The 72,089-nt window shown below is 35.6% G+C and overlaps 3 protein-coding genes across 4 annotated transcripts; 1 reads left to right on the forward strand and 2 right to left on the reverse strand.

The window, feature by feature from the left end:
• The first annotated feature begins 28,066 nt into the window (after positions 1–28,066).
• Positions 28,067–30,849, forward strand: LOC25479988 (F-box/FBD/LRR-repeat protein At1g13570). 2 transcript variants are annotated; one of them, XM_039829740.1, is made up of 4 exons: positions 28,067–28,287; positions 28,489–29,313; positions 29,822–29,980; positions 30,091–30,849. In XM_039829740.1, exons 2-4 carry the CDS (start codon positions 28,510–28,512, stop codon positions 30,391–30,393), a joined length of 1,266 nt encoding a protein of 421 aa, XP_039685674.1. In that variant the 5' UTR covers positions 28,067–28,287; positions 28,489–28,509; the 3' UTR covers positions 30,394–30,849. The 2 variants fall into 2 exon arrangements, with proteins under 2 accessions (XP_039685674.1, XP_013443027.1); XM_013587573.3 differs by having other exon boundaries at positions 28,068–28,287; positions 28,497–29,313.
• Positions 30,850–37,561: 6,712 nt separating this feature from the next.
• LOC25479986 (cellulose synthase A catalytic subunit 3 [UDP-forming]) lies at positions 37,562–38,350 on the reverse strand (the record flags this gene model as incomplete). The annotated part of the gene is given in 3 exon segments (XM_039829738.1): positions 37,562–38,041; positions 38,110–38,164; positions 38,166–38,350. Coding segments are annotated over 3 exon segments (720 nt in total), but the record flags the coding sequence as incomplete, so codon positions are not given.
• A 3,918-nt stretch (positions 38,351–42,268) lies between these two features.
• On the reverse strand, positions 42,269–47,053 carry LOC25479984 (protein NSP-INTERACTING KINASE 2). The gene is made up of 11 exons (XM_013587568.3): positions 46,624–47,053; positions 46,390–46,522; positions 46,227–46,298; positions 45,997–46,140; positions 45,653–45,724; positions 45,474–45,533; positions 44,983–45,080; positions 44,410–44,559; positions 43,977–44,318; positions 43,283–43,662; positions 42,269–42,817 (listed from the first exon to the last, which is right to left on the reverse strand). The coding sequence occupies exons 1-11, from the start codon at positions 46,715–46,717 to the stop codon at positions 42,497–42,499; spliced, it is 1,866 nt and encodes a 621-aa protein (XP_013443022.1). The 5' UTR covers positions 46,718–47,053; the 3' UTR covers positions 42,269–42,496.
• Positions 47,054–72,089: the final 25,036 nt, after the last annotated feature.

Below are 72,089 nucleotides of genomic sequence, written 5' to 3' on the forward strand. Positions count from 1 at the left end.
TTGTGACAATTTTATCTCTTATATTCACATTACTTTTTACTTTATCTCTCTATTGTTTTGGTTTTCGTGCACATACCAACTTTTTCTTTGTAAATTATGGTTGTCGCAAAAGTTGTCAACCAAATAGTTGTTCAAATAACACTCCTCTTAAGAGAATACCTACATTTCAAATCTACCATGGAAAATTTACTTATAACTTCTATAATGCCTTTAATAAAAAGAAGGGTTGATTAAATCTTTGATCTCTATAAATATTTGATTTTCGTTATAGTTTTCGTTGTTAAAGGACTTTTAATGGAGCAGACGTGACAGTGATATGTCATTATTATTATTTTTGTTTAAACAGGTCAGAATTGTTTTATTAAAATAAGATAAAGTTAAATTATAAAAACTAAAATAAAATTAAAACTTTAAACGGAAACTCTACAAATCCAGATTTGGGGATTTTGCTTCACAAGGAAAAACATGAAAACATAAAGCCACGTCAAAATCGAACAAAGTCTGAATCTGAAATCAAAATTCTAAATCGAATTAGAAGATGAAATCGAAATCTGAAACAGTGATGGTGTGAAATAACCAAGAGTAACTAATGGAATCAAGAGTAATTAATTCTAGAGAAGAAGAAGAAAATAATAAATGGAATTTGGGGTTTGTTTCCATGGTAAGAAGGAGGTGGGGGAGAAGTTGAAGAAGAAATATGTAACGCCCTCTCTAATTATTTAAATATTTTTAATGAGTTTAGAATACATTTATATGATTTGTATGATTTATATGATTTATTTTGATGAGTGATATTTTGTTATGATATATGTTGGTATTTATTAGAAATATATATATGTTATTTGGTTAGGAAATATAAATGTTATTTGATTTAGAAATATATATGTTATTTGATTTAGAAATATATATATGTTATTTGATTTAGAAATATATATATATATATATATATATATATATATATATATATATGTTATTTGGTTTAGAAATATAAATGTTATTTGTTATAAAAATACATATGATTTGTTGCAGAAATAAATGTGATTTGTTATAGAAATAAATGTTATTTGTTGTAGAAATATATGTTAATTTGTGTAGAGATATATGTTATTTTGTGTAGAAATATATGTTATCTGGTGTAGAAATATATTTCTTATTTGGTGTAGAAATATATATATATGTTATAGAAATATATTTGTTATAGAGATATAATTGTTATAGAGATATAATTGTTATTTGTTGTATAAATATTATATATATATATATATATATATATATATATATATATATATATTAGAATAGAATATTGAGATTTTGGTAGGCAATCTAATATATTTTTGTACTGAATAATATATTTTTGTACTTAATATAATATATTTTAGTACTCAATTGATATATTTAATTACTAGATCTAATAGGTGCATTACTTGTTTCCAAAGTTTCTCACTTATTAGTTGTAAATTATCTCTATAAATAGAGAACTCACACAGTGCATTCTACACACCGAAATTCACAGTTGATACTTCCTGTGCTTTTCTTCTCTTCTCCCTCTTTTGACTTGTGTTGACGAGTCTTTCTTCTTTTTCTACTCCTTTCTGTCCCTTCGGAATTAAAAGTGTTCTTAAGACTATAATCTCTCTTCGGTTTAATATCCTTTTAGATAAGAGAAAGCAGTAGAGTCCTTCGTCGATCAATCCAAAGGTAAGGGTGAGACTAACTTTGCAATTCTATTAAGTATGTGAATCAATGGTTAGGTTTAACATGATGTAGGATGAGTTTTTGAGGAATTGAAAAGTAGGTTAAAATTATAGAATTAATGAATAAACGGTGGAAATTTGTTAAAAAAATGTAGAAACTATCCTTAGACATTAGATAATGATTAAGATGATTTGATGATATTTATAATGTTATATAATTAGATATATATTGCATGAATTATGTTTAATGATTGAGATGTTGATGAAGTGCATTTGTAATTGTTATATATGATGATTATCATTATTGATTGATGCTATTTTGTTGTTGTGATGAATATGATTTACTTTGATGATATGATTAATGAGAGAATATTATATACTGTGAATTAATGATTAAATGCATTACTTGAAATATTATTGAATGATCAAGATGTTGAAATGAATTGTTATTAAGCTTGATATGAATTGATTATGCTGCAATTGTTGTTAAACTAAGTTGCATGAGTTGTTGTTGATTATCATTTGATATTGTTATATCTTGATATGTTTACGTGTCGCCTATGTTCCTGTTGTTGGTTATGTGAAATATTTATATGACTTATGTGGAAGATATATGATGTTTAAGTTGTTGATACTTTATATTAATATTGTTATGTTGTGAATTGCTTGTGCTGTTTCTGTTGCTGTTATGAACTGCTAAGTTGTTTATAATGTGATTTAATGATTAAATGCATTACTCGAAATATTATTGAATTATATTAGGAGCTTTGTCCTCCGCACGATTATTAGTATGAATAAGTTGATGATGAACTCCAAATTATTGGATGTATAAGTGATAAGTTGATTAAGGTTTCTTGTCGATAGAGTCCATACATTAGCATTCATTGAGCTTTGTCCTCACCACGATTAGGAGCTTTGTCCTCCGCACGATTAGGAGCTTTGTCCTCCGCACGATTAAAGTATATTAATACTTATGATGACGATTGGTACCACATGCATATAAGTGTCTAAGTTGCATTGTCGCATTTGTCGAGTCAAAGTCGTTGTTGATGAATTATCATCCATGAGTTGTTAAGTTGTCGATGAATTATCATCTATGAGTTGTCGAGTTGTCTTCTACCCATGTGTTGTTAAAGAAGTACCTATGAAGATTATACGATGTGAATTATATGATGTTGACTAAATTATTGCTATGTTGTTTAACATGTTGATTATGATACTGTTATGTTGCTACGTTGTTTAAGATATTGATTATGATATTGTTACGTTGCTATGTTGTTTAAGATATTGATTATGATATTGTTATATTGTTATGTTGTTATGATGTTGTATATGATACTGATTACAATGTTATGATGTTGTTTACGATGTTGATTATATGATGTTATTATGATGCTATATGTTGTGATGTATATAAGTGTTATTATTAAGTGATGAATATGTTGTTCTATATATGATTAATATTATTAAGTGAATATTATGTTATGTTATTGATGATGATCGAATGTTGTGATTACTTGGTAATTGTTTATCAAAGATGCTATGATGTTTAAGATGATATTGTTTAAGATGATTATGTTTAAGATGTTTATGTTGAAGATATATGATGTTGATTATGGTGTTAGTATGTGTTGATTATATTTTGATAAGATGATGAATATGTTGTTGTTGTTATATTATTATATGAAGATGAATATGTTGTTGTTATATTATTATATTATGACGAGATGATGTATATGTTGTTATTATATAATTAAGATGATTAATATGTGTTGTTCATGTCGTTATAAGATGATGATTTATGTTGTATTGTATATGATTATTATTATTAAGCGATGATTATGTTGTGTCATATATGATTATTATTATAGTGAGATGTTGATTACATTGTGTTGTTTTAAAGTTATTAGTGATGATGATATCTATGAGTTGTTAAGTGTACTTGATGATGTTTATGTTAAATTGATAAGTTGTCTTTTATTCATGAATTGATAATGAGATGTTTGATGAATAAGTATTATTACGAATTAAAGATGTTGTTATGTTGTATATGAACTATGATGTGATGATCTATGTTGGTTATGATTTGGTTATTATGTGTTATATGATGATGTTTATAATGTGATGAATATGAAGTAAATGATAATTAGAAGTTGGTTGAACTATTAAGAATTATTACATGAAGAATTATTATTACTAATAGATGAAGTTATTTATGTTGTTAAATATAATTATTGAATTATATGCTTGATATTATTGTTTTGTGAAATCTCACCCCTTCTGCTTGAAAATGTTGCTCTTCGTATGAGTAACTTGCAGGTATTAATGATTAGTAGGAGTGGTGGCTCAAGTGTCTCTAGGTGCTCTGATACGTAACGGGATGAGAACTTTGTTATTGCTTTCTATTCCTTACGTATTGTGTTTGAAGAATTATGACTATGTTTTTAGAATGGATTTTTATGACATAATTGTAAAGAGGCCTTAGTGCCAAAGACTGGTTTTAGTTATTGAATAAATTCCGCTGCGAAGTATTAAAGATTTTGTTATTGAATTTTAAAGGATAAATAGTTATTTATTCAGTTTATGATTTTATGAAAAGAAGTGTAGCATTCCGTTTACGTGAATAACTTTGATTATTAAATGAAATTTTTATGTTGGGAAAACGGGGTGTTACAAAATATGGAATGGAAGAAGGCCTCGCATGTTTTTTTGATAAGGCACAAAAATACTAAAAAGTCAGGATTTTGGGACTTGAACCCATGTACACAAGAGTATTACACCAAAGCCAAACTAAGGCAAAACAAACAGAAGCATATTAGAATTCTAGCCTATAACAAAAACTTTTATAAGCTTTGGATGTACTTCTACAAATATTTTGGATTGCTTTTGATCACACCCTTCTTGGAACGAGTTTATATGTGCTCACTCCTTGTATTTTGAACCATTGTATCATTTAGCTTATTGGCATGTTTCTTCTTATTAGACTTCTTCTGCCTTTTCGATATAAAAGGAGTAAATAAACTCCCATCCTCAATATCCCCTTCGATCTCAGCATTTATGTCAGGCTCAAGAGTGCTTTCAGAAGCCTGTTCCGTGTCCAAATCATCAGCCCGAAACTTGCTTAAATTTTTTTCACTTTTCCTGCAACCTTCAGAATTATTAGTATTGTTAACAGGTTTGAAAGTCTTCCCTTTGTCAGGCCCCAACACTTCATCATAAGTGGTAACAGCCATGATGATGGGTGTACCATAATTGACATTCTCAATCAAGATAGCTGCAGGCTCATATGAATCATTTTCCACACTGATAGAAGCCTTAGATTGTGCAACTTGTTCCAAACTAACTATCTCCTTAGATACCCTATCAACAATTTCCGCACTCTCCAACAAAGTAACATTAGAAATGTGATTAGGATCCTTGTTAGCTGACCTTACCTCCCCTGAAGGAAGTTCACCATCTTCAAGTAGCAGGTCAAAAGAGTTGTGAAGAGGCGGTGTTGAAGAGTTACCACTCTTCTAGGTTGCTGCAATGTCAGCCACATCCACAACACATCCTTCCTTAGATGGCCCCTCATGGTTAGAGTAATTCAAATCAACCCATTTTGTGTTTTTAACCAAAACCTCAACAGGGTCAGTAACGTGTGGGAGCACCAGACATCGTACTTGTGAATGTTGGATTGAAGGGACTCTAATTTGGAGTAAATTGGTTGTTGAGTGGGTCGGTTTTTTTGGACGGTTCAGTCTGTTGAAAAGGTTTTTTCTGGTGGTTTCTTGGAGCAGCATAGGATTGTGCATTATTGATACGGTTACAATGTTGAATAGAGTGTCCTAACATCTTACAATGAGAGAAAAATGATGGCCTGCGTTCATACTCAACGGTTACCGGGAAGACATAACCTTCCCTCTCAACCATAACAGAATCAAAAAATTTACCAGACATATCCACATCAACGAGAATACGAGCGTAGTGACTCTGAATACGGGTGCGAAGGCACTCCGAGAGTTCGGCTTCATACTCGCGTTGAGTGATTCTGATGCGAACGGTGTCTCCGACGATAACCTTAGGAGGAAGGAAAGGCAAAATGTCCTCCCCAGCAGCGGACACCGCTTGGGCGAATGACTTTGGTCCCGGCGGCGCCGTCTCAGGTGACAAGAGAAACGACCAAGAACAAATAGGAGGAGCCATTGAAATACAACTAGAAATTAGAGTTATGAAACCAACAAATTCCTCACATGTATTTCATCAAACACTTTATGAAGTTGAAGTAAATGTCACTAGAAGGGGGGGTTGAATAGTGACCCTTTAAAAATTTCTCTGTACTCTTCGAGAGTTTGAACTCTCAAGAGTTTGCTTAGAGTGAGATGATTAGTAAAACAATAAGTAAATATGTAATACTAAAATATGTTGAGGCAAAATCCCTAATTAATTTTAAAGATAATAAACTTTAATGATTAAGGATTAAATGGACTTTGATTAATTCATTGGTATTTAACTTGTGCTCTTTAGTGTTTTTACTAAGACAGAAACAATGTTTGAATCATACCAAGATGCATAAAATCAAAGGACATTAAATCCATGAACTAATTCTGGAGTTCAGAAAGTTAGTTCAGAATGTTGATCAGAAAGTTGATCAGAACGTTCTGATGTAAGTTCAGAAGGTTGTTCATAAGCAACCCAGATTCATCAAGAACGTGAAGAACATGCAAGCATACTTGACATGAATAAAAGGTCTAGAAAAGTTCATCTGCATGGATCTATCAACAAATAAAGGCATGGACAAGGAACTATGTCAAAAGGATCTTTGATGTTCATCCAAGACTATGAACATTAAAGTACTAGGAATATTCCAATAAGAATATTATCCTAGATGATGCATTCACTGCACTTCAGTGTTGGCTTACTATTAGGTTTGATTACATTAAAAGTTAAGTCTTACAAATCAACCTAAAGTAAGAACAGATGGAACATTCTGAAGATCAGAATGTTCACTTCTGCACATGCTTCTAGCCATGAACAGTGTAGTTGGTGGAAAGATGAAAAAGCTAGCAAAAGGAGATCTTGCATCAGAGATAATGTGTCCTCTGATTTAAATCAAGCAAATCTCCTTGAAGCATGGGCCTGAAGATGCAGATTCACTATCCTCTCTCTCCTGCACAAAATCCAAGACAGATTTGGTAACTTTATCCTACTTTTTCAAGCAACTTTTGATGCATATGGAGAAGTAACTTTTCAAGGATATAACCTGAACAAATCTCATGTCACGTATTGGATGAACCCAGAAACTCATCAGACATTCATCATTGATGAACCTAGATGAAGAACATCATGAATATCAAACATTCTGATGAAGAACACAACAACATTCTGATGTTTATCCTGGAAACACAACAACATTCTGATGTTCAGAATGTTCACCCAGATTTTCAAGTAAAAGCTTGTGGGGCCCAGGTCACGTGGCATAACACCATTGGTCACCTTACAACGGCTATATGAGCCCAAAACTCTAAATAGAGATCAAAGGCTCAACATTACTTGCACCATTGCAAAGCATACAAGAAAACAACAAAGATTGTTTGAAGCTCTTGCAATTTGAATTTATCATCACTGAAGGGTTTTTCATACCTTCTTTGTAGTGTAAATCAATTCTCTTCTTGTTATCTCTCTTAAGGATATTTTCTTCTTCCTCCTCTTCTGTTTGATTCACAAACATTCAAACTTCTCACAAATTGTAATCAAGTCTCATCTAGCTTTAGCGGGTACTAAAGTGTTAGCTTGAGCAAAGATTGTAAAAGTCTAAGTGGTTAACTTAGCAACAAGGTGCAAGCCTACTGAGGCTTAGAGAATACATAATTGTAATTGTTCAGGTGAACAAAGATTGTAAGGTGCAGGATTTGAGAGGTTATCTCAGGCATCATAGTGGAAACTCTCACAAGATTGTGAGGAGTGGACTAACCCACATTGGGGGAACCACTATAAATCTCTGTGTGTTTATTCTCTCTTCCCTATACTCTTTACTTACTGCAAACACAAACACACACAAACACATTCACTTTGTTAAAACTGTTTTTGCACTCAGACATCAGAACGTTCTGAAGTCTGTTATTAACTTAACCATTCCAAATTTCAACTTGAGAATTACTTTTTAAGTTACAGGATAATTTTTTAAAGGGTCACAATTCAAACCCCCCTCCCTTGTGACTATTTTATTTACTTCAATTGGCATCAGAGCCAGGCTCTAAGGGTTTGAACACTTAAACAAGTGTTAGAGAAAAGATTCAGGAAGTATGTCTAAAGTCAAATACATAGCTGAAGGAGGATCATCAAACAGACCACCACTTTTAGATGGCTCAAACTACTAGTTCTGGAAAGGTAAGATGGAACTCTTTCTCATATCTCAAGACAATGATATGTGGACAGTCATCACAGATGGAGACTTTGTTCCAACAACCAAAGAAGGAGCTGTAAAAGAAAAAAGTGCATGGTCAACAGATGAAAAATCTCAGGTATTACTAAACTCCAAAGCTAGACTCTTTCTATCATGTGCACTGACTAGGGAAGAAAGTGAAAGAGTTGATGTGTGTAAAAATGCCAAAGATGTATGGGACACTCTGAGAGTACATCATAAAGGTACATCTCATGTCAAAGGAACTAGAATTGACATTGGAGTCAGAAAGTTTGAACTCTTTGAAATGAGTGAAAATGAAACCATTGATGAGATGTATGCTAGATTTACTACAATAGTAAATGAAATGAGATCTCTTGGAAAGGCATATTCCACTCATGAGAGAATCAGAAAGATTCTAAGATGTCTTCCAAGAATGTGGAGACCTATGGTCACTGTAACGCTCCTATTTCTATTAAAGCAATTAAACATGCGAATAATACATTTATTCAAGAAATAGAGATTACGTCTTATTCAAAATTCAAAAACCGATAGACATGTATGTAAACCTCAACAGTTATAGCGGAATATAAATCAGAGTGATCAAATATATACATGTCATGAGCAAATAAATCATATCCCAAAGATAAATCTCAAAACCCAAACATACGGGTAGTCATCAACAAAATAATAATCCAAACGAAAATATAAACAACCTAATCTAGACCGACACGACAAGCCTAGATCAGAGCCGCAACGACACCAATATCGAAGGAAGCTCCCGATATCCCAAGCAAAGACTCATCGAGACTACTCTTGCACAACGTCTACTCACCCATACAGGCAAGTAGGCGGTTAAAACCACTGGGGGTAAGCATTACATTATCATAATCCAGATAATAATCAAATTCAATAATATCATGTACTTGAATAATAATAGTCATGCATAAATACTTATATCACAACTTGCTAGTTCATATCCGCATATATCAATCACATGAATAATTATCCAATCATAAATATTCATTCACAACATCAGTCATAGACAATCATTAGCAACATTCATTCATCTCAATTCATCACCAATCACATAATTCACATATGACTCATGCTATGATATGCACTTATGGACACATAAATGCATGCGGTACCATATCTCAACAAGGTCGTCACCTCCGATGGACAAGTCAACATCGCATGTAAGGCTCACCTCTGCCTTACAATAATCTCGAAGTAAAAGAGTCATCCCTTTTACAGCAACAACGACTATGATGCATGGACATGTGTAAGGACTCGATAATGCGATAACAATCACCATGTCAAACTCAATATATAGGACAACACCCAATTATATTGATTATCTCCACAACATTGCATTATCAAGAAAACATGCCCATACACAATTAAATCATAGTATTCACCATCACACTTCAACATAATTATCAATAGTCAACAATGTCATGCAACATCAACTATATCATATAGTTTCACCATTTCAAGCATTCTCATATTCCAAGTAATAGGGAAAAACAACATGTCATGATAAACATCATATCCAAAATATAATCACTTCCTCATACAACTTCACTTAGTCATACAAGAATAATCACAATAACTCACAAAACAATTTGCTAAAGAAACATTTCCGACAAAAATCCAAATCATGTGGTAAACGGCCAACATTGATAATTTTCAAAGCTAGGCAACTTATTCAAGTTTGAAATCCTACAATTCAATCTTAATCAATCATATAAGTATGAGCTTAGGCCACTTACGAACTATCGATCATTAGTTCAAAGGTTAGCCTAAGTTCGTATGAGAAAATCCCAAGTTTAAACATTCCACATTCCCACCCGAAAATCAATTTTGACATGATTAAGACATTGTACGAACCTTACAAGCATTGCCTAATCCCATAAGAACTGTAGACTAAGCTTGCAACTCCTTTTGTTCACCAAGACCAAGTTCCAACAATTTCCGAAAAAACGAAACGACACAAACTCAAGTTTCAAACCATTTAGAAAATTAAAGTTTCGACAAAGCCAAATGTGTTCCAGTAGAAAAGTAGGTGAAAACAGCAAAAGAACACTTCAAAACGATCGCCTAGGACCCCTGCACGACCACCCCCAAGCACCCGAACATGGAACAACGTTCCCGTTGTCCTGTCATGGGCGCCTGGCGCTAGAGGTGCAGCGCCCAAGCGCTGACTCCCTGTAAGTGGGCGTCCAGCGCTCCACTACAGGCGCAGCGCTCCGTAAACGCGCGTTTTCGCGTGTCTCGGCCGCGGGTTTTCGCCAATTTCGATCAAAAATCGAACGTTTAAAATCCTCAATCATCAAAAGTGATCTGAGGCATAACCCGAGGCTCTAACACATCGAACTCGCTCGTTTCGGGGCATTTGTACAAGTTATGAAATTGTTTAAAATAATTTTTCTCAAAACAATAAGTTCTCAAACAACCACAATTCATCTCTTCAAGTTCAACACAATTCTCAACAACATCTCAACATAAATCGTACCCAAGTCATGAAATGAGATCAACATCATCAATCAACTACAATCATAACATATAATCATACCCTCCATCATAATTCAACAACAACATGTCAAATTCATCCATTTTGCACAATTTTCATAACTTTTCATTTTCACATATTCAAACATGTAATTTAACCAACAATCATACAATTATTATCAATTCATGCATACAAACATATCATCAAAGTTGGAGCACGAATTTAGCAACAATTATTCATTCATTCATTTCAACCCATTTCATCCAAATCATGAAAAATTGCAAAGAATGAACATGATTATGATAAAGACTAACCCCCTTACCTTAGATGAAGATTAGACCAAACCTAGGCTTCAATTTAGCTCCTAAGCTTTCCCAATTGGATTCTTCAAGTTCTTCTCTCCAAACCCTTATCTTCTCTTCCCACTTTCTCTCTCTAGAAATGTTTTGTGAAATGAAAATGATTTGGTTCTTCTAACACTACCCTAGTGTTATCTCTACTAATGAGCTTAACTTAGTTTCTAGTGGGCTTAACCCGTTTCTATTCAAACCAAAAATATTACTACACTCCAAACGATATTTTAATTAATAACGGTAAAATGTCACTAACGGTAAAATCTCGACTTTCTCTAGTAACTTAATGAAATAACCATTCTCACTAATTACTAAAGCAATTCCCACTAAAAATTATAATTTTACCCATCCTCACAAAATTACCAAAATACCCTTCAAATACGAAAACCCATGAAAATGCACCCGATGACAATTAAATACACACAAGCACAAATAATCACACACAAACACATAATTAAAATAATTAAAATATACCTAGCTAAAAATCGGGCTGTTACACACCCCACGGTGAAACACTTGGTCTAATAAACTGCTTCTCAAGCAACTCCTCCAACTGATTCTTCAATTCACCCAACTCTGATGCAGACATCCGATACGGCGCAATCGAAATAGGACTCGTGCCTGGTACCAAATCAATTGCAAACTCAACTTCCCTCTCCGGCGGTAACTCGGTAATATCCTCTGGAAAAACCTCAGGAAACTCTTGCACTACCGGCAAATCACTAACTCCTTTCTCACCACTAACCTTCAAGGATGCAAACATCATAAACACACAAGCCTCACCATCTAAAGACTTCTTCACTTGCTTCGCGGTCAAAAACTTCCTATCTAACTCTTCTACCGGCTTAGAAAAAGTCACACTCCTAGTCAAACAATTAATGCTAACCCCAAAAGCTAACAACCAATCCATACCAAAAATCACATCCATATGCTTCAACGGAAGACAAACAAGATCCAACTCAAAATCAACATCACCAAAATTAACAGGACACTTAGCACACATAAAAGAAGTAGTCACCGAACCGCTAGCCGGGGTGTCAATAACCATTCCACGCAACAAAGGAGTTACAACCAAATCCAAACGTTCAACACAACTAGCCGAGATAAAAGAATGAGTAGCACCAGTATCAATAATTGCAATCAAAGGAGTACTATTGATAAAACACATACCTCGGATAAGATTATCCGGCTGCTCCACCTCCTCTGCGTTCAAAGCAAACACCTTTCCCGCCGCCTTCTTTGGCTTGGTACACTTGGTACTAATATGACCCTTCTCTCCACAATTGTAACAAGTAATCTCTCTTGCAACACCTCTGCAATCGGCCGCCTTGTGACCCGCTTTCCCACACTTGTGACAAGTAAAATCATTCTTGCAATCACTAGCATAGTGACCCATAGATCCACACTTAAAGCACTTGACATCCGCCAAACTTGGCTTAGAGCCACCACCAGCTTCTCTCTTCTTTCCTTTGTCCTTGCTGTAAGGTTTTCCAGCCCCATGTCCTCTTCCTCTCTTTTCACCCTGAGCCTTGTAGTAATTAGACTTAGCCTTCCCAGCATCATCAAACATACGACACTTATGCACCAAAGTATCAAAGTCTCGGATCTCCTGAACACACATGTACTGATAGATGTCCGGCCTAAGCCCACTTTCAAACTTCACACACTTCGAAACCATAGCATCCTCCGCATTGATGTAGGGGCAAAACCTTGCAAGCTCCTCAAACTTCGCCGCATCATCACGACCTCCTGCCATGTTCGCACTACACAACCCTCTAACCGATAAGAAACAACACAACAAAGATTAATCTAAACACGACTAACCATGGCTCTGATACCAACTTGTAACGCTCTTATTTCTATTAAAGCAATTAAACATGCGAATAATACATTTATTCAAGAAATAGAGATTACGTCTTATTCAAAATTCAAAAACCGATAGACATGTATGTAAACCTCAACAGTTACAGCGGAATATAAATCAGAGTGATCAAATATATACATGTCATGAGCAAATAAATCATATCCCAAAGATAAATCTCAAAACCCAAACATACGGGTAGTCATCAACAAAATAATAATCCAAACGAAAATATAAACAACCTAATCTAGACCGACACGACAAGCCTAGATCAGAGCCGACACGACACCGATATCGGAGGAAGCTCCCGATATCCCAAGCAAAGACTCACCGAGACTACTCCTGCACAACGTCTACTCACCCATACAGGCAAGTAGGCGGTTAAAACCACTGGGGGTAAGCATTACATTATCATAATCCAGATAATAATCAAATTCAATAATATCATGTACTTGAATAATAATAGTCATGCATAAATACTTATATCACAACTTGCTAGTTCATATCCACATATATCAATCACATGAATAATTATCCAATCATAAATATTCATTCACAACATCAGTCATAGACAATCATTAGCAACATTCATTCATCTCAATTCATCACCAATCACATAATTCACATATGACTCATGCTATGATATGCACTTATGGACACATAAATGCATGCGGTACCAAATCTCAACAAGGTCGTCACCTCCGATGGACAAGTCAACATCGCATGTAAGGCTCACCTCTGCCTTACAATAATCTCGAAGTAAAAGAGTCATCCCTTTTACAGCAACAACGACTATGATGCATGGACATGTGTAAGGACTCGATAATGCGACAACAATCACCATGTCAAACTCAATATATAGGACAACACCCAATTATATTGATTATCTCCACAACATTGCATTATCAAGAAAACATGCCCATACACAATTAAATCATAGTATTCACCATCACACTTCAACATAATTATCAATAGTCAACAATGTCATGCAACATCAACTATATCATATAGTTTCACCATTTCAAGCATTCTCATATTCCAAGTAATAGGGAAAAACAACATCTCATGATAAACATCATATCCAAAATATAATCACTTCCTCATACAACTTCACTTAGTCATACAAGAATAATCACAATAACTCACAAAACAATTTGCTAAAGAAACATTTCCGACAAAAATCCAAATCATGTGGTAAACGGTCAACATTGATAATTTTCAAAGCTAGGCAACTTATTCAAGTTTGAAATCCTACAATTCAATCTTAATCAATCATATAAGTATGAGCTTAGGCCACTTACGAACTATCGATGATTAGTTCAAAGGTTAGCCTAAGTTCGTATGAGAAAATCCCAAGTTTAAACATTCCACATTCCCACTCGAAAATCAATTTTGACATGATTAAGACATTGTACGAACCTTACAAGCATTGCCTAAGCCCATAAGAACTGTAGACTAAGCTTGCAACTCCTTTTGTTCACCAAGACCAAGTTCCAACAATTTCCGAAAAAACGAAACGACACAAACTCAAGTTTCAAACCATTTAGAAAATTAAAGTTTCGACAAAGCCAAATGTGTTCCAGTAGAAAAGTAGGTGAAAACAGCAAAAGAACACTTCAAAACGATCGCCTAGGACCCCTGCACGACCACCCCCAAGCACCCGGACACGGAACAACGTTCCCGTTGTCCTGTCATGGGCGCCTGGCGCTAGAGGTGCAGCGCACAAGCGCTGACTCCCTGTAAGTGGGCGCCCAGCGCTCCACTACAGGCGCAGGGCTCCGTAAACGCGCGTTTTCGCGTGTCTCGGCCGCGGGTTTTCGCCAATTTCGATCAAAAATCGAACGTTTAAAATCCTCAATCATCAAAAGTGATCCGAGGCATAACCCGAGGCTCTAACACATCGAACTCGCTCGTTTCGGGGCATTTGTACAAGTTATGAAATTGTTTAAAATAATTTTTCTCAAAACAATAAGTTCTCAAACAACCACAATTCATCTCTTCAAGTTCAACACAATTCTCAACAACATCTCAACATAAATCATACCCAAGTCATGAAATGAGATCAACATCATCAATCAACTACAATCATAACATATAATCATACCCTCCATCATAATTCAACAACAACATGTCAAATTCATCCATTTTGCACAATTTTCATAACTTTTCATTTTCACATATTCAAACATGTAATTTAACCAACAATCATACAATTATTATCAATTCATGCATACAAACATATCATCAAAGTTGGAGCACGAATTTAGCAACAATTATCCATTCATTCATTTCAACCCATTTCATCCAAATCATGAAAAATTGCAAAGAAGGAACATGATTATGATAAAGACTAACCCCCTTACCTTAGATGAAGATTAGACCAAACCTAGGCTTCAATTTAGCTCCTAAGCTTTCCCAATTGGATTCTTCAAGTTCTTCTCTCCAAACCCTTATCTTCTCTTCCCACTTTCTCTCTCTAGAAATGTTTTGTGAAATGAAAATGATTTGGTTCTTCTAACACTACCCTAGTGTTATCTCTACTAATGGGCTTAACTTAGTTTCTAGTGGGCTTAACCCGTTTCTATTCAAACCAAAAATATTACTACACTCCAAACGATATTTTAATTAATAACGGTAAAATGTCACTAACGGTAAAATCTCGACTTTCTCTAGTAACTTAATGAAATAACCATTCTCACTAATTACTAAAGCAATTCCCACTAAAAATTATAATTTTACCCATCCTCACAAAATTACCAAAATACCCTTCTAATACGAAAACCCATGAAAATGCACCCGATGACAATTAAATACACACAAGCACAAATAATCACACACAAACACATAATTAAAATAATTAAAATAAACCTAGCTAAAAATCGGGCTGTTACAGTCACTACAATTACTCAGATCAAAGATTTAAAATCTATGAACCTGGAAGATCTCATTGGTTCATTGAGAGCTCATGAAGTTATACTTCAAGGAGACAAACCAGTGAAGAAGGTAAAATCACTTGCCTTGAAAGCTTCTCAGCAAACCTCATCAGTAGCTGATGATGATGTGCAAGAACCACAAGAGTTAGAAGAAGTTCATGAAGAAGAAGCTGAAGATGGACTTGCACTAATCTCCAAAAGAATACAAAGAATGATGATGAGAAGAAATCAAATCAGGAATTAGTTTCCAAACACCAATAACAACACCAGAACTGAGGCTGACAAAACCAAAGTCACCTGTTTTGGATGCAACAAAACTGGACACTACAAAAGTGAATGCCCAGACATCAAAAAGGTGCAAAGAAAACCTCCTTTCAAGAAGGCAATGATCACCTGGGATGACATTGAAGAATCTGAATCTCAAGAGGATGCAGATGCTGACATGGGATTGATGGCTCAATCAGATGATGAGGAAGAGGTAATTATCTATAAAAACTAATTCTTTATATAAATATCTTGAAAGTAAAATAGATAGTCTCTTATATGACTCAAACTTCTTAACTAATAGATGACATTCTTTAATTAAGGAACTTTCTGAAATAAAAGAAGAAAAAGAAACACTTTAGAACAAGTATGATGAATCTAGAAAGACCATACAAATTTTGCAAAATTCTCATTTTGAAATGTCTGAAAAACAGAAAGAACTAAACAAGGAACAAAAAGGCATTCTTTCTAAACCTTCTGAAATGCAAAATGAAAACATGCTTTTGAAAAAGGAAGTCGAAACATTGAAGAATGATCTTACATGTTTTATAAAATCTACAGAAACATTTCAAAACATTTTGGGATCTCAAAGAGAAAGTACTAAAACATCTGGTTTAGGCTTTAAAGATCCAAACAAAATTATTGAAAGTTTTGTACCTCAAAAGACTGACATGAAAATTAAATGTTATCACTATAATGAGTATGGACATAATGAGTCCGTATGTTATGTTAAGAAAAAACTTTTTAAGAAAAATAAGATTAATCTTAGTTCAGAACGTTCTCATCTCAATAGATAAAGTTCACAAAAGGTTGAGAAGGTTAAGAAGAAATGTTTCTACTGTGACAAATCTGATCATAAAAGACAGAATGTTACTTTTAGAACAAGATCTCTTAGAAGAACTAACCCTCAAGGACCCGACATTACATGGGTACCTAAAATTTTTATCTTGTCAAATGTAGGTCCTGCCTCAAGGTGCAAGAACAAAACCATGGTACTTGAATAGTGGTTGTTCTAGGCACATGACAGGTGACATGAACTGTTTTCTAACCTTTGAAAAGAAGGATGGAGGACTAGTGACATTTGGAAACAATGACAAAGGTAAAATCAGAGGTAAAGGTACTATAGGTAATCCTAACTCTGCTAAGATAGAAAATGTTCAGTATGTAGAAGGTTTAAAAAATAATCTACTTAGCATAAGTCAATTGTGTGATAGTGGATTTGAAGTTGTCTTTAAACCTAACATATGTGAAGTAAGACAAACCTCCTCTAACAAACTTTTTTTCTTTGGATCAAGAAAAAGAAACTTATATGTTTTAGAACTAAATGATATGCCAGCTGAATCTTGCTTTATGTCTCTTGAAAAAGACAAATGGATTTGGCACAAAAGGGCTGGTCATATAAGTATGAAAACCATTGCTAAACTTTCTCAACTTGATTTAGTTAGAGGTTTGCCTAAGATTAGCTTTGAAAAGGACAAGATCTGTGAAGCTTGTGTTAAAGGAAAACAAGTAAAAAAATAGTTTTAAAACAATTGATGACTTTTCTGCAAGTCTAAATGGCAAAAGATATGGTTTTGTTATTGTTGATGATTTTTCCAGATTTACATGGGTTCTATTTTTAAAACACAAAGATGAATCTTTTGAAACATTTCAAAACTTTTGTAAAAGAGTTCAAAATGAAAAAGGTTCTAATATCATCACAGTAAGAAGTCATCATGGAGGAGAGTTTGAAAATGTATCCTTCAATTGATGAAAATGGCATTAAACACAATTTCTCCTGTGCAAGAACTCCACAACAAAATGGAGTTGTTGAAAGAAAAAATAGGACTTTGCAAGAAATGGCTAGAACAATGTTAAATGAATCAAATGTAGAAGATTATTTTTGGGCAGAAGCCATTAACACATCTTGTTACATTTTGAATAGAGTTTCAATAAGAACGGTTCTTAACAAAATCCCATATGAACTCTGGAAAAACATTAAACCTAGCATATCTTATTTTCACATATTTGGCTGTTATTGTTACATACTGAACAATAAAGAAAAATTGGGTAAGTTTGATCCTAAATCAGATAAAGCTATCGTTTTAGGATACTCTACAACTTCTAAAGGTTATAGAGTGTACAATCTAAAAACCTAGACAGTTGAAATTAGTATGCATGTCATATTTGATGAGTATGATGAACATTCTCAACCAAAAGAAAGTGAAGACATAGATGTGTCAGTACTTTAGAATGTTCCCATTCAAAACATTGAAAATGCAGTGGAAAAAGAAGATGATTAGAATGTTCAGGATCAGAATCATCAAAGTCCACCTAGAAGTTGGAGAATGGTAGGAGATCATCCAGCAGATCAAATTATTGGAAGCACAACTGACGGTATAAGAACCAGATTGTCCTTTCAAGATAACAACAAGGCAATGATCTCTCAAATGGAACCCAAGTCAATCAATGAAGCCATTGTTGATGACTCTTGGATTGAGGCCATGAAGGAGGAAATTTCTCAGTTTGAAAGAAACAAAGTTTGGAACTTAGTTCCAAATAATCAAAGCAAAACCATCATTGGAACAAGATGGGTTTTCAGAAACAAGCTTGATGAAGAAGGAAAGGTTGTCAGAAACAAAGCAAGGTTAGTTGCTCAAGGCTACAACCAACAAGAATGTATTGACTATGATGAGACCTTTGCACCAGTTGCAAGGTTAGAAGCCATTAGAATTCTTCTTGCATATGCTGCACATAAAAGCATTAAACTTTTTCAAATGGATGTGAAAAGTGTTTTTTTAAATGGTTTTCTAAATGAAGAAGTTTATGTAAGCCAACCTCATGGTTTCATAAATAGAGAAAAACCAGATCATGTTTTTAAACTAACAAAAGCACTTTATGGTCTTAAGCAAGCTCCTAGAGCTTGGTATGACAGACTTAGCACATTTTTAATTGAAAATGGATTTTCAAAAGGAAAAATTGATACCACACTTTTTAGAAAAACACATAACTCTGACTTACTTATAGTTCAAGTTTATGTTGATGACATCATTTTTTGTGCAACTAAAGAAAAAATGTGGGCTTAATTGATCTGCCGGTCCCTTAACTTATTTCTTTTATTCAATTTGGTCTCATAAGTCTTAACTTTCTCAAACACGTCCCTCAACTTATTTCTTTTACTCAATTTGGTCCAGTTTTTATAATTTTAATCCCCTAAAAAAACAGACCGTTGGATTACGGAGGTCTATCAGATTTTATAGTGTATCACCAACACCTAATTTTTTTGTTTTATTCATCTTCTTCCTCCATCTTCATCTTCTTTCAACCTTCATCATGCCATAAAAAATCTATTTTTTTCCTTCTTTCTTCATCTTCTTCCTCCCACTTCTTCATCATCTTCAAATAACCTTCATAAATAAAGTTCCAGAAACCCCAAAAAAATATAAATTTAACATCAAAACTTCTCATCTCATCACTATTATCATCATCTTCTCATCACTATACCACACTAACAACAACACCTAATATCATCATACCCATAAATCTTTGAAACTCCTCAAAACCATTTCCTTCAAAACCGAATTATTCTTCATGTTCTTTTCCATCTTCATCTTCTTACCCATCTACATCTTCATTCATCCTTCATCATCTTTATAAAAATAAAATAAAAAAACCCAACTTTTTTTCTCTTTCAAACTAATCATTTTACACTCCTTCTTCCCCTTCTTTTTCTTCCAATAAAACCATCCTCTGAATTCATCTGTCACCACAAATAAAATAAAAAACTTGAGCTCCAATAAAATCAAATTCCAGAAACCTAAAATCATAAATCCTAGCAACTTTAAATCCAAAAACTTCCACCGCTGTCACCACAATGCCTCTGAATTCATCTCCTTCTTCCGCACCATGTTCCTAATGCGTTGAATCGAAATCGCTGTCGAAACCAACACATCGTCTTCACTTCAAATCTGGGTTCAAAGTTTCATCAGCATCACCAAAAACCAGACCCACATATCATCAAAACCTTAAAGCTTCAACATTTATCTCTTTCTTCCTCATTCTAAACAATTAGTTTTTGACCAGTGCCTGTAACACCCCGTTTCCCAAAAATCAATTAATTAATAATTCATGCATCAGAGTAATTCCCAAACGGGCATGTCACACTACATTTTCAAAATTTCTTAAATAGAATATAAAATCTATTTAATAAACGTCCTTCAAGTCATTATTAAATTTGCAGCGGAAAATTTGCATCAAAACAACGATAGCAATAGTTTAAATCTCCATAATTAAATCTTTGGCATAGAGCCTTATCAACATAAATTCAACAACCATAGGGCTACGTCAGCAATATTCAAATTTGATACATAGGAATGAAAAACAATAAGAAAATCCCATCCCGTACGTATCAGAGCCCTAGACACTTTGAGCCACCACTTCTAATAAACTTCAATACCTGCAAGTTACCCATACGAAGGGCAACAATTCCAAGCAGAAGGGGTGAGATTCACAAACAATAATAATAGATATATAAATCATCAACTTAATTAAATAACGTAATAAGCAACATATAAGTCAACAATAATATTCATACTTCTTCGACTTTAATAACTCTTACTAAATCAACCAACAACGACAACAACAACTCGACCACAACAACAATATCTCCCTCAACAACAACGACCACAACACAACCTACAACAACGACAATATCACCATCAACGACAACGACAACATCATCCACTACATCAACGACAACGAACGACGGGGTACTATTTTCAACTCAATGAATGACTAAGCATTCCGGGGCATAAGCCCCCAACAATTTGAATGATGAACATTCCAGGGCATGAGCCCTCAACAGATTGAATGATTAACATTCTAGGGCATGAGCCCTCAACAGATTGAATGACAAGGCATTCCAGGGCATAAGCCCTCAACGGTTGAATGACGAGCATTCCAGGGCATGAGCCCTCAACGGTTGAATGACAAAGCATTCCAGGGCATGAGCCCTCAACAGTTTCCTAATCATGAAAGGACTCCACCTGTGTATATCAGCATACAACTCAACTACGACAACAACAACATAGGTGACGACAACGATCGTGCATAATAACTCACTCACTCCCCAACTTGGTCAACATCAACAACCTATGACTCTGTTACTTAGAAACGACAACTCGAACCAACACATTGTACATTCTAATTGAATGCAATTAAATATAAACCAGCGATCATTAACAATCATAATCAATCAACAACAACAGTATACGTCAGCATGATATAACAATATCTTATACAATCCAACGATGTCTAGCATTATAACATAAACCAAGTATTACTTGTACAATTTTATCACATTAATAACCTCAATTGGCCATAACCAGCTTCACAGTTCATCATTTATATCCTATACATCTCTCATTGCTATCCCAAAGTTCAGCTCACAACCTCTCGTGCGACAAGGTCACATGAAATCCTAAACCAAGCAGTCTGTCAAGCACTAGCTCGCGAGGCGAGAGCCTCTACTCGCCACGGCGAGTTAGGGTAAAACACTCTAGAATCCAATCTGACTCTATTCTGAGTTCAAACTCAATCTAAAACTTCGCCTAATCATTAAGGTACATGTTCAGGCCCTCATAAACACCCAAAGTTAAACTCACAGCTCAAAAACACAAAATCTTACAAGCTCTCTGGTCACACTCGCCACGGCGAGTAAACTTGCTCGCTATGGCGAGCTGCGAAATGCAACTCGCGAGGCGAACAACTCCTGCTCGCGAGGCGAGCGATGATCTTCATCACTCGCTATGGCGAGGATCATCACCCGGGAGGCGAGCGATGAATAACAGTACGGCCAGGTTACAGTTTTTCTCAAAAATTCACCCAATTCCATGGTTCTAGCCTTAAAACTGATTCTAAACATCAATATATGAATTATCTAAAGTCTGTTCATCATTTCTACATCAATTCACCCTAATTTCATCATTTAATCATCAATTCTCTCCTTAACCCTAATTCCCAATTCTCCAAATTTATTCATAATCTTTATTAAACAGAATCAGAATTATATAAACTAAAATCATTGCAAGTTAGCCTCACCCTTACCTTAGATTGATGAATAATGCTTAACAAAAATCTGAATTCTCCCCACTTGGCTCTTCTCTTGGCTTTCTCTTGGTTTTTCTCCCAAAAACTGCTTCCACGTGAAAATGTTTTCTGACTGACAGTTACCAACTTTCCCCTATTCTTAACTTCCCTCAATTATAACACTTAACTCCTTCTTAATTCCTTTAATTAAAATATAACCCCCAAAACTTCAATAATTACTAATTCCCACTTATTCTATTAAATAGTAAAATAACTCATTTAATAAAATATAACACACCACATAATCAACATAATTATATAAAATCATATATATATATATATATATATATATATATATAAAAGACCTTAAATCGACTAATAATAATTAAATAAAATTGGGGCGTTACAGTGCCGGTTAATTGAATTGAAGAGGGTTCATCGTACATCACCATTTAATTGAATTGGGAGCGTACAAGGGGAATTGAAATGATTATGATGATAATGTTGGATATGGTGTGAGATTGAGGAATTGAGATTGAAGTGAAAGAAGCTTTTGTGTGGTTCAGTTAGAAGTTGAAGCGAAGCTTTTCTAGTAGAATTATTTTACAAAAATGTCCAGCAAGATATTATTACTACAAATTGAATTTGTAGTTGAAGACTTGAAAGTGATGAATTTAATAAATTGATGTTAGATTTGATTTTTATTTGCAAGATGGTGGTGATGTTAATTATTGAGTTTGTACTTTTTGAAAGAGAAAAAAGTTGGATTTTTATTTTATTTTTATAAAGATGATGAAGGATGAATGAAGATGTAGATGGGGAAGAAGATGAAGATGGAAAAGAACATCAAGAATAATTCGGTTTTGAAGGAAATGGTTTTGAGGAGTTTCAAAGATTTATGGGTATGATGATATTAGGTGTTGTTGTTAGTGTGGTATAGTGATGAGAAGATGATGATAATAGTGATGAGATGAGAAGTTTTGATGTTAAATTTATATTTTTTTTGGGGTTTCTGGAACTTTATTTATGAAGGTTATTTGAAGATGATGAAGAAGTGGGAGGAAGAAGATGAAGAAAGAAGGAAAAAAAATTAGATTTTTTATGGCATGATGAAGGTTGAAAGAAGATGAAGATGGAGGAAGAAGATGAATAAAACAAAAAAAATTAGGTGTTGGTGATACACTGTAAAATCTGATAGACCTCCGTAATCCAACGGTCTGTTTTTTTAGGGGATTAAAATTATAAAAATTGGACCAAATTGAGTAAAAGAAATAAGTTGAGGGACGTGTTTGAGAAAGTTAAGACTTATGGGACCAAATTGAATAAAAGAAATAAGTTAAGGGACCGCCAGATCAATTAAGCCAAAAATGTGTGAAGAGTTTTCCAACCTTATGCAAAATGAATTTGAGATGAGCATGATGGGTGAACTTGGTTTTTTCCTTGGTTTACAAATCAAACAACATCCAAATGGAATTTTCATAAGTCAAGAAAAGTATGTCAAAGACATTCTTAAGAAATATAAAATGAATGAGGAAAAAATCATGGTCACCCCTATGCATCCATCTTCATGTTTAGATAAGGATGAGAGTGGAAAATCTACTTCTAAAAAAGAATATAGAGGCATGATAGGTTCATTATTATATTTGACTGTTAGCAGACCTGACATAGTGTTTGCAGTAGGTTTATGTGCTAGATTTCAAACTTGTGCAAAAGAATCCCACTTAACTGCAGTTAAAAGGATTCTTAGATATCTAGTAGGTAGTACTGATCTTGGCCTTTGGTAGAAAAGGTTCTAGTTTTGATCTTGTAGCTTATTGTGATGCTGATTATTTTGGAGACAAAATTGAGAGGAAGAGTACAAGTGGCTCCTGTCAATTCTTGGGACAAGCATTGATTGGATGGTCTTGCATGAAGCAAAATTCCATTGCACTCTCCACAACTGAAGCTGAGTATGTATATGCAGCAAGTTGTTGCTCTCAGATTTTGTGGATCAGAAATCAGTTGGAAGATTATTCACTAAGGTAAACAAATATTCCTATTATGTTTGATAATACTAGTGCTATAAATCTTTCTAAAAATCCAATACAACATTCTAGGTCTAAACATATTGAAATTAAGCAACATTTTATAAGAGACCATGTTCAGAAAAAGGATATTGTATTAAGCTTTGTTGATACTGAAAATCAACTAGCTGACATTTTTACAAAACCCCTTGTTGAAGATAGATTCAATTTTCTTAAAGATAAATTGCAAATCATAAAAAATTCCAATAAAGATTGATCACTGATCACTAAGGGCCTTAAAGATCAGAATGTTTAACCTTTGGATTCTGGGTCAGAAAATCACACACGTAGGATTTAGTGTGTTGATTATCCAGAAATCTCCTCAAAATCTCAAGCATTAAATGTTTGATTAAGGTTTGTTATGTTTAAGCTATATCTATTAGACAAAAGCTTAAAAATCATTTCAACCACTCTCCTTCTGTAACACCCCGTTTTTCCAACTTATAAAAATTTCAAACATATTATCAGAGTAAAACATCACATAAACGGGATATCACACTTCTTAAAAATCATAAATAGATAAATAACAATTTATCCTTCAACATAAATCATCAACGTAATAGCAGCGGATTAAGTTCTTCAACATAAATAGTCTTGGCACGCAGCCCTCATCAAACACCTCATAAATTTAGGTCAAACAACTTAATCATAAATCAATTAATCAATACGTAAAGGAATAGAAGCATGCAATCAAAGACCCCATCCCGTTACGTATCAGAGCAACCTAAGACTCAGTGAGGAAAGGCCACTCACGACAGAAAACACAACAACCTACTCTCGATCACCTGCAAGTTACTCATACGAAGAGCAACATTTCCAAGCAGAAGGGGTGAGATTTCACAAAACAATAATATTAAACATATAATTCAACAATTATATTTAACAACATAAAATCATCATAATATTCATCATAGATAATAATGTATCATTTATCACTTCATTCACAATTCATATAAATAATCACAACTTCACAACTTATTATCTTCGACTCAACATATGCAACTATGAAACTTAGACCTCTTATATGCATGTGGTACCAATCCAGGGCATCAAGCCCCCATCGCTATTGAGTATTAATATACTTCCAGGGCATCAAGCCCCTGTAACACCCCGTTTTCCCAATATACAAATTTCATAAACAATTATCAGAGTAAAAACCATAAACGGGATATCACATAGAAACGTAATCCATAAACAGTTAAATAATAATTTAACCTTCACAATATCTTTAACATAGCAGCGGAATATTTAATTCAAAAAATCATAAATCAGTTTGGCACGTAGGCCCCATCAAAAATAGTTCATAATCCATAACATAATAAAAATGACATAATATCCACGTAAGAGAATGAAGCATGTTATAGCATATAACCCCATCCCGTTACGTATCAGAGCGACCTAGACGACACAGTGAAGGCAAGGCCACTCACGACGGCAACTGCACACTAAGCACGATCACCTGCAAGTTACCCATACGAAGGGCAACATTTTCAAGCAGAAGGGGTGAGATTTCATAATACAATAACATTAATCAATGTAATTGAGAATCATAAATTAACAACATAATCATTCCATTATTAACTTTGCATAATTGCTAAACAGTTATCACGTAATCGTTTGTTCAATAATTAGGAATATCATAACATATCAAATCACACTTATCACGTAATCACATATTCAATCATTATCAACAAGGCATCTTAATCATGACAATGTGACAATGCTCTTAGACTCCTTATATGCATGTGGTACCAATCGTCATCATAAGTATTAATATACTTTAATCGTGCGGAGGACAAAGCTCCTATAAAACGTGCGGAGGACAAAGCTCCTAATATTCGTGGTGAGGACTAAGCTCAATGATATGCTATGCATGGACACTTATGAACAGAACACGTAATCATCGTAATCAACATGCATCCAATAATTTGGAGCTAAACATTATCATATACATATGCACTTAGTTAAATAACAGAAGCAGCATAACAAGTCACACAGCAAGATGATATCATTATATCAATAGCACATAAATTGCATTATTATCAAACCTTCATATCTTGCATGAATATACAATACATTAGTTCATACTCAATTAATATCAATATAGTCTTAAACAACTCTACTGGCTGCAGTAAACATCATCACTAGGTCTCAATGCCAATTAGGGGTTCACTCTTGATCAACACATGCGACACAGATCGCACAAACACTCAAGCAACTACCTTCTGGTTGTACTCGCGAGGCGAGAGTACTTACTCGCCATGGCGAGTAACACTAATCTCCCAAACTGATGTTGTTCTGGGTTCAATCCTGTCCTAAAATCATCCCTAATCAATACTAGGTATGTTCAGGTACTCAAAGGCACTCAAGGTCCAACTAAAAAGGTCGAAACACGAAATATGACATGCACTCTGCCTAAGCTCGCGAGGCGAGGAAAGGTTGCTCGCCATGGCGAGTTGCACCAGACAACTCGCGAGGCGAAGGGGAAAGGCTCGCGTGGCGAGCGATGAATCTTCATCCCTCGCGAGGCGAGGATCATAGCTCGCCGTGGCGAGCGATGAATGTTGCTACGGCCAGGCTTCCTAAAAACACAAAAATCCGACGTTTCACATGGTTCTAAGCTTGGTTTTGATTCCAGAATTCATCCTAAACATATTCTAAGGTTACAGGACAATTCTTACATCAATCTAAACAAGTTTTACCGTTTATTCTCAATTCTTAGGGTTTTGACCTAATTCCAAAACTTCTCTAAATCAATCCTAACTATGTCAACTAATCATCAGAATTACAGAGGTTAATGCTACTGAGTTATTAGTCCCACCCTTACCTGGTTATGAAGAAAAATCGCAGCCCTCTTGGTCTCTTGCTCCTCTCAAAGCTTTTTCTCCCTTTTCCAAAAGTTTTCACGTACAATCCGTTTTTCTAACAATTAGGTCTTCTCTATTTATATCTCTTCCTAATTACTTATCTTATCTCAATTTCTCCCCCAAAACTATCTAAAATATCAAAACAACCCTCAACTAAATATTTTATATTATTTTCAAATCTTTATTCTATTTATCAATAAAATAAATCTCATATCATAATCAAATCCTCCAAAACTCATAACTTATCACGTCATCAATCATATCATCAAAACATATCAAAATCATGCATATATTATATAATTATAATATAATTGCCTAAACTCGATTAATTAACTATTAAACGAAAGTGGGCGTTACAGCCCCCATCGCTATTTAGGCCAAAGCTCAATCGTGTTGAGTACAAAGCTCCAGGGCATCAAGCCCCAACAATTAAATGCTAATGCATGGACTCGACCTCTTAAACATCTTAATTGGACAACCTCTTATATAATCCAATAATTTGGAAAGATCATCGTCTTCATCAACTTAGACCGACTCATGCAGCTTAGTTAAATAACAACAACAACATAGGCAGTATACAAAACAGCATGACATAATAATATCAAATGCAAGTCAACAACATCTCAAATATACATTCATAATTCAAGTAATGCACATAACATTATATCACATCATAATCAACATCAACACATCTTAAACAGCTTCATAGATTATAATTAACATCATTATTAAGTCTCAATACTACCCCAAGGTTCAACCCTTAACAACTTGTGCGACACAGATCGCAAAATCCTGACAAGGCACTCTGTTTCTGGGTCACTCGCGAGGCGAGAGCCTCTGCTCGCCGTGGCGAGTTCAGGTCAGATTTCCAAAAGTTCATTCTACAATCTTTCTCCGGACACCTCACTCCTCTACATTTAAAATGTGTGAGTTCTAACCATTAGACTACTTGACAAAAAAAAAAAAAAGTTTTCATCAAAGTTGTGTCAAATTCCTAAAAAAAAAAAAAAAAAAAAAGAATAAATCAAAGTTGTGTCAAATATTACTGTTTTAAATGAAAGTGAGTCATGCAACAGGGTTGTGTTCATTTCATCGGGGCAGTGTTTTACTTTTACGAGATTTTGTCTATGCGCTCATCATCTTCATCTAAATCCCACCAAACCCAAACACAAGAGAGAGAGAGAGAGAGAGACACCAATTCAATTAAAAGATCATAATTTTGTTCAAATGAATCAGTTCACTTCCTTCTTTTGAATACCAGATCTCGCCTCTGCCATGTCTCAATTCTGGTTAGTTTATTCTTTTTTCTCAATTTTTGTTCATTTCACTCAAAATGTTCACTTTATTATATAATTCACAAAAATGTTTTCTTTATAATTTTGTATTAACTTGTGATATTATTATGTGATTTATAGATCTAAGTGTTCGCTGCATTTTTTCACTCCAATTGTTTGCAAATTGAGTTAATTTAGCTTCTCTTTTGTTTGTTGTGTTTTAGCTGAAGCATAAAAATGGATGATTTTTCGGGTCCTGATTTGATCAGTGACCTTCCTCAAAGTATTATAGAAACCATTTTGATACAACTTCCTATAAGAGATGCTGTTAGAACTAGCATTTTGTCGCGTAAATGGCGGTACAAATGGTCCACAATTACTCAGCTTGTTTTCGACGAAAAATGTTACCCTAACTCAACCGACCGAGAAGTTGTTCAAAAAAGTGTTGTTGAGTTTATTACCCGATTGCTGTTTCTTCACCAAGGGCCAATTCATAAGTTTCAAATTGTGAATACAAGCTTGCAGACCTGCCCTGCTATAAATCAGTGGATTCTTTTCCTTTCGAGAAATGATCTTAAAGATTTGGATCTTGAATTGGGAGAAGGTGAATTCTTTAGAATGCCGTCATGTTTTTTTAGTTGCGAGAAATTGACTCGATTGGAGCTCTCGCGCTGCGAGTTGTATCCGCCTGCTAGTTTTAAGGGATTTTCGTATTTGAAGTGTCTCAATCTTCATCAAGTTTTGATATCCCCTGAAGCAATTGAGAGCCTCATTTCAAGTTGCCCTCTATTGGAGAACTTATCGCTGTCATACTTTGACTGTTTAGCTCTTACTGTACGTGCTCCAAATCTCAAGTACTTGTGCCTTGAAGGCGAATTCAAGGAAATTTGTCTTGTAGATACTCCACTCTTGGTTGAATTATCTGTTGCTATGTATATGACTGACGAGCACATGGAGCAAAGCTCAACTTGCAATTTTGTCAAGTTTCTTGGCGGTGTGCCTAACCTCGAGAGACTTGTTGGTCTTATTGACTTCACAAAGGTAACATTTTGTTCTTACTACCTCTGAATTCATTATTTTTCAAACATATATTTTCTTACTTGTTAAGGATGATAGTGAAGTGCATTTCATTTTCTTGATTTCATGTAAAATTGAAAATATATTTACTGACGTACTCCTAGTTATAATGGTCATCTCCTCACAACATTAAAAAAAGTTAATGTAAGGGTATTTTTGGAATAATACTATTAAATGTGTATAGATTAGTTGGCAATTGCTTATATTTGAATCCAACAAATTTAGATATTTTTTTGCTTACAATTGAGTCCAAGTTCGGAGTAGTATCTATTTATTTAGTTAAGTTGGTTAACACTATTTTTTTGCTTACAATCGAGTCCAAGTTCGGAGTAGTATCTATTTATTTAGTTAAGTTGGGAAACACTACTTTTGCATATAGTTTTTACATCATTGTGATCAACAAAGGGGGTGTTCTGTTTGTTCTGTTGTTATGTTTGTCTAACCTCTAGTTTATTTTTGCACGTTCTTGAAGTATTTGAGCATAGGTAATGACCTAGGGCATCTTGCTATAATGTACAACAATTTAGAGACTATTGAAATGTATCAAGTAAGTTTTGAGGATATGAAAGAAATACTTGTCGTCTTTCGTTTGATTACAAGCTCTCCTAATTTAAAAGAACTTCACATTTCGGTAAGTCCTTACTCATTGCAGCATAATTCAGTTGTTATTTTTAAATACCATTAATATAATCAAATATTTAAGGTTTATTACTGCATGTTTTATGCAATTGACTTTGGCAGGGTTCATCAAACATATCAAATGCCCCGTATGCTGGATATGCAGGTTTGGATTTTTGGGAAAAAGAATGCCCTTCGGATTCTATACTTGGTCAGCTTAAACTTGTGAAGTTGACAGAAATGAGCGGTATGCCACATGAGATCGAATTTATCAGATTTTTGCTTGGATGTTCACCTATGCTGGAGACAATGAGTATCATTCCTGCTATGTATGATTTGGATTGTCAATTGAAAATGGTGGTCGAACTGATGAAATTTCGAAGAGCTTCTACCAGAGCAGAAATTTATTTCATCCGCGGAGATTAAACATTTTGAGTTTTGACTATGTTGTCATGCATTCTTTTATGCCTTTTTCTCATTTTCCTTGTTACTTATCTATTTTTTGATTACAATTAGCATCCAATGGTGTACTTTGAGTCAATTTCTGTCAAGATATATATGAAAACTTGTACAAGCCATGTGTATGTAAGGTGCACGTGCAATGTCACCGCTCACTTTCTACTATTGTGTCGAGAAATGATATTTGTACAACCATTTTGTAACAACTTTTAGACAACTTTCTCTCATACTCACATTGTGTTTTTATCATTTCTCTTCTTTTTTCTCTTTCCATTATTTTTAACCAATAAGAATTGAGAAAACCAAGGTTGTCACCAAAGTTGTCACCATATAGATGTACAAATATCATTACCCTTTTGTGTCAGTAGTTGATTCCTAAGGTGTTCGAATATAATCTAATCTCTTAATCTCTGGTTCATAGGATTTCCTATCTCTTCTGCAGGTCTGCTATTTCGCTTAAAAATAAAATATTTTAACTCACTGCTAGTGTTTTTGCTTGTCCTTTCAAAATTTTGTGGAATATGCTGAGTTACTTGGACACCACAGTCCGCAGCATTTGTAGCGTAAGTTATTTGATGTTTTTCTTAGAATAATGATAATGCTGAGTTATCTGATACTAAAACACCCAACCCATATTGTGAATAAACGATCAGCTTCATAAGATAAGAAACAATATCACAAGACTCTTCGCTTATAACGACACAAATCCACACTAAGAACTATCATAACCAAGCGAATATCCAAAATGCTATATTTGTGTGAATTAGTTTAATATCGATTTTTTGCGAATAAAATTAGATGCGTCTAATTGTCATCGATAAGTAGGCTAGACAAAATTCGTTCACTTCAACTTCTCTCTAAACTTCTCCTTCATTCACAGAGAAGGGGTGGTTTTAGGTCATTTTTGACCTAAAATCACCCCTCTACATATTTTCCTCTTTTCTTTCAATCTAAACAAGTGGTTTTCACATATATCAAATTTTTGTAATTTCGTCGTCTAAGGGCGGCGTTGTGTTGTTAGTCGACTTGTGCAGCAGTTGATTTCGCGTCTTGTCGTGGTGTTCGTTTAGTTCCTATTTAAAGATCGGCATCAGTCAATTATAAATTCAATCAATGATTGGGGTGTCAACGTTGCAGATCCGGAAGCATGGGTATTTTGATGACTTAGATTTTATTATATTATTTGTAGGCATTTTGTTGTTGTATGCTATTAACTTGGGTGTTGTAAGTTTGTTTGTAGATTAATCCTTTACGTTTTTAGCGATGTTTGTATTTAATTGACTCTATCAAATTGAATGAATGAATATCATTTTATTTTTGTAAAAAAAAAAAAACAGATTCGACAAAGAATGGACCGACCCTTTCTCAACTATAATAGTCTTCACCTAACCTTCCATCAATTAAGGAAAACTCACATTTCTTTAAATCTCCTATCCATCGATTTTGACTTGACTCATATGATAATTATTTTTATATGCAAAGAGATGATACCAACACCCTTTTCATACAAAAAAAAACATAGCAACATCAAAGAAAAGTGGTCAACAAAAACACATATCAAAACCAACAAAAAGAGAAGGGTTAACAGTGTTTACCCCCTGTAATATATGAAGATTACACTACTTAGTTTAATATGTTTTTGATTATGTTCCTTTGCTTAGCTTAGCTTAGTTTAATTTTCTGATGATTGTCTTATAGCTAGCATGTTAAAGCATCCTGGAATCTTTGTATTTTGGTCTTGTTGTTTGGTGTCTTTTGAAAAAGTGTCAGAAATCATTTTAGATCAGTTGAATCGACTCAAAATCTATCTGAATCGATTCACCAAAGTCTCTAACTTCAGGTGAATCGATTCACACCCCTATCTTTCGTAGCATGCATTCCCATCGGTGTCGCAACTGATTCGGTAAGCTACGTGTCCGGTGCACGGAGAATTGATTCATACTTAAATCGTCTCTTTTCTGAATGAATCGTCTCACAGAACTCTCCGACCTATGTTTGAATCGATTCATAAGCACTTTGAATCGTACCATCTTCATCCTGGGTTCACTTGAATCGATTCATATATGCATTGAATCGTTTCATGCTGCTTGCTTCTCTGCTTTATTTTTTGCTGTCTGTATCGATTCAGACATTAAATGAATCGATTTAGTCTGTTATTTTGGCACGAAAATTGAGTCTTTGTTTCTTTACTATATATACTCGTTTTCCCACAACTCCAAAGTTATTGAATCATTTGCATCTATTCTCTCTAAGTCTCAAAAACTCATTGCTCATACATTCTTCAAGATTAAACATTTTTCTTAGAATCACTTTGTCTTTGAGCGTATAGATTATCTAGGGTGCTAATAGGGATTGTAGTTTGGTTCTTTCAAGAAGATTGATTGGGTTTAATCAAGGATTCAAAGGAATTGAATAATCTCATTCACCTCCAAAGGGCTTGAGGGTCTTTCTAACTGTTCTTGAGATTGAAGGGGGTTCGTTTACCAGACGTAGCATTGAAAACTCAAGTGAAGAGATCGAAGGAGTGCACGAGTAATTCAAGGATCCGAAGATTCAAGGAGCACCAAATTCAAGGGGTACTTGAAGTTTGGGGGAGTTTGTTTTACATAGGAGTTGAAGAATTATGGCTTTAATTTGAAGGAACTCTTGTAAACATTGTAATCAACTTTTCAAACATAGTGGATGACCTTGGTGAAGGCGTACTTCATCAAGTAGAGTAGAGTTAGCCCTTAGCGAGGACGAACAAGGGTGAACTACTATAAACATCGATGTTCTCTCTCTCTCTCTCTCTCTACTTTTGTTATAGCACTTGATTATTTGAATAATTGATTTGTGAATTGCTAGTTTTGATCTAAGTAGTGTTTTCTCAATAGATTAATCTAAATCCTTTTGATTTAGGTTAAAACAATTTCACTTGGATCAATTAATTGCAATACCAATATATTATTCAAATTCATGTGTTTTGTGTTTTCAATTGATAATTAGGTTTATTGTCATATTGTCATATAGGTTTGGTTTGAAATTGTGTATTGTTTTATATCTTGTTCAAGGATTACTAACTATTGATTGAGTTAAAAAGATTTGTATCGTGAATCTCTCAATTCTAAGATAAAATCTTATTCCACATAGTTTTGATTCTTATTGATTCATTGTTTGTGATTGTTCAAGCAAATTTCCAATAAGTCGATTTCATTAAAATCTATTTTTTATCAAATCTCCAAAAAGTTTTTCAAAAAGCTATTTAACCCCCTCTAGCTTGGTAACCATCTAGCCATATAGACCAACAATATAGGCCATTTCAAGATTTGTCCATTTAATTTTTTTTCTTCAGATTCAGTCCTTGTAATAAAAAATTATTTTAAAATACCCCTATAGGTCATACTGTGCATATTCGCTGGTGTGGCACACTGAGTCACCTTTTTCTGATGACGTGACACGCTGATTGTATGAAAGTTTAGATAAGAGTGGTGATACATATACACCCTTAACTAGCAATCACTCTTGCACACACTCCATTATAAGGGGCAATTTTGTAAAATACTATATGTAAGTTTCTTTTTCCCTGTCTTCTCTCTCTTCGTTCTCTCACTTCCTAAAAACCATTCACGTTATCTTCTTCACCAAAATATTCACACTGTATCATCGCACGCACCACCGGTCCACCACTCACTCCAACTCAAACATGTTGCTGATAATAACGCCGTCGATTACGGAAATCTCATTTGACAACTACATCGGAAGAATGAGAAGCCACATCTTTATTCTTCACATAGAGAGAGACATATGCAATTTGGTATTCTTTCTTCACAATCACAACCCCATCTTACCTCTATGTTCTCAATCTTATGTTCCATGTCCAAAAATTCTTAATTTCTGCCATTTGAAAAGGATGAGTTGCCGTTAGAGGAAAGTTTGTAAAAGAATCATTTTATGAATTATTGATGATGTAAAATTCACAATTTCTGCCATAATTATGTCATTATATTTTCAGCAACTGAACGAATATGGTTATGTGACTGGCATTTAAGTTCCTTTTTCATCACCGCACAATTTATTTTGGTTGGCATTTAACTTATTTTGATTATAGCTCAAAAACATAAAAATTTTTGCGATGGGTTATCTTCGACGAAGACCATGTCACCGGCCGGCCTGTGCGAATATTTTATTCCTGAATAGCTTAAAAAAATATAGAATCTTTTTCCTGAATTTAATTGAAAAAATTCAGTTTTTTTCCGAATATTTTATTCCTGAATTTTTATAAAATCTTTTTCAAAATTAATAAAATTAGAAAAAAATCATATTTTTTTTTACGAAATTATGAAGATTTTTTTAACATAAAATAAAATAAAATAATGGAAATTAATTTTCAAAATAAAAAAAATTTAGTTAATATTATATTTTTTATTTTTTATAATTTTAATTCAATTCAGATTTTTTTTTTATAGTTTTTTCAAAAATTTCAAAATATAATATGTTCGAGGATTGTTTTTTTTTAAAAAATCTTCTTAATTTTGAATTTTTTTTAATATTTGAAAATTAATTTTCAGATATTTAATTTCTTTTATTTCTAAATTAATATAAATGAATTTTTTTTTCTAACGTCGGTCACTTTTTAAATTGGTTCAACCGACTTTGAAAGTTTCCTACGACGGTTAAATGTCGATGAACTAGAGGTAGCAGGGAAAATAGCAATTTCAAATGGGAAATAAACAATTACTAAATAAGAGGTTAATGTTTGGACCACTTTTTACATGGCCCAAATAAAAAATATCCAGTTTGATGTCTTATTTTACGCTATTTATTCGGCTCTCGTTCTCTTAACTTGCAAGTAAGGGTTTTATTGTCTCTCGTTCTCTGCTAGGGTTTGCCGCTATATCTATGCATTGGGGTTAGGTGATTTTCTTCTCTCCTTTTTCTACGTAACTCTGTTTATCAAATTCCTTATATCTTAGTAATTGTAATTTGTTATAGGGAACAAACTACGTTATAACATAACTAGCGTGATAGGATCGGTGAAAGCTTCCCACCTCTTAGGTAAGAATAATATTTATTTTAATGTTTCTATTTCGTTTTACTTGCTTTGAATTATTGTTATTTTATCAAACACAAAATAAGCTAACTATATAAATAAGCTAATCTAAACGATAACTATTACTTTCTAACAGAAACCGAATGAAAACGATAATTAGTATAATCTAAACTTATTTTGATCAAGTATTTCATCAAAATAAGCTAATCTAAACGTGCAACAAAATCAATACATACGTGTGAAGCACATATCACATATGTAAGTAATATGATCTAACACAAAAAAAATGCAGATCCATATATTTTGAATAGCATGTGTATCACATGTTATATTTACACATGTTATATAAATTTTGAATAACATGTGACATGTGTATCATCTAGCTCAAAATAAATGCAGATTCATAAATAACATGTTTTTTTTTTTTTTTTTAAAACTCGGTATCCGATCCAAGGACCGACTAATCCGAGGGGACCAATCCCACCGCCCACTTGCGGGGGCCCCGTTTAAAGCCAGAGCAAGCGACTTAGCCCACCAAAATTGGCACCAGAAGGAATCGAACGTGAGACCTTTGGAGGAGCAAACTCCAAGATCCCAAGCCAACCACTAGACCAATCCCAAATGGGTTTCATAAATAGCATGTTATATATAGTTTTTGTTTTAACAAGGCAAAATGAAATTATATACCAAACCAAAGATTTTCGTCATAATAAGGTGTACATGAGAGAACCTCAGAATACAAACTATATGTACAATAACTTACTATCTAATAAATTGAGTTGAATTTTTTCTCCTAAAAGAAATATCAAAGTTATACATATTCACGAGTATTAAATATCAATTACAGATACATCTGCATAACTTGGTAACAAACTTAACCTAATCTAAAATATTTATTTATGATAGAATATAGAAATATAGTATATAAAAGGTGGGTATATACAATAGGATAGTATATAGAACCACTACTAGTACAAAATCATAATATAAAAACAGCAGAGTAGATGGTTCCTTCAACCAAAATCTATCCATTAAGTGCCATTCCCCTTCTCACTAACAAGTTCATATCATTCCACAAGTTTGTTATTTATTTCTTCATACACATAATTCAGTAACCAAACAAGTGATTAAGTATAACCAGTCATATCATACATGGTTAATATTAATATTAATGAAGTTAATCTTTCTTTTGTTTAATTTATCTAAATTGGAAATGCGTTAAGTACGATATCCATAGTGAATTATAATTCTCCTACATTTTTTGGTTCCAAGAAAATATTTTCATAACCAACATATGACTTTATGTACTGAAACTTGAATTTTATTGACTTCGATATATGTACCGACACAACACTGACACATGTGATCTCATACAATTATTATGGGTGCCTGTGTTGTGTCAGTGATGGTCCAATGTTTGTGTTTGTTTGTGTCATTTATTTGTAGACTCGCCATGTCTGCCTCCGGTGAAACCATGCATTCACAAAATCAAGTTTGGACTAGTTGTATTTTGACTAATCGAAATATGAGCGAATCTAAATCCGTCTAGAAACTTAACAATTTTATTTTTCTTCTAGATTAGAAACATAACAAGTATATGGTTTATCAGAATCAACAAATTTGTTTTTGAGATGTGATGGAGCAGTGTTGGAGTTGACAAGTGGTGGAGAAACAAACAGTTGTGGATGATCGATGGTGTGTAAGAGCATCTTCTTTCCGTTTTCCAAGGTCTACTAAACGTAGTTTTTAGAATCGACAAAAACTCGACCGTCACCTTGAAAGCGTCAGACGAAAAAGGAGGCTCTACATAACGCTACATGTTCAAATGGACAACACTTCTTTCATTCCTCCAACGACACTTCTCATAATAAACTTGGTAGGAGTTGTTGCTAGTATTTCTTATGCTATTAATGGTGGTCACCAATCATTGGGTCCACTTTTTGGTAAACTTTGCTTTGCATTTTGGGTTATCATTCATCGCTACCTTTCCTTAAAGGTCTTATGGATTATCATTCATCTCCAAATAAGATGAATGAAAAAATTCATGTCTTGTGTAGCTTTCATTAGATAACTTGGAAATCCTTACATATAATGTGGTGAATTTAGTTAGGGACATTTCCCATAAGATGATTGATTTTTTTTTGGAGATGAATGATACTCGGTAGGACCTTTAAGGAAAGGGTAGAGACGAATGATGACCCAAAATACAAAGAAGAGTTTACCAAAGAGTAGACCCAATGATTGGTAACCATTATTGATGGCATAAGATATACAAGCAATAACTTCTACCAAATTTATTATGAGTAGTGTCTTTGGAGGATTGAGAAGTGTTGTCCATTTGAACAAGTAGAGTTCTGCAGAGCCTCCGTTTTCATCTGATGCTTTCAAGGTGAAGGTAAAGTTTGTGTCGATTCTGAAAACTACTTTTAGCTGGTCTTGGAACACGGCAAAAAGGTGCGCTAACACACCATCGATCACCCAAAACTGTTCGTTTCTCCACCACTCGTCGATTCCAACACCGCTCCATCGCATCTCCAAGAAAAATTTGGCAATGTTGATAAACCATACACTTGCTATGTTGCTAATCTGCAAGCAAAATAAATTTGTTAAGTTAAGAAGACGAATTTAGATTCGCTCATATTAAATAACAAAACCTATGGAATGATGAACTTGTTAGTGAGAAGACAAACTAGCAATTTACGGTACATGAAGGGGAATGACAATGAGTGGATAAAATGTGGTGTAAATATTTGCAAGCCTTTCAAACCACTTTAGTCTTCCACCATAACCATACCAGATAGGACAATGTCGGCTAAAAAGAACCTCAACAGAACCTAAAGCCCATCGAAGCACTTGGTTTAGACGATCTGAAAGATTGATAGGTGCAGAATCTTTAAATCAGTAGATAGACCAATCATAGGTCATAAAGTTTGATCTAGTAAATAACTGAATTGTTAAGATAGCCATAGTTTAAAGATTGACGTAAAATAAGAAAACCAGCAAAAGTAGTAACCTGTAAATCTTGTTCTAGACCATCATCAGATCTTCTCGACAATTTGTCAATGTAACTTGAAACCCAACTGGGTTTGATCCTACAACTAGATTATGAATATAAGAATCTCTCTTTGATGGAAATTTGGATTTAAATCTTAATTAATGTTTCTTGCAGACAAGTTGAATGTAATATAAAACTATGCAATTGCAATTGCAGGAGCTATGGGTTGAAACATTCATTCTTAAGATATCTTCACAACAAAAGCAAAAACAAATGGTATGTGTTTGATATTGTTTTCTTTTGTTTCAGATCTGATAAGAATTGAAAATGATATAAATTAAGTGTTTGGTTTAGGTCATGATACTTGCTTAATTCACAACTTGCATTGACTTGGAATGACACTGCTCGCTATCTGAGCTTCTGACTGTGTTTCAATTTCTCATTCGACTATGAGTTTTTGACTCTGATTTTCATTACTGGGATGCAATGTTCATAGCAATATGTCATCATCATCCTTTATGTAGTAATCTATGAAGATTAGGTGTGTTCCGGTGTCTGACACCGACACTTGTAATTGCACTGAATTATGTAATTTTCTCAAATTATTAGCGGTGTTAGACGTGTCATTGTCCGTGTCGTATCCGGTATCCGGTGTCCGTGTCCGTATCCGTGCTTCATAGGTAGTAATCTTCAAAGCTATGACAAATTTTGATAAGAATTTCCTATGATAAAAGTAAAGCATATGCAATTTTCGGACCGGCCATTTACTGCCTATGTTCCTGCTTTCCCGCAGTTGCTTCCCATTTAAGGCCATTTACATCTTTTGTAAGTTTATTTATGATTATTTGTATTAAAGTTTATTTGATTTAAATGATTCTTACTTCTTTTTTTGTCACATCTTAGCCCTTTGTATCGTTAATAAGCATATAGCTTTAGGTGATGTTCATGGTGATCCTTTTTTATTCATTGTGTTGTATAGCTTTACATTATTATCATGTTCTCATTCCAGAATCCAATCATGAGAACTCGATGATCTGGATGAAGTTGAAAAGATCTGCATTTGGTAAGAATTGAGATATCTCTTTGTGGAATACTATCGTGATTTTAAACTATATTGATCTTTAATTATTAGTGAATAAGTTTTTTGGTTCTTAAATTTGCTTGCATGATCAATTTTATTCTCAGTTTTTCGAAATAGGTAACACGCCCTGAATTTTATAAATATCATACCCCTCGATTAAATCTGGGCATTAGTAGTGCTGACGTGGACTTTCAAATCAACTTCCACGTGTACATGGACATATTTGATTGGAAATTTCTTTGATTTTTTTTAAATGAAAGTCATTACAAATTGTTACACTGTCAAATTGATCCCTATATTATATAAATTTGGTCCCTGGATTATGTCACTCAATATTAAATTTTTCCTTTAATTATTGTCTTATCTATCAATTTGATCCTTGATAGTTGATACCGTCAAATAAATGTTAAAAACTAAAAGAATGTAAAGAATCCCCGAGAAACAAGTTAAGAATAACAGTTAAACATTATTGTTTCAATACCTCATGATAAATAACAGTTGAACTTATTCTTTAATTCTATGAGGAGTCAAAATTGATTCTAAAGTCGTAAAATTTGGTTTTGATATGTCTGAGTAGATTTTATTTTACTTAAGGTTCACTTTTGTTTATAACTTCTTTTTCTCATTGTTCATGTTTTTTGCGTATTCTATAATTAACAGCAGAGTGTTGATACATCTTTACTAGGTAAGCCTAGCCCTCTCAGTTTAAGTCTCACGAAGAGCCCTTCGTTTTTAGATTTGATACAATCAAAGTTTTTTCAAAGGAATGCGGTTAATGCAGATACCAGTAATTTAAACTCTGAAGTGAAAAAGAAGAGTCACACTTGTGTCAAAAAACTACAGGCTTTAAATTTTCCAGCTACACTTTTAAAAATCAGTTCATGAAAGGTTTATTCAAAATTCTGCATGTGTTTTTGTGTTTATGGAAAATTTATATTTCTGGGTTAATAGTGCTTTTCACCAAATATATGCCATTTTCGGTTTTCGCCCCTATAAAATTTTCGGTTTGATTTGCACCCTCGTAAAATTTTTATTTTCCGGAAAACACCCTTAATAGGCCATTCAAAACCAAAATTTCTTGAAAAAAAATAATCTAAAAATGGCCTATTAGGGGTGTTTTCCGGAATTTTTATCAAACCGAAAATTTTATAAGGGCGAAAACCGGAAATAACATATATTACAGGGGTGAAAAATACTATTAACCCTATATTTTTCAATGATTTTAATGTTGTCTTTATTGCACTACGAATCAAAATATGTTTCAATCAGCAGCATGATATTTTGAATTGTGGACTCATAAACATAAAGGAATTCAAAATTGGTTTGCGTAGTTTCTTAGATTTTTCTGTTAAGAATAGAGTTGGAATTCAGTTGGATTCATAAAAATGGGAAATGTTTTGTGTCTTGATTTGATCACTGACCAAGAATAAAACTTCCATTCCTCAACTTGTTTTTGATGAAAAATGTGTTCCTCTCTATTAAGACAAAGAAGTTCTTAGCAACATCTTGTCGAGTTTATCTGCATGGTGCTATCGCTTAACAAAGGACCAGTTCACAAGTTCCAAATTACGCATAGGTTCCTGAAGAGCTTTCCTGAAATAGATCAGTGGATTCTTTCCATTTTGGAGAATTTTTTTAGAATGCCTTCCGACCTTTTCAGTAGTGAGAAACTGACTCGATTGAAGCTCTCGTGCTGTGAGTTCGATCTACTCATAGTTTTAATAAATTTTCGTGTTTAAAGAGCCTAAACTTTGAACGTGTTTTAATATCCTCGGAAGAAATTTTCGATTGAGAGACTCATTTCAAGTTGCTCTCCGATGGAGAATTTTTCATTTACACGCGGCTGTGGTTGTTTAGCTCTTACAAGCACAAGTACTTGTGTCTCAAAGGTGCACTCAAGGACATTTGTCTTGTAGATATGCCACTTTTCGTTGAAATACCTGTTTCTATGTATATGCCGAACGGCCCTGTCAGGCATGTTGAGCCGAGTGCAAATTGCAATTTTGTTAAGTTTCTTGGAGGTGTACCTAATCTATTTTTTAAGTTGATTCACCGCCGTTTTGCATATAGTTTCACCATCATTGTTATCAACAAATTGATGGTGTTCTTTTATGATGCATGGCTAACCCGTTTTTATTTTTTTATTTTTGCACGTTCTTGAAGTTACTTGAGCATAGGTCATCATGACCTAAGGCATATTGCGAGATTATTCGAATGGATCCAGTATGTTTTGACGATATGAAAGAGATACTTGTAATCCTTTGCGTGATTTCAAGCTCTCCGAATCTAAAGAAGCTTTACATTTCAGCAAGTCCCTACTCATTGCATAGTTTAGAAAATTTCCTCTGTTTTTACAAATTGAACATGAATAGTTCTGTTATTAATTTTTACTTAACAAAATATTTATGGTTTATTACTTAATGGAATTTGGCAGTGCTCATCTTTATTCTTTGCTATTTTTTGCCTTAAAATTGAGTTGTGATTTTGACTTATTGATACATATATTGTAGTATATAAGTATCCATTTCATGTACATTATTGTAATATGAGATTAACTCATACGAGTCTACGAGTTGATTTCACATAGACAAAATATGTTTACTTAAACTCTCGAGTTTGACAACTTTATATGTTATCTTGGTCCTGAAAGTCTGGTCTCTATGCCTGCCTTACTATGCATTCAATATTTTTCATGGACAATATCAGAAGTAAATTAAGCAGAGTTACAACTCACCAGTGAAACAAATCTGAAAATAAGATCAATAGTTTTTAGTACAAACTATTTATAAACATTATTCCAACAATCCGAAGGACCTTGAGTGAAACCATCCCTCCATAGTTGATCAAAACACATTACCAAACAAACATCTATACGTCAGTGTCTCCAATCAGATTCTGTACAGTAAAAAAAAACTAGCATAATTTTGAATGTAACACATACATAGACAATACAAGACATTATATGTTATCTTGGTCCTGAAAGTTCCATTGCTTGTGCAAGCAAAGAAGAGTCATCAGTAAGATCAGAATAACGTTCTGAAGACGAGAGTTCATTTCCTCTACTTCGTGTTGATTCAGCTCTTTGTGACGCTTCCCATTTCTCTGCAAGTCCATCTCCTTCAAGCATTCTAACTACTTCTGACATTTTTGGCCTGTGACTTGGAAGGTACTGAGTACATAAAAGAGCCACTTGAACTATTTCATCTAACTCTATCCTATCATACTTGTTTTTCAAGTCCTTGTCTACTAACACATCAATTTTTTTCTCTTGATGTATTTTCTTTACCTGAAATTTTAGTCACATTGAATTCTATCAGCTACAAAGCACACATATAAGATATATAACATGGACATTATATTCAACAACTTCACCTAGTGACAGAAATAAAAGTAACATATGTATAATATATAGTATATGTTGGGACAACTAATATATAAATAATTAGTCACTTTCAATTTAGTCCCTGAATGCAGACTCCGTTAGTCAATTTAGTCCCTGAAATTGACTAACAGAGTCTACATTCAGGGGCTGTTTTGCAATTTCTCTGCATTCAGGGACTAAAGTGACTACACCTTTCCCATTGAGGGACTAAAGTGCCTATTTTAGAACAAGTGGCTCTTTTATGTACTCAGTACAACAAGACAAATGATTTGAAGTGTTGGTGAGTGCATACTTGTATATTATTCAAATAAAAGTAACAAAAAGACAAGAAAGTAAAAGGACAAAAGAAGCAATTCTGTTTGAACTTACCCAATCAAGCATAGCTCCTTTCTGGTTAGCAGCTTTCCCAAATTCAAGAGCTCTTTGTCCAGAAATCAATTCAAGCAGAAGAATTCCAAATCCAAATACATCTGTTTTCTCTGAGGATTGTCCTGTTGATAGGTATTCAGGGGCTATGTGTCCTACAGTTCCTCTCACTGCTGTTGTCACATGTGAGTCTCTGTGGTCCAATAGTTTTGCTAATCCAAAGTCTCCTACTACAGCCTCACAATAATCATCTAGCAATATATTTGCTGCTTTAACATCTCTGTGAATTATCTTTGGATCACACTGTTCATGTAAATATAGTAACCCTCTTCCTGCTCCTAATGCTATTCTCTTCCTTGTTGCCCAGTCTAAAGCTGGCTTGCCTGTATATATATATCATGAAGATGCAAATTAGTACTTAGGTATAATAAATAGCAAACACAATAAAGGGCAACCCGATGCACTAAAGCTCCCGCATACGCAGAGTCTGGGAAGGGGTCCCACCATTTTTGGTGTATTGTACGCAGTCTTACCCTGTTTTTTATACAAGAGGCTGTTTCCAGGACTTGAACCCGTGACCTTTCAGTCACATGACAATAAGTTTACCAGTTGCTCCAAGGTTACTAATAATAATAATAATAATAAATAGTTGTTCACTAAATTTCTTTTACTAATTGAGATACAAAATTTCGATTACCTTTGAGACGAGAAGCGACACTACCATTCGACATATAAGGATATACTAAGAGCCTCTCCGTAGCTGTCATGCAAAATCCGTAGAGGCGAAGAAGATTCCTATGAACAGCTAAACTGATCATCTCTAGTTCAGTTTGGAATTGGATCTCACCACCAACTGCATTACCATCTTTAAGCCTTTTTACGGCTATAACTGTACCATCTCGAAGACAACCTTTGTAAACATTCCCAAAACCACCTTTTCCAACTAAGTTTTTGCTGCTGAAGTTATTTGTAGAAACTTGAAGTTCTCTGAAATGAAACTTCTTCAGGTTTCCAAGGCAAATCTCTTCGCGGTATTGTTCTGATATAATTTCATAAAATAAAAGATTAAAATCTTATGCATACGATATTAGCCTATGCTGTAGTTCGATTTGATTCAATGACTAACTAACCATTCGTGTCAAAGAATATTTGCTTGTTATATCTTTGTCTCCACCAGAGAAGAAAGCCAAATCCCAGAATTAGTAAGCAGATGCAGCTTAGGCTTGAAGCAAAAGCTAAGGCAGCTTTGTGACTTTTTGGTCGATTAGAGGATTGTAAATCTTGAAAAGCATTTGAGAAAACTGTGTTAGGCTCGTTTGGAAATACAACTTAATTATGTGTTTAAGTTATTTATATAACAAAAGATAACATAAAGTCAAATAGTATTAATATACGCTATAAGTTGTTTTCATAAACTCTCTCGAGCAATCTCACATGTGCCTATTAAGTATTTAATACTAACAAATAAATACAGGGGTGGTCAATGATAGAAGCAATGATTATAAATATATGAAAACAGCTTAAAAAAATGAATAGTTTTTAAAGTGGCTCATGGAATAGATTTGAATCCAAAAAGCACTAGTTTAGACTTAGACCATCATGAATGAACTTTTAAGTCAAAATAAAAGCACTTTATGAAAGATAAGAAGAAAATATTCAAATTAAAACATCATGAGTTTGGAGAAGTACAAAACTATGATTACCTTGAGAGTTATTATTCATAGCAGAAGGAATTAATGTTGTTCTAAAACAGTTTTGCTCAATTCCTCCAGTGGCACATATCTGGGGATTGCCTACAATACTGTTACACAAGAGAGTGAAAACTTATAATTATTTTAAAAAAATATTAATTAATAAAATAAACTAACGAGTAACTAATATAATAAAGGGTTAATAGTACTTTTCACCCCTGTAATATGTCATTTCCGGTTTTCGCCCCTATAAAATTTTCGGTTTGATTTGCACCCTCGTAAAAATTTTATTTTCCGGAAAACACCCTTAATAGGTCATTCAAAAACCAAAATTTCTTGAAAAAAAATTCTGAAAATGGCCTTTAGGGGTGTTTTCCGAAAAATAAAAATTTTACGAGGGTGCAAATCAAACCGAAAATTTTATAGGGGCGAAAACCAGAAATGACATATATTACAGGAGTGAAAAACACTATTAATCATATAATAAACACCAAAGAACTTACTTGAATGTTTTAGCATTTAATCTTGGTACAGGTCCACTCAAGTTATTAAAAGAGAGATCCCTAAGCAAAATTCAGAAAAAACATATATTATTATTTATTATACATCAAATTGTTGAGGGAAAAAAGTACTAAGAAAAAAAAAAAAAAACGATGATTAAAAGCATGGGAGAGAAACATACAGAAAGGCAAGCTGTGACATGTTAGCCACTGAGGAAGGAATTGGTCCAGAAAGACTGTTATTGTTTAGCCGCCTGATTTCAATTCAAATTCCTATTATCAGATTCTTACATTGTAACATAAAACTATAGAGGAGTATGAAGCACAAACACTCCTCAGATTAGGTGTTTTCCGGTGTCAGACACGCATTGGTCTCCGTCACCGACACGACACTGACACTTATGATTACACTGAATTATATCATTTTCTCAAATTATAATCTTTATCAACGTGTCAGTGTGCGTGTTGTGTCTAGTGTTTGTGTCCGTGCTTCATAGGTTATTATGTATAACATTCTTGAACTTACAAATAATGGAGACCCCTCATATGAGAAAGAGTATCTGGAAGCTGACCAGTGAAGAAATTGTCAGAAAGATCAAGTGTTTGAAGTTTTTGAAGCTTTCCAATCTCAGATGGAATTGGTCCTGTGATATTATTATCCTGCAACAGCCTGCAACAAAATCCCTAATAAGAAAAACTTAGCAAAATCTTCATACCATATACTTTTTTTCACCATAGCTTATTAGAGGTACTTACACAGTTTGAAGGTTTGGTAAGGAACCTATGCTTGATGAGAGTGTACCTGATATATTCTGGCTTGGAATTCCACTGACAAAAATGAAACAAGAACTTATAAAATAAAATCCTAAAGAATAAGTATTTTTTTTGTATAGTTTTGTTAGTTGTAACTTTGACTCACAGAGCAACGACGAAACGATCAGAAGAACAAGTGATCATAGCCCAGTTGCAAGGATCAACAGACTCAGCATCCCAATTATTTAAAGCAGAATGAGGATCTACCAGAGAATTCTTAATTCCTATTAAAGCTTGAACTGCATGTTCAACAAAGATAAATATATAAACTTCAAATTTATTAGTATTAAACTTTGTTAGTACTATGATATGATAAAAGAAACTTCTTCTAGCTAGTCACCTTCATAGTTGACACCTTTAGAAGAAAGCAAACCAGTTACTGAAGTCCACATGAAGAAGAACAAAACCAAACTAAACAAAGTTATATTTTCCATTGAGTAGAAGGATCAATGAAAATTTGATCAAGTTTTGTTCCTACCTTAAAGTAGAAAAGTAAGTAAAGAGTAGGTTTTGAAAGATTCAATGAAAACTTGGTTATGTCAGAATTGAATCAGAGAGGAAGTAGTAAACTGACTTGAAAAAAGAAGAAGCATCTTTATTCTTTAAACAATGGTTCAAAAAAAGAAAGCAAAGCAAAGAATATATAATTAAAGCAAAGATCCATTACACCATTAACATCTTTCTAGATAAATGCAAAAGATGGCTCAAAAAGAAAATTCCTTCAATCATGCATTGGTCTTCACACATTAATAGTACTTTTATTCTATTCCTTCACCATTTGAAAAAAAATAAAATATGAGCTAGTGAAGTATTATCTGTTAAGCATTGTCAAAGTTTGGTTTTAGTGGAGCTTAATCTACATTAAAATATATACATATTAATTATTCTTGGCCGTATTATACTCCTACCAAATAGTTTTTAAATAATTTACAACATTCATTTAAGATTAATTACTGTGTGACATGGCCTAAAATTGAAATCTAAAATTATCTAAGTGGCTCAGAGTGCTTAGCTGGCAGCATTGAGGAGAGAAAAAAAAAAACAAAAGTGACTCTATTTGATTTGTTAGATATTACCTCGTCTAACATTAGGTGTCGTCTGATTTTTACACGGTTATTAAGAAAATATTTAATAAAATTGATTTTAATGGTAAAATATGAGTATCATTTATTAAAACATTCTTATTAATTATAGTCACTAGAGTAGTTATAAATGATTGAAATGTAATGAATAGTGGTATGTTAATGGAAAAAAGTAAAAAATATTATTTTTTTGCCAAGTAGCATAGTAGATAGAAATTCACATTTTAAAGTGAATAAGTGAAGTGTTTGAGGTTTGAACTCCGACTCTGTATATAATAATGCATTATCCATGTCGTGTCAACTGAGCTATGCTCACGGAGATAAAGTAATAAATATTATATTAATAACATAAAATGATAAATAATTTAAAGAAAAAAATAAAAAAATAGTATCCTGGACATCTATTTTGAAACGGAAGGAATGAGTATCATAGAAATGAGTATCCAAACATTCTTTGTCCTAAGGATATGCCGTTATCTTAAATACCATAAACCAAACTCCACTTTCTTATGCTTTTATTCAATTATTATTATTATGATGAGATAAAGTGAGAATCCCAAGAGGGCTGAATTGAGGTTGAGATTGGTGATGCAATAGTTCTTTGTCGTGAGATCTTTGTTGTGTCAATAATGTCTCTCATTTCCTCACTGTTCCTTTTAATTTCTTTGATTATTTTATTAATGTTATTATACTATAATATAATTAATCTTAGTTGAATTAGCTTTATTGATTCTCAATCACTCATTTTGTCTCCAAATAATTTTCATTCAACAGACAATTCCTCTAATAAACTAGCCAAAAGCAACTTACTTTTAAAAGCAAAAGCTGTTTCTCACATTATTATGAATTCTCTCAAACTATTCTTTTTACTATCATTGTTGTGTCATGGACATGGGGTGTGTAATGTCCTTTTCATTCCCGCTTTTATAGGAACTTTTATACATTTTTTCAACAAAATTTTGCTCGCATATCAGAAGTGAGCAACATATGCAGAACCCACCAAAAATTAAAGAGGTCACATAACATAAATTGTTTTTCTCCTGAGATTATTCCATGTTTGTAGATAATAAGAGTGATATTATCTTAGTGAATCACCAAAATGGTTAGTTATATATTGGCCTAATTTAAGTGATGGTCCACAATATATAATTATTCACATATAAAACTAATGTTGGATTATATTTCATTTAACAAAATTTCCTTCAAAAAAAAAAAAAAAAAATTTCATTTAACAAAATTGAATTGTAACACCGGTTAGCCCAAAATAAATCAGAGTTTATCACCAAAATGGACATGCTACACTGCTATTTTAAAATTTCTTAAATAGAATAAAATACTATTTAATAAACATCAACTTTATTAGTTTCACCAAAACCTTGCAGCGGAATATTTTTCAATAATAAATATCATCAACATCAAATGTTTAATTCTCCAAATAATAATCCTGGCATAAAAGCCTCACCAAATTATTCATCAAAAGTTATTTCAAACAACTAAATGAGGGCTCCACAATATGTTCCAAAATATGATACATAAGGAATGAAAATTAAACAACTATTTCTCATCCCGTTACGTATCAGAGCCCTAGACACTTGAGCCACCATCTACTACTCAGGATCACCTGCAAGTTACCCATAGCAACAAGGGCAACATTTACAAGCAGAAGGGGTGAGATTCACAAACAATAATAATAGATATATAATTCATCAATTGAATCTAACACCCTAAATATCATCAACATTTCAATATATATATATATATATATATATATATATATATATATATATATATATATATATATATATATTTCATGATCACATCATTATCAACATATTCAACTTCAATCAATAGCATGAACATACTACTCAATCATCAACAACGACTCATGCAATGACATGACAACACCACTAAGACTCCTCAACAAATGCGACTATGCATGTGGTACCATTTTACAGGGCAGAAGCCCTCACCGAATTTGAATGGTTAAAGCATTCATAGGGCATAAGCCCTCACCAATTTGAACAACAAGGTGTTCCAGGCAGCGGCGAAGCTAGTAATATTTTCATGAGGTGGCCACATATAAAGATTTTTTTTTTTTAAACTAATCTAACTTGATAGGAAAAAAAAAATCACGATAACTATTACCTATATAAAATGTTCTTCATAAAATATACATTTGATTCAGCATGAATGGATTATACCAAAAAAAATGCGGCAACAGCAGATTGTACCAAAAAAACCACAGTAGAATAGCGGATTGTATCAAAAAAGCTACAACAAAAGAAATAAAAACTAATAATAGCTACTTATGAAAATTGAACTCGGCGGCCCTTCAAAGACTCAAATTCATCTATAATTGCTTCTTAGCTAAATGGACTTGCAATGTCTTTTTCAATGTTAATGACTAAGCTATTTGAAAGAAAATCATCACTCATTTTGTTTCATTGTTTTGTCTTGAGATTTTTCATTGATGAGAAAGCTCGCTCTGTTGTCGTTATGGAGTCTGGGAGTGTCAAAACAAGGTGAATCAATCTATCAATTAAACAAGGCGAATCAATCTTTCTACAATTGAATCATTTTATTTGTTAAATAAAGCAAAGATTGTTATTATTTATTATTTATCTCTTTTGGGTGTTATTCTTTCGGATCCTGTACGACATGATTGAATAATTTAAAGTTTGACCGGAAGTTAAATAAAGATGGAAAAAATTATTTCATTTAAAATAAAACTTGGGGTAGCCAAATATATATTATTAGGGGTAGCTAAATATAAAAATATACCTACTCACTCAAAAAAATATTTATTTTTGAGGTAGCCATGGCTACCTCTTCCTTATACTAGCAACCGCCCCTGGTTCCAGGGCATGAGCCCTCCCGCTAAGTGGCGTCTCCAGGACCCAATGTCAGGACGTTCAAAATTTTAAAACTTAATTTATAATAATATATATCCAAAAAATTACATTGTATTCAATTTACAATGTACTCAAAAAACTCCATCCATTCTTTACAAATGTCCCCTACGCAGTTGCATGTTCTGAAATCATTGAATAATCAACTCATCATCAATCTTGTCCGCCACTTCTCTCTCAATATAAACAAATAACAACATAAACAGAATGTGACGTCTTTTCGATACTATACTCTAACCAATTAGCAAATTCATTAAACCAAGAGGGACAAAATCTTCTCATTGAAATTTCCAATTTTTCTTTGAGGAAAATTATTTTGATTAGGTTGGCATGGTCCTCTCTGTGGATATTCTCGGCGTACTATCTCTTGATCATTTGGATGCTATGTTGACATTTTAGGCCGCTTTCCCGGATCCGATGGTAACTCTTCCAAATTACATGAAAGTTGAGAACTAGATCCTTGCTCGTGGGATGGTAATTTTCTTTTTAAAAAATTCTCCATAACTCCTACAATAACAAACTCTAAGATTCAATGAGTATGAAATAAAAAACAACATTATTTCACATTTTCATCTAGTGCTACTACTCCTTTCTTACAATCCATCCCTATTAGAGTAAAACAATGTCACACAGAAGCTCACTCACTATTATAATGAAACATGATAAATTAGAAGCCTTGATAAATTAGTAGGATTCAAACAAAGCAGAATAACATGATTCAAACAAATTAGCAGGATTCATATTAGTTTCTTGGTTCAAAAATCAAAACAGAAGCTCATTCACCATGATTCAATCAAAGTAACATGGAAATGAAACACACAAGTTGAACAAATAGAATAACATGATAAATTAGTAGGATTCATATGTTTTTTGCATTTTGAACAAATTGAACAGATACTAAAAAATCTGAAGCCAACCATTTACAACAAAAAAACCATGAGTGTTATATTGTCACTTTAAAAAAATTCTCCAATCAATTTCACAACACAGGCATATCATTAGGACCCTCAATTGAATATTCAATCAACCAATTTATCACAATTGAAGTTATCTAAAAAAAATCCAAATTTCAAAACCCTAAACCAAATATTTTTAATTGATTACCTTGGTGGTAGATTCAATGTCTTTGAAAGCTTTTGAATGTCCCTTTGCAGTTGTACGACGGCGGAGGACGGTGAAATAAGGTGGAGACGGTGGTGATTTATTGCAACTGATTTTTGAGATGGAGAGAGAACTAAAACGTGATTGTAGATGGTAGTGGAAAGGTCGCGAGAGTGAAGATGGAATGGGTTGGGTGGTGGCGCGGTGGAGTTTGGCGGTGGTGCTGCCGCCGGAGTGGATGAGAGTGGTGGAAGTGGAGGAAGAAGGGTTTTCTAAGTTAAGAGAAGATAGTTTAGAGAGCATTTAAAATGTGTAAATGAGTGAGTGAGGGTGGTTTGGGTCAGCTGGTGCAAAAAAAAAAAATGAGGAGGTTCAAAGTGCAAAAAACATAGGGGTATATGTGAAAAAAAAATGAGGAGGTTCAAAGTGCAAAAAACATAGCACAATGTGCCTCCGCCACTGCTCCCGCTTTGAACGATAAGGCGTTCCAGGGCATGAGTCCTCACCGCTTTATGTTTATGCAATGGACTCAACTTGTGTATATCTACATACAACTCAACAATGCATATTGTTATCTCGATTTTGGGGTATCAAGTCATTAATTAGGCTTGAACCTTTCAATCTTTGATATTCTCTATTTTTTCTTGTGAAGGGTAAAATTGAGAAAACCCTTAGAAACTCTAAGTTCGGGGGTCGTTTTCGTTACGGGAAGGTGTTAAGCACCCGTAACGACTATAGTATTCTATAGGAACCGCTTTCCTAGCTTTATGTCTATGCTTTACTTTTATGCTTATTTATTGAAAAAGAGAGTTTATTTAGGTTAAGGATTTGGAAAGAAAGTGTATGAGATTTCATTTTATTGGACTTGGAGAGGTTTTGACCTCTTGCCTACATACCCTTTTAAGGGATCAAAATTCCATGTAGTTCTCTTCCAAAAGTATTTTTGGTGTGTTTCAATTGATTTTAGTTTTTGAAAATGGTTTAGAAGAAGAGAAAGAGGCCGTAAAGGCATGAGAGGAAAAGATAGTGAATTGTTGGTTCAATTATTAACGAAAAAATGTCTAAGTAGAAATTAAGATTCATTTGAATTTGATTAAGAAAATAAAGGAAAATACAATGGAGTTTTGACTCCAAGGTTTATTAGGAAAGATTTGAGTGATGGAATTAATTTGCTTTGAAAAATGAACATTTTCTAAGCATCGCGTCTCCTAAACATACATCTAAAACGGTAAACATACAACGTGTGTGCGTGTCGGTGCTTGTGTCGGTGTACATCACTATAAAGAGTCCATTGTCCTTTACATTTCCCTAGTTTACATGCTATGGTCTTGTAAGGAATTAAAAGGAAATTAAACTACCTAAAATTACATGTCCATTTGACATAGAAATTGAAAGATAAAATGCCTAAACTACAAAAAATGAAGATAAAGTGATAAGGTGCTTATGAAATGGATGAAACAGGAAATAGAATGATTAGTAGAATAAGGCATAAATGGTAAGAAAAAGTAAGCAATTGAATATGAGATAAAACGGTGAAAATGACGACAATAGCCGAAACGTAAAAGGAAACACATTACTTGAAACACAAGAGACTAAAAAATCACATCTAAAACAGTAAAACAAACACGTGATCAGAGACATATTCATCACAAAATTGCATATCAATCAGTCATATCATATATCAAAATATTATGAACAAAAATGTGGCAAAAATTCCCAAGAATCAACTTAAAAAGAGAGAAAAAAAAAATCAAGAACTAACACACACATTTTATCAATTTCTTAACATGCAAAAATATCAAAAATGTATCAAGAAACACATAGAAATTTTTTAGGAATTTTATGGAAAAAAATAAAGCAAGCAGGAGGTCCACATAGCAAGAAACAGGGGTGTGCATAGCATGAAAAAAAAGTAAAAACGCAGAAAAACCAAAAGAAACAGGCCCAAGCCCAAGCCTAAGGGGTCCGGCCGCACAGGAACCACATGATTGATCCAGAGGATCAAACCCTAGATCTAACGGTCAAGATCAAAGGATGGTGAACCAAAGCTAGACCGGTCCGGTTCGGTTGCTTATAAAATGTGGAGGGACCGGTCCAGTTTCATTTTTCACTTCCCTCTCTCTCTCTCTCTTCACTAATTCTAGTGAGAGAAGCTCTCACTTCTCTCTTCTCCCTCCCTCGCCGGTTTCTGAGAAAGCCGGCCGGAGAGGATGAAGATCTGGCCGGAACCTTCAAGGTCTGCCGGAATCTTCATCTTCTCCGGCGAGATCTGCAGATTCCGACGTTCAAAAATTCCAGAATTCGACCAAAACTACTTCAATCCACTCGCCTTCTAATCCTGAGTATGAATCCACCACTGAAATTTGCAGGCAAGGCTTAAATCAACGTAGATCTAGAAAAAGCTTTACGGTTTTTCGAAGAAAATTTTAGGTTTTTTACTTTTTTGAATGAAACTATTTAGAAACTCCAAGATCTATGTTGATTTGTCTGTGTTGATGTGTTTTGAAAGAAAAGGAAGAAAAAGAAATTTTGAGTATGTTACCTCTGGTTTTAATCGGAGATTTCGAGCAAGATTCTTCGGAAACACTTGATTCTCGTTCTGTTTGATGATTTGGTGCTCGGAACCGAAAATAAATCGGTGATTCTTTCACTGATTTGATTTCTTCTTCTTTACAGGTTCAATTTCTCCATTTCTTTCCTTCTTCTTCTCCTTCCTCTGACTCTGTGATCGGTGCTGGAGTTCCTCGCCTCCGGTGAGGAATTCGTGCCTTGAATTGCAGAGGAGTCAATTCAGTGATGAAGATTCATCAATGAATCTATGAGAATTGACGAATTTGTTGATGGATTTGGTTCTGGAAAATTTAGGGTTTGAACTTGTTCTTGTGTTCTTGGTGAATTTTCTGTTTTTGATCCTAACTGACAAGAGAGAGAAGATTCTTCTCTGTTTGTGATGTGGCATGTAATGAATGGGATCTACTTTTCTTCTGACACTGTGCACTATTTATAAGCTGCCAAGTGTGCCTTTGGACCAGTGAAATGGTGACACCTGTACTTGAACTTGAAATGGCTCGGCCTTGTACAATTTGTGACTTGGGACCTTTCTGCAAAATAATAAACTTGAAGGACTAATCTGCAATTGTAAAAAAAACAAAAAAAATGCAATTTTAAAAAAAATGGTACCAAAATGCAATTTTAGAAACTGTCTCAGGGACCAAAATGCAATAAAAATAAAATTGGACTAGAAATTGGTAAATTGGACAAAACGTAAAGTGAAATCTAAAATAAAATCAACAAAAGGACTAAAATGAACCAATTACAAAAATGAGGTATTTTAAAATACCTCTCTGTCGAAATTTTGATGGGAAAAGACCAAAATGCCCCTAGGGACTAAACTGACTCAAACTGACTCAGATGCAATTTTTGAAATGATTTTTTTTTAACAAAAACTCAACAATGATTTATAAAACAAGTTGAAAAGACTCAGAGACAATCACAGGGACTAAAATGGGTTCCACTGCAGGAAATGACCAAAATACCCTTCTTGTATGATTTTTGCAAATATTTGAATTAAAGTGCAAGAAAACAAAGCAATGATTCAGAGAGACTTTTGTAATGACTTGTAACACAGGAAAGGACACTTTGGATAGTTTTATGCAAGAAAATCACAGACAAAATCACAATTGAAAATACTTTGAGACAGAGACAGTAAAAGGTGCAGATAAAACAAAGTAAAGGTTAAGAGTAAAACAACAGTAAATTGACAATTATCAGTAGTAGAAAATAAATTTGAATGAGTATTTTTAGGTCCAAAATCAGGGTATAACAGCTGCCCCTATTTAAGTTTCTTTGTCCGGAGGGTCAAGAGACGGAGTCTTTGGCTTGACGGGACGAAGACACTTAAATATCAACATTTGCACTGTTTTTGGACGTAAAAATACGCTTGCACATTTTCAAATATCATGAATGCCATGCAACATTTGGATTATGAATGCAAGACAAACGAGAGTTGGAACTAACAAAAGATGTCGTATCCATTGCGGGACTGGTAGACATTGGCAAGATAATAGGAAACTAGAAGCAAATTGACGGGTACAAGCTGTTCTTGGATTGAACTGGGCACTTGACCGGGGATAAAGGCAAATAGACAGGTATGAGTTGTTCTTGGATCTGAACTGGTCACTCGACCAAAATCATAGACACATAGACAGGTACGAGCTGTTCTTGGATTCGAACTGGTAACTCGACCGATAACATAAGCAAATTGACAGGTACAAGCTTTTCTTGGACTTGAACTAGCCACTTGACCAAACAGAAACATATTGACAGGTACAAGCTGTTCTTGGACGTGAACTAGCCACTTGACCAAACAGAAACAAAGTTCACTAGGGATTTTAACAAAATATAGATTGAAACTGACTTGACGTCGATTCGATTTGAAAGGTAGAAATTGACCAATATCATTGGCTCACAAGATTTTGACAGAGAACCTGACATAAGTATTGAATTGAGACTGATGTTGACATTGGAAATGCAATATGCATGGATGATATAACAGTTTTATTAAACGCACGGGCACGTAATATGCATGATTATGCATGTATGAATGCTTGAAATGCATGATGGTTGGCAATTTGTAAGACGGTTTCTCAGACGAGACATTGGAGTATTGGGCACGTAGTGGCTCGTGCTATATTACACATTCCTGGAAATCCTCTTTGGAGATATCGTCGTTGGGAGACGTATCGGAACCATGGCTGAGGGCAGGTAGCTATGCAACTTACTAGGGACCAAGGTTCAGGAGATCCCTCGATCACCGTCATCACTGCTGGATGTCTCAGTGCTGGGTATACATTGGATACTGCATCTATGGTCAATGCCTTTTGCATGATTTTTTTAATAATTTTGTTTTGCATCCCATTTTTGCCTGGATCGCCCTTTCGGGTTTTCGACCCACAGGGGAAATAAATTCTTTTCACTGTCCCATTCTTGCCTGGATTCCCCCTTAGGGTTGTCAATCCAGCGGGGTGCTCATTTTTGCCTAAGCTGCCCCTTCGGGTTTTCAACTTAGCGAGCTTATTCATTTTTCATGCATTTTCATTCTGTTTTTTCATTCTTGCCATTGACCACAGACCGTCTTGAGGAAAAGCCTGCTCGTAACACATATTGAGATATACATTAACATGCACTCGTTCATGCGTGTTTCACTTGAATGTACCTTGTTGCTCAGGTTTGCTTTCAAAATAGACAGGAAAACTTTTCAATTTTCAAGAATGTTTGTTTCAAGCATTGTCGTTATCAAAATAGAAAGAAAATGTTTTTTTTTTTTGCATATAACTTTGGAAGTAAAAAAAAAAAAAAAATATATATATATATATATATAGAGTTTCAAACAAAAGCACGGGCTCAAATTGATGTATAAGAGTGGTGGTCAGCCAAAGGCGGGACTCCACGGATTTACAAAGCTTGGAAAATGGTAATGTTATTGGTTGGTGGTACATTGGGCATGGTAACCACTATATTTCCTAGAAATTTGAATTCACAAGTGTAGCAGCTTCTGATAAGAACAACCATTGACAGTTACAGATGTCCCAAGGGGATGGTGATTTGCCAGATATAGTTACTTGCCTTTTGTTTCAATCTCATTTTTGCATGAACCGCCCTTCCGGGTTTTCGGCTCATCGAGACGCTCATTTTTGCCTGAGTTGCGTACAATCTCAGCGAGCTTTTTTCACATATATTTTCTTTGTCCCTTATTTTGACTGGACCGCCCTTTCGGGTTTTCGATCCACCGGGAAGCGCATTTTTGCCTAGGCCGCCTTTTCGGGTTTTCAACCTACCACGCTGTTCTTTTCATATATCTAGGCAAAGTATTTCTTGACTATATCAGCATTCACAGGATTTGGAAGTTCTACACCATCCATGTGTGTAAGAATTAAAGCACCACCGGAGAAGGCCTTCTTGACAACATAAGGACCTTCATAGTTGGGCGTCCACTTGCCCCTTCGGTCGGGTTGTTGGCTTATCCTCCTTTTCAATACAAGTTCACCCTCCTTTAATTCTCGAGGACGGACTTTCTTGTCAAAGGCAGTCTTCATTCTTGCTTGATATGACTGTCCACGAGCCACGACATCCATACGTTTTTCCTCAACCAAGTTCAATTGATCATACCGGCTTTGGCACCATTCAGCCTCGGATAACTTTGCTTCCATGATCACACGGAGAGATGCGATCTCCACTTCCAAAGGAAGAACTGCTTCCATACCATATACAAGAGAGAAAGGGGTTGCCCCGGTTGAACTGCGCACTGTAGTACGGTAGCCATGCAGAGGATAGGGCAACATCTCATGCCAATCTTTGTAGGTAGTTACCATTTTCTGGACAATCTTCTTGATGTTCTTATTGGCTGCCTCAACTGCACCATTCATCTGAGGCCTATAAGGAGAAGAATTATGATGTTCGATCTTGAATTCTTTACAAAGAGCTTGCACCACATTGTTGTTCAGGTTGGTACCATTGTCGGTAATGATCTTGCTGGGAACACCATATCGACAGATGATGTTGTTCCTAATGAACTTGGCTACCACTTGCTTGGTTACATTGGTATAAGATGCCGCTTCAACCCATTTGGTGAAGTAGTCAATTGCCACTAAAATGAAACGATGACCATTTGATGCTTGCGGTTCAATTCTTCCAATCATGTCGATGCCCCACATGGAGAACGGCCATGGGGAGGAGATAACATTGAGGGCATGCGGAGGCACATGAATCTTATCAGCATAGATTTGACATTTATGACACTTTCTGGCGTGTTGGTAGCAATCATGCTCCATGGTCATCCAGTAGTAACCTGCTCGTAACAACTTTCTTGACATAGTGTGCCCCGTAGCGTGGGTCCCGAAGGTACCGTCATGTACATCATGCATTAACTGCTCCGCTTCGTGTTCATCAACACATCTTAACAATACCATGTCGTAGTTTCTCTTGTACAGAATATCTCCATCTAACAGGAATCTACTGGCCAATCTTCTCAGGGTCTTCTTGTCCCTGTTGGAGGCACCCAGTGGATATTCATGGTTTTGCAAGAACTGCTTGATGTTATAATACCATGGTATATCGTCAACCACATTCCCGTCAGCCCGATTAATCATATCTTCAATAGTAAACATATGAGAAGGTCTTTCAAGGCGTTGCACTTGGATTATTGGCACATTGTTCCAATGATTCACTCGAAACATGGAGGATAGAGTAGCAAGAGCATCGGCCATTTGGTTCTCATCCCGAGGGATATGGTGCAATTCGACCTTTGTAAAATATGTCAGCAAACGTCTCGCGTAATCACGGTAAGGAATCAGCTTGGCATGGTGGGTCTCCCATTCATCCTTTATCTGGTTGATGACAAGTTCCGAATCTCCATAGATGTCGAGGTGTTTGATTCTCATGTCAATTGCTTCCTCGATCCCAAAGATACATGCTTCATATTCGGCCATATTGTTTGTACATTCGAACAGAATCCGGGCGGTAAAAGGAATATGGTGCCCCTGCGGGGATACAACGATTGCCCCAATTCCTTTACCATAAGCATTGACAGCACCATCAAAGACTAATCCCCACTTGCTATTGGGATCTGGACCTTCACCAATCAACGGTTCTTCGTAGTCTTTTGATTTCAAATACATGATCTCTTCATCGGGGAAATCGAACTTAATTGGTTGGTAATCATCAAGACGTTGGTAGGCAAGATGATCGGCAAGAATGCTACCTTTGATTGCTTTTTGAGCCTTGAACACAATGTCATATTCAGACAAGAGCATCTGCTAGCGTGTAATCTTCCCAGTAACAGCAGGTTTCTCGAAGATATACTTTATCGGATCCATTCTGGATATCAACCAAGTTGTATGATTCACCAAATAATGACGCAGGCGTTTGGCGGCCCAGGCCAGAGCACAACAAGTCTTTTCAAGCATCGTATACCGAGTTTCACAGTCGGTGAACTTCTTGCTCAGATAGTAGATAGAATGTTCTTTCTTTCCAGTCTCATCTTGTTGACCAAGTACGCATCCCACGGATTCATCAAACACTGACAAATACATAATCAAAGGCCTTCCTTCCACGGGTGGGACAAGGATAGGTGGTTCCAGCAGGTAATTCTTGATGCTATCAAAAGCTCCTTGGCATTCATCGTTCCATACAATAGGCTGATTCTTCCTGAGTACCTTGAAGATCGGCCCGCAGGTTGCGGTCATGTGAGATATGAATCGGGAGATGTAATTCAATCGCCCGAGGAGACCTCTGACTTGTTTCTCGGTCTGCGGGGCTGGCATTTCTCAGATGGCCCGGACTTTATCAGGGTCGACTTCAATGCCCTTTTGGCTGACAATGAAGCCTAGTAACTTTCCAGATCTGACGCCGAACGTACATTTGTTAGGGTTCAAACGAAGCTTGTACTTTCTCAACCTTTCGAACATTTTTGTCAAGTATTCGACATGTTGCTCCTCATCTTTTGACTTCACAATCATATCGTCCACATATACTTCGACTTCTTTGTGAATCATGTCATGAAATAGAGTTGTCATTCCTCTTTGGTAGGTAGCACCAGCATTTATTAGGCCGAACGACATCACTTTGTAGCAGAAAGTACCCCATGGGGTGATAAAAGACGTCTTTTCTCTATCTTCAGGGGACATTTTGATCTGATTGTAACCGGAGAAGCCATCCATGAAAGAGAACACCTTGGACTGAGCAGTATTGTCAACAAGCACATCAATATGGGGTAATGGGAAGTTGTCTTTTGGACTGGCTTTGTTCAGGTCTCTGAAGTCAACACACATCCAGACTTTTCCATTCTTCTTTGGCACAGGTACAATATTGGCAACCCATTCAGGATACTCGACTGTCATGAGAAAACCTGCATCAATCTGCTTTTGAACCTCACTCTTAATCTTGAGAGCCATATCTGGATGAGTCCTTCTCAATTTCTGCCTGACGGGAGGACATTCAGGCTTTGTTGGGATCCGATGTTCCACAATCTTAGGATCTAGACCTGGCATATCTTCATAAGACCATGCAAAAATATCCGGGTATTCTCGGAGGAGCTAGAAGATCTTCCTTTTAACCCCTTCCTCTAGAGCAGCACCGACCTTGATCTCTCGCTTGTTCTCTTCGGTACCTGATGAGATAAAACCGCAAGTGCACGGTCTTACCGAAGTAGTATAAAAGAGTATCGTTCCGACATGGAGTAGTTCAATTTAATTAACCTTTAGAGATGATTAGAAGAGAGAAGAGAATTGTAAGTTGGGGGTTTTTAAACGGTTAAAAAGCAATATAATAAAAGAGCCTTGGGATCGTTGGTTTCATCTAAATAACAAGTCTTTCTCAAACCAAAACCATAAACTTATAATGTTATGTTAGACCTAATTTCTCAAGACAGTTTCTCTTAAGTTCCTCTAGCAACCAAGCCTATTTCGCTGACTTGATTACTATTGGATTTTGGTTCCTCTAACAACCAAGCCTATTTCGCTGACTTGATTGTTATTAGTTCCCTTGAAGATCGAAACTATATGTCTCAAAGATTGCAAAGCCTATTTCACTGACTTTGCAATCCTTGTCTGAATTCACTTGTTCGAATATCAAAGCTCCACTTTCGTTTTATGAATTGATATTTGGAATAATGGACGAACAATTATCAAACCCTCCACTTTCGTTTCCACAGTTTGATAATGGTTAATCCATGTTAAGACGGTGAATTCAGATAAGAAATTAGGGTTACATAAGATTAAGGCTTAGGGCTTGGTTTGATTAGGATTATGTCATTTAGACTTATCCAACAATCCCAAGACAAGAAGAAGTCTACTCACTCATGTTCATCGTAGACATGGGGGAGAAGAGAGAAAGCATGAAAGTAAAAGACAGGAAAATAAAGGAAAGGAAAAGAACTTTATTTAGAAAAGCAATTGTCACTTATTGTATTCCAAGTAAAGATGAATATTTAGTGATGGCTAGCTACTCTATTTATAGTACACAATTGACTTAAAATCTAAGCAAGTATATTCCTAGAATATTCCTCGGTAGATTGTGCGCCAAAATAGAATAGCTTGGAGTCAAAGCAAAAGCAACAAAAGGCATCTGGAGGGTGGCACGGCCGTGCCAAGGCTAGCACGGGCCGTGCCAAGCTTCTGACTTGTGGGAGATATATTTTGTTTCCCAATCTTCATGTTTTTGTGTCCAATCTGCTCCAAATCCCTTTCTTTTGCTCCAAGACTCTCTCCATCCAATATTCTTCCCTGAAATATAATAAATTGCATTTTAAAGTAAACTATCCTAAAAAGGAAATAATACTAATATAAAATTATATAAAATCTAATTAAAACTAAACTAAAAAGCATATTAAAATAACATATAAATGACTCATCAGTACCTAGGTTGATAAGGTCAATCTCTTCCTGGTGAGGCTGAATGGCTTTCCTTTCTTGCTCGAGCAGTCGAGTGATCTCATATGGTATATCATCACCTTCCTCATCTTCGGCTTCATACACCGGGAATTCAAAATTCGGAGGAAACGTAGGGTTACTGTGCCCAACGGGTTTACTATGGCTCAATATGCGTAAAATGGTTGGATGATTTTAGAAAGAGGTTTTTATGCAGATTTTTTGAAATCAATAAGAAAATACAGATGTTTTGGTTTTTTTCTGGCATTACCATTATTTCCAAGGAAAAGGCACTAAAAAAAATAAAAAATAAATGCCGTGAAAGAAACGACGATTTTTATTGATAACGGGAATGCCGAAACAATAATGCCCTTACAGAAAATATCACTTTCGCTTTGGGCAGAGCGAGAGGATTGCTATTTTTTGAAAAAACGAAACTTAAGCATACACATTACTCGGAAACATGCATGATTGAAGGAATGTCGATGGCATCCCAATCTCTCGCAATGGCTCCTGGTATAACAAACACAGGCCTAGGACCAAATCCAGTCGCCTCTTCAGTAATTGCATTGACAAACCCAGCACTATGGAAAGTTCCTGTGGAGACACCTGATGTTGGGGAAAACCCGAGACCTTCTTTGTGCTTATTCTCGCGAAGTTGTATTAACTTGCCCCAGCCGGCAGCCTGTCCTTCTTGGACAGCCTTCTGAGCGTCTTTTAAAGAAGCCATAGCAGCCCCAGCCTTCTTAGGCTCCGTACCTTCAATAGTCAAACCTTGAAAGGCAGTTCCTTCAGCAGATCCAGCTTCAATGCAAGAGAAAGATGACAGCTGGCTAACCAAATATGCATCTTCTCCATGGACTGTAACAAGCTTCCCATTCTTTACAAACTTCAATTTCCGGTGCAGGGTAGAGGTTACTGCGCCAGCATCATGTATCCATGGTCTTCCCAGGAGACAGCTATAAGAAGCATTGATGTCCATGACCTGGAATGTGATCAGAAAATTTTCAGGACCGATAGTCATTGGCAGATCTATCTCCCCAAGAACATTCTTACGGGATCCATCAAAGGCTTTTACTAGAAAAGTACTTCTTCTCAGAGGAGTCTCTTGATAGCTTAACTGATCTAGAGTCGATTTAGGCATCACATTCAGGGATGAGTCAGTGTCCACCAACACGTTTGATAGCATGTCAGACTTGCAATTCACAGAGATATGTAAAGCCAGATTGTGATATTTTCTTGCTTCAGGCAGCTCATCCTCACTAAACCACAGGTTATTGCAAGCAGTAATGTTCCCTACTATGTCGCCGAATCGATCCACGGTGACCTCATGATCAACATAAGCTTGTCCAAACACTTTTAACAGAGTATTCCTATGGGCTTCGGAACTTAGGAGTAGTGACAGGACGGATATCTTTGACGGGGTTTGCAGCAGCTGGTCTACAATCTTGTAGTCACTTCTCTTGATTATCCTCAAGATCTCATCCAGATTGGAATCCTCTATAGACTGGCTTGGTCGGCTCACATCCTTAGTAACAGGAGAAACATCGGTCAGAGTTGCGTTGTCAATGGGTGGGGTGGTAGGTGTAGCTGCTTTCTTTTGGAACAACGGTGGACAGACCCTTCCGCTTCTCAGCGCTGCTGTAGTTCCTTCGGCGATGTTGCTCACCATGGCCAAGGATGCCAGAGGCACCTCTACTCCGTTCTCAATCATGGTAGCATTGTACTTGTAAGGGATAGCCTTTTCTGAAGTATAAGGTACTGGTCTGGGCAGCCTTATCACTAGAGGCTCAACATTCTCTTTCGAAGGCATGCTCTTAATGGGCGGATCATGAAAGACTGGCACAATCACACAGACATCGCTGACAGTTAAATAATTGTCGTTCATCAAGCTCTAGATGTCATTTTGAACAACGTAGCAACCCAAAGGATTACGGAAGCATTCTGGGCAACTGGCATGATCATGGTCAAAAAAAGAGGCTTGACATAGCTTGATGTGTAGTGGCACCAGAGGAGTTGCAATGTTACGAACGTCAAGTCTGGGAGCTTCCTCATATACCTCAATCATGTTCACAGCAGCGTGATTCGGAAGAGGATTGTCGAGGACATGAGGGACGTGTTATACCCTGTTTTTGGACCTAAAAATACTGGACCCAATTTCATTTCAAACTTTGTCAATTATCAAATTTCAACTGCACAGTTCAAATTGTCTCTGCCTCGCAGTATTTTCAATCACAATTTTACCTATGTTTTTCTTGCATAAAAACCTTTTGAAGTGTCTTTATTTGTCTTGTAAGTCATTCAAAAGCGTCTCTGAATCATTGCATTGCTTTTTCTACAGTTTATTTCAAAATTCGCAAGAAAGTCATACAGAAGGGTATTTTGGTCATTTCCTGCAGTGGGACCCATTTTTATCCTTGTGACTGTCTCTGAGTCTTTTCAAATTGTTTTTTTACATTTCATCAGTAAACCTTGTTAAAATTCATTTCAAACTTGCGTCCGAGTCAGTGTCAAGTCTGTTTGAGTCAGTTTAGGTCATTTTTAGCCCTAGGGGCATTTTGGTCATTTCACACGAAATTTTGGCATAGAGAGGTTACTTTGAAGTACCTCATTTAGGTCGTTGGTTCGTTTTAGTCCGTTTTGTCAATTTTATTCTTGTTTCGCTTTACGTTTGATCAAATTGCGTTTTTTATTCAATTTTATTTTTTATTGCATTTTGGTCCCTCAATTGAGGTCCCAAAATTGCATTTCAGTCCAGTTTCTTTTCCAATTTGCATTTTAGTCCTTTTTATTATTTTCATATTAGTCCCTTAATTTTTCAAAATTGCAGGGAGGTCCTCAATGTCCAAAACTGCAAAGCCGTGCCATTTTTTTTCTCCAGATCCAGGTGTCCTGTTCTCATTGGTTCAGATGCACACTTGTCAGCTATAAAAGCAACACAGTGGCAATGAATTACACACGTTTTCCATTCATCAAGTGCCAACTCATAAACACAGAATCACACTCTCTCTCTTGTCAGTTACGAATCAAACAGAAAAAGCTTCAACATTCATCAATGGCGAAAACCTAAACCACTTCCAGAACGCAAAATCCAGAAAAGCTGAACTGGTTTGTTACTGCAATTCTCAGTGATTCAATTGAATCATCATCACTGAATTGCAGACTCTGCAATTCGAAGCACGAGCTCTTCACCTATGGCAAAAAGCTACGAGTGCTGATCGCAGAGATTCGAAGGAAGAAGAAGGAAAGAAGTTAGGGTTTACACCGAAGAAGATGAAGATTCAAGGCTAGCAAGAACCACACTGATTTATTTTCAGTCTCCAGAAACGAAATCAGATCAAAACAGAAACAAGATTTGAAGATTTTCTGAAGAAATCAACAATCTCCATACAAACTCAGGTAAACACGTGAATCTTCATCATTCTCATCATCAAAGTCAATAACAAACTCAGAGAAGATGTAGATCTGTGAAGTTGAAAACATTTAAGCCAAAAAACCTAAAAGATTTCCAAAAACCGTAACACCAAAAGCACAGATCTACATCATCCAGACCGTTAATCTCTTCATCTTTTCGTAAAAAAGACCATCAGTACGTGAATCAACAGAATCTCAAAAAAGATTCAAAGAATTTCATCAAAAAGAGCAAACCCTAATTTTGCGAAAAAACGTAAGTGAGAAGACCAGATTCGCGTTGATTCACGTAGTTTTTGTAAAAACCAAGGCCAGAACCGTAATCGCAATGAAAAGACGAAGAGAATGATGTGATTTTCATCAGATTCTGGGTTGAAAGCTCGCCGGAACCCTAGGGAGCTCACCGGAGAAGATGAAGGTTCCGGCGAGCCTACGGTGGCTCCAGCCAGACCTTCATCTCTCACGGTGGCTCAACCCAGAATCCGGTGAGCTTATGTTAGAGAGAAGAGAGAGAAGCTCTGAGTGTAGAGAGAGAAAGGTTTTGTAAAAATGAAAAAAACCGGTGCTAGCATGTTTATATAGGCAACTGAACCGGACCGGTTCAAGACCGGTCCAATCCCTTCAATCCTGAGCGTTGGATCTAGGGTTTCCTTCCCTGGATCAATCCAACGCTCCCTGTGCATCCGGATCTTTTAGTGATTGGGCTTTGGTTTGGGCTTAGTTTTCTTTTACGTTTTTTTTGTTTTTTCTGCTATTTGCACTGTTTTTCTTTGCTATTTGAACCTATGTCTTGATTTAAAAATCTTGATAAATTTCCTAGAAAATCCATGCTTACTTCTTGACATTTTCTTGATGTTTTATGGCATTTTTGCACGCTGGAATTGGCAAAATTCTTGTATGATTAATCCATGGCATTTTAATTCTTTCTTGGATTATTTCTTATGATTATTTTGTCAATTCTATCATTGATTTGTGAAAATGTGATAAAGGCCATTTGATATGTTAATGTGAGGTGCTCATACCTACGATCCTATCTTGATTTTGCTGTTTTAAATGGATTCATGAAACCTTGATTGTATGAGCAACGTATGCATATTCTAGAAAGTAATAAGATGCTAATTCTATCTCAAAATTGGCATGAAACTAAGCTTGTTTGTTTCTAATGATCCCATGATTATAGCTTGAGATAAAAGAAACTATTTCAAACTTGCTATAGCATGAGAATTAGAAGCTACAAATGCCTTAGTTCTTATATCAAAATTTTGGGTTTTATTACCATTTTATTACTATCTTTATGGCATTTTATGCGTCTTTGCCTCTTGCTACTCTTTATGCTTTATTTCACTAACAAGTTTATTTCCATGTTTCATGCATCCCATTTAGCATTCCCTCCACTTTCTTTAGCCTAGCATTTATCTTTTGCAAGTTTTAATTCATTTGGTAATGTAATTTGTTATCATTGGTTTGTAGCTTGGCAAAGGGGCCATAGAATGTATTTAGGCAATTTTTGTAATATGGACTATGGACACTATGGCGCACCGACACGCACGCACTCACCTTAGATGTATGCATAGGATTGTATGGTTAGATAAGCGCTTAGGTTTTAAACACTTAGAGAAAATCCATCTTTTTTTTTCAAAAAAAAAACAATTGAACTTCACTTCAAAATTTTTATAATAAATATGAAGTCAACACTTCATTTTTTTTTTCCCTTCTTTTTTTCTTAAGAAAAATTCAATTCATCTTAATCATTTAGACTTTCTTTTTAAATCACTAATCAAACCTCACTTTTTTGCTAAATCTAATGCCCTTGAGGCCTCTCATCTCTATTCTTCCAAATCTCTTTTCAAACTTAAAATCAACCAACAAAAACAAAAACCATTTTTGAGCAAGAACTACGAACGGTTTTGATCCCTTAAAAGGGTACGTAGGCAATGAGTCAAAACTCATCCAAGCCGAAATAAAATCAAATTCTACTTCTTCTCACCCCCATTCTTCACTCAAATAAAACTTCTTTTCTTTCAATAAGTAGGCAATAAAAATAAAGCGTAGAAATCAACTTAGGAGAGCGGTTCTTATGGAGTACCATAAACGCTCCGGGTGCCTAACACCTTCCCGTAGCGAAAACGACCCCCGAATTCGGAAACTCAAGGGTTTTTCTCCTTTTACCCTTCCCAAGAAAAAAGAGAGATATCAACGGTCAAAAGGTTCAAGTCCAACTAATGGCTTGGCACCCAAAAACCATGATAACAGAAATGGCGACTTCACTGGGGAAATATTTTTAGCGGGTCGCGCCTAGTTTTCCTTAGTTTATTTATGCTTTATTTTATTGCTTATATATGTGAATACTTGTTTACTTTCATCTGACGTGTGGGGTGAGAATATCAAAAGTCCTAACCCGGGCTGAGTGAACTTATGTTTAGGTAGAGATGTAATCGACAATTCGATCCGGGGGTTGCCTCGTGTATTGGATTATGCGATCAATCTCACATAGCTGAGGCATTTTGAAGGTGATATTGTCGGCGTGTGTTGTCATGCTTAGGCACTTCACTTTTAATTGTTCAACGAAGCTATGAACCGTAGTTACCAAACCCATCCTAGCCTTTTTAGGACGTAGTGCGGTGGCTAAATTGAGTGTTGTCTCAAACTTTAGTCGTCACGCGATACTACACTCAAACTAGACCTTCTCACAAATAATCATGGAACGGGTGTCGTCCTGTACTACCATGATATATGTGAGAGAGGTTGCAGTTTGGGAACTGTGTTAGAACCTTGGTTACTACTATCCAGAGCCTTAGTTCACCGGACGCCGTGTCCATCCGTGGCCCCGTTACTTTGAAACTCAACCCACTTTGTAACTAAACAACACAATCATGCATACATGCATTCATGCATAAACATTTTTCATGCATTCATCGAAGGGCTTAAACAAATGGAAATTTTTTGTAAATAATCACAGGTATGAAGAAGACTAAGTGCTACAAGTTCAAGGAAGTGGATTTGGTTAGTTTGAGAGAGTTGGCACTCAAGGTCAAGAGTCAAACAGGGTTCCGACTCCGGTATGGGGGATTGCTTACTTTGCTCCGAACCGATGTGGACGAGAAGCTAGTGCACACTCTAGTGCAATTTTATGATCCAAGCTTCCGTTGCTTCACTTTTCCGGACTTCCAGTTGGTTCCTACTCTCGAGGCTTACTCCGATCTAGTGGGTTTGCCTATAGCCGAGAAGACACCTTTCACCGGTCCCGGGACTTCTCTTACTCCTCTGGTTATTGCTAAGGATCTCTACCTCAAGACTTCCGACGTCTCCAACCATCTTATTACCAAGTCTCACATCCGGGGTTTCACTTCGAAGTATCTTCTTGATCAGGCTAATCTCAGTACTACTCGTCAGGATACACTCGAGGCTATTCTTGCTTTGCTTATCTACGGGCTCATTCTCTTTCCGAACCTCGACAACTTCGTGGACATGAATGCTATCGAGATCTTCCATTCCAAGAACCCGGTTCCTACTTTGCTAGCAGATACCTACCACGCCATTCATGACAGGACTCTCAAGGGCCGCGGGTATATTCTTTGCTGCATATCTCTTTTGTATAGGTGGTTTATTTCGCACCTTCCGAGTTCCTTCCATGATAACTCGGAGAACTGGTCCTACTCGCAGCGGATTATGGCCCTCACTCCTAATGAGGTCGTCTGGCTCACTCCGGCCGCTCAGGTGAAGGAGATTATCATGGGTTGTGGAGACTTTCTCAACGTACCTCTTCTTGGTACTCGTGGAGGAATCAACTACAATCCCGAGCTTGCTATGAGACAGTTTGGTTTTCCTATGAAGTCGAAGCCCATTAATCTTGCTACATCTCCAGAGTTCTTCTTCTATGCGAATGCTCCTACCGGACAAAGGAAAGCTTTCATGGATGCTTGGTCCAAGGTTCGAAGGAAGAGTGTGAAACATCTAGGTGTGAGATCCGGTGTCGCTCATGAGGCTTATACTCAGTGGGTGATAGATCGAGCTGAGGAGATTGGTATGCCTTATCCAGCTATGAGATACGTGTCTTCATCCACTCTGTCTATGCCTCTGCCTCTACTTCCCGCGACTCAGGATATGTATCAGGAGCATCTAGCCATGGAGAGTCGTGAGAAGCAAGTGTGGAAAGCTCGGTACAATCAAGCCGAGAATCTAATCATGACTTTGGATGGTAGAGATGAGCAGAAGACTCATGAGAATCTAATGTTGAAGAAAGAGCTAGCTAAGGCCCGGAAGGAATTGGAAGAGAAAGACGAGCTGCTTATGAGGGATTCCAAGAGAGCCAGAGGACGACGAGACTTCTTTGCCAGATACTGTGATTCAGATTCCGAGTCCGATGATCTTCCGACTACTTCCTATGCTTGAGGGCTTCATCTGTTTATCTTATTGAAATTTCAAAGTCTTTCTTTTGAGAACGCTATGTAGTTTTGATTATTTGCAAAGATTTCTAATTTGTTTAAAAATCCTTCGATGAAAAAAAAATGAGTCTTTCGCATCTGCATTTGCATATCATGCATCATATGCATCATGCATTGGTCACAAAGGCTTCCAAGTGCTCACTATCTCCTGGTTCCTCTGCCGCAGTGTGAAAAGTGGCTCGTGCTCAGAGAATTTACGAACCTGATAGAACCGATCGAACCAGAGAATACAGAAGAAAGAAAAGGGCTATGGAGGAAGAGAACACACAGCTTCGTACCGAATTGGCATCTCTAAGGGAGGAATTGGCCAAAGCTCATGATGCTATGACTGCTCTGTTGGCTGCTCAGGAACAACCAGTTCCTGTAGTTTCTACAGCTGCAAATGTGACTTCTACCGTAACAACTGATCCCCGCTCTATCATGCCATCCGGGTATCCTTACGGGCTTCCGCTGTACTATACTGCTAACACAGGGGCAGGGACCTCTGGTACTACCAACAGTGGCCCAATCCCAGGGGCAAACTTAACTCCTGTTAGTACCGCCTTGACTCAAGCTGCAACAACTGTTACCGAGCCCATTGTGAATGCGGTGCCTCTATTTGTCCATGCTAATGCGCACCACGGGAGTTTTGCCACGGCCGGAACTATGGAAGAGAGAATGGAAGAACTTGCCAAAGAGCTCCGACGGGAAATTAAGGCCAACAGGGGAAATGGAGACTCCATTAAAACCCAGGATCTCTGCTTAGTATCGAAGGTAGATGTTCCAAAAAAGTTCAAAGTCCCGGAATTCGACAAGTATAACGGGCTGACTTGTCCTCAAAATCATATTGTCAAATATGTCCGGAAGATGGGCAACTACAAGGACAATGATTCCCTTATGATTCATTACTTCCAAGACAGTCTGATGGAGGATGCTGCAGAGTGGTATACTAGTCTGAGCAAAGATGATGTCCATACCTTTGATGAGTTAGCCACCGCTTTCAGGAGCCACTACGGGTTTAACACTCGTTTGAAGCCGAATAGGGAGTTCCTCAGGTCCCTATCTCAGAAAAAGGAGGAAAGTTTCCGTGAATATGCGCAAAGGTGGAGAGGGGCAGCCGCCCGTATTACTCCTGCTTTAGATGAAGAAGAAATGACCCAGACATTCTTAAAGACCTTGAAGAAAGATTATGTTGAGAGGATGATCATCGCCGCCCCGAACAACTTTTCGGAGATGGTCACTATGGGAACCCGTCTTGAGGAAGCCGTCAGGGATGGAATCATTGTGTTTGAGAAAGCTGAATCCTCTGTGAGTGCATCGAAGAGATATGGTAATGGACACCACAAGAAGAAAGAAACGGAAGTGGGGATGGTGTCAGCTGGAGCCGGTCAATCAATGGCTACTGTTGCACCTATCAATGCAGCTCAAATGCCTCCGTCATACCCATATATGCCGTATTCTCAGCATCCGTTCTTCCCACCGTTTTATCATCAGTACCCTTTGCCGCCGGGCCAGCCTCAAGTGCCCGTCAATGCAATTGCCCAACAGATGAAACAACAGTTGCCGGTTCAACAACAACAACAACAACAACAACAACAGCAGTATACTAGACCAACTTTTCCTCCTATACCAATGTTGTATGCAGAACTTCTTCCAACTTTACTCCAGAGAGGACACTGCACGACTAGGCAGGGTAAGCCCCCACCTGATCCGTTGCCTCCAAGGTTCAGGTCTGATCTCAAATGTGACTTTCATCAAGGTGCCTTAGGTCATGATGTCGAGGGGTGTTATGCTTTGAAGTATATCGTGAAGAAGCTCATTGATCAGGGAAAGCTAACTTTTGAGAATAATGTCCCACACGTCCTCGACAATCCTCTTCCAAATCATGCCGCTGTGAATATGATCGAAGTGTGTGAGGAAGCTCCTAGACTTGATGTCCGCAATGTTGCCACTCCTCTGGTACCTCTGCACATCAAGCTGTGCAAAGCTTCTCTGTTCAGCCATGATCATGCCAAGTGTCTAGGATGCCTCCGTGATCCTTTGGGTTGCCATGCTGTTCAAGACGATATCCAAAGCTTGATGAATGATAATCTTCTGACTGTCAGTGATGTTTGCGTGGTTGTGCCAGTTTTTCACGATCCGCCTGTCAAGAGTGTACCTTTGAAGAAGAATGCTGAGCCTTTGGTGATAAGGTTGCCAGGACCAATTCCTTATGTTTCGGACAAGGCAGTGCCATACAAATACAATGCTACTATGATAGAAAATGGAGTAGAGGTGCCTCTAGCCTCCTTTGCCACAGTAAGCAATATTGCCGAAGGGACTTCTGCAGCGCTAAGAAGCGGGAAGGTCCGTCCGCCGTTATTTCAGAAGAAGGTAGCTACGCCAATCACTCCACCAGTTGAAGAAGCAACTCCAACCGTTGTTTCACCCATTGCTACAGACGTGAACCAGTCAG

This window comes from Medicago truncatula, unplaced genomic scaffold, assembly GCF_003473485.1.
Source record: "Medicago truncatula cultivar Jemalong A17 unplaced genomic scaffold, MtrunA17r5.0-ANR MtrunA17Chr0c03, whole genome shotgun sequence".
NCBI classification, from domain to species: Eukaryota; Viridiplantae; Streptophyta; class Magnoliopsida; order Fabales; family Fabaceae; genus Medicago; species Medicago truncatula.

Bases quoted from the DNA above. Each gene is read 5' to 3' on its own strand.
- LOC25479984 (XM_013587568.3), bottom strand. From the start codon at position 46,717: ATGGAAAATATAACTTTGTTTAGTTTGGTTTTGTTCTTCTTCATGTGG. The intron at 46,141-46,226 runs GTAAGTACCTCT...ATTTTGTTGCAG, and splicing joins TTACCAAACCTTCAAACTGT to GCTGTTGCAGGATAATAATA. The intron at 43,663-43,976 runs GTAATCGAAATT...ATATATATACAG, and splicing joins TGTCGCTTCTCGTCTCAAAG to GCAAGCCAGCTTTAGACTGG.
- LOC25479988 (XM_039829740.1), top strand. From the start codon at position 28,510: ATGGATGATTTTTCGGGTCCTGATTTGATCAGTGACCTTCCTCAAAGT. The intron at 29,314-29,821 runs GTAACATTTTGT...ACGTTCTTGAAG, and splicing joins GTCTTATTGACTTCACAAAG to TATTTGAGCATAGGTAATGA. The intron at 29,981-30,090 runs GTAAGTCCTTAC...TGACTTTGGCAG, and splicing joins TAAAAGAACTTCACATTTCG to GGTTCATCAAACATATCAAA.